The sequence below is a fragment of the Xenopus tropicalis genome, chromosome 1, assembly GCF_000004195.4.
Source record: "Xenopus tropicalis strain Nigerian chromosome 1, UCB_Xtro_10.0, whole genome shotgun sequence".
NCBI lineage: Eukaryota > Metazoa > Chordata > Amphibia > Anura > Pipidae > Xenopus > Xenopus tropicalis.
In genome coordinates, this window is record NC_030677.2 from 15612009 (window position 1) to 15675024 (window position 63016).

Sequence of the window (63016 nt, forward strand, 5' to 3'; positions counted from 1 at the left end):
CTTTCCATGTCCCTCCAGGACTTTTAGGGGTATCATTGCCTTAGTGGCTTTGGAATAAGGACCATTGCCTTTTAGATGGAAGAACATTTTGGGAAATGTTGCACCTTAACCCTTTCATGTACATAAATGCCTTTGGCAGGGGCCTGTCTACAGCATAAATATCACACAGTATATGAATCCCACTATTAAATTAGCAGTGTAGGATGTACAGTAGTGATGGGCAAAATGTTTCGGCAGGCATGGATTCACATCGAATTTCCGCGTTCGCCATTGGCGGATAGTTTCGGGAAACGGATGAAAAAATGTGCTGCGGAAAAATTCGATATACGTCCAAAAATTGTCGCCGGCGTCAAAAAAGAATAGTCGTGGGTGTCAAAACAATAGCCGTGCAACAAAATAATAGCCGCGGGCGACAAAGAATAGCCGTGCTACAAAATAATAGCCGCGGGCGACAAAATAATAGCCGCGCGCCAAAATAATAGCCGCGGGCGACAAAAGAATAGCTGTGCGACGAAATAATAGCCGCAGCCGACAAAAGAATAGCTGTGCGACGAAATAATAGCCCCGGGCGACTAAGAATAGCCGTGCTACAAAATAATAGCCGCAGGCGACAAAAGAATAGCCATGCGACAAAATAATAGCCACAGGCGTCAAAATAATAGCGGGCGACAATTTTTTTTGCTGCATAACATTTTCGCCGTTTTGCCAATTTTTCGGCGTTTCGCAGATCTTTTGAAAAGATTCGCCAATTTTACGGCGAAGCAAAACAGATTTGCTCAATACTAATGTACAGAGCTGCCCCTAAAGCCTCCTATTCCTGTGACCTATACTCCCCTGCTATACTCCCTAGGGCTCATTTACTAACATAGGTGCTAAATTGCCCCAGTGCAGCTGAGCATAGCAACAAAGTTCTGCTATGGGCAAGTGTTTCAGTGCAGTTTAGTGCCCACCATAGTCAATTGGCCCTACTCTGGTTTATAGCTGGAGGTAATGACGTCTTTTATGTAAGAGCGATGAAGGTCAGAGCAGTATACTGAGATTCATCCAGAAATGGACTCTGCCTCTAGTGCACTTACTGGACTTTTATCAGGAATGAGCAGAAATATTTGCCCTTTGCCCAAACACAACCTTGATAAATACCTGTGGCGCTGGCATCCAGTCATATAGACACAGCAGGATAACAGGGAATTCTATGGGCTTAGTCAGCTGCCAATCACAGCCAGGTTGTGGCACAGCGGCGCCACGCTCAGCAACAAACAAGCACTATTATCTATATATGTAAATTTAAGTGTATAGCAGGCGTTTAAAACAAAAAAGGCGTTTGGGGTTTACTGTGCATGCTGGGAGTGCTGGTTGAAAGGAGAAAGTAAGTGCAATTAACTAACTGCTGTGTGACTTGTAAGTGCTACCTGGCTGATTGAGCATACTAATTAAGGGGGTGGAGTAAATCTGGTAAATTCTCAACAGACATTTGGCTGTTTGGTTTGAACCTCAATAAGTTTCTGACTGCACAGCGAGTTTGGGAGCTGCTAGCGAGTTTGCATGTAATCTAAAGTGTTGCATGTAAATTTAAGTGTATAGCAGGCGTTTAAAACAAAAAAGGCGTTTGGGGTTTACTGTGCATGCTGGGAGTGCTGGTTGAAAGGAGAAAGTAAGTGCAATTAACTAACTGCTGTGTGACTTGTAAGTGCTACCTGGCTGATTGAGCATACTAATTAAGGGGGTGGAGTAAATCTGGTAAATTCTCAACAGACATTTGGCTGTTTGGTTTGAACCTCAATAAGTTTCTGACTGCACAGCGAGTTTGGGAGCTGCTAGCGAGTTTTGCATGTAATCTAAAGTGTTGCATGTAAATTTAAGTGTATAGCAGGCGTTTAAAACAAAAAAGGCGTTTGGGGTTTACTGTGCATGCTGGGAGTGCTGGTTGAAAGGAGAAAGTAAGTGCAATTAACTAACTGCTGTGTGACTTGTAAGTGCTACCTGGCTGATTGAGCATACTAATTAAGGGGGTGGAGTAAATCTGGTAAATTCTCAACAGACATTTGGCTGTTTGGTTGAACCTCAATAAGTTTCTGACTGCACAGCGAGTTTGGGAGCTGCTAGCGAGTTTTGCATGTAATCTAAAGTGTTGCATGTAAATTTAAGTGTATAGCAGGCGTTTAAAACAAAAAAGGCGTTTGGGGTTTACTGTGCATGCTGGGAGTGCTGGTTGAAAGGAGAAAGTAAGTGCAATTAACTAACTGCTGTGTGACTTGTAAGTGCTACCTGGCTGATTGAGCATACTAATTAAGGGGGTGGAGTAAATCTGGTAAATTCTCAACAAGACATTGGCTGTTTGGTTTGAACCTCAATAAGTTTCTGACTGCACAGCGAGTTTGGGAGCTGCTAGCGAGTTTGCATGTAATCTAAAGTGTTGCATGTAAATTTAAGTGTATAGCAGGCGTTTTAAAACAAAAAAGGCGTTTGGGGTTTACTGTGCATGCTGGGAGTGCTGCGTTGAAAGGAGAAAGTAAGTGCAATTAACTAACTGCTGTGTGACTTGTAAGTGCTACCTGGCTGATTGAGCATACTAATTAAGGGGTGGAGTTAAATCTGGTAATTCTCAACAGACATTTGGCTGTTTGGTTTGAACCTCAATAAGTTTCTGCACTGCACAGCGAGTTTGGGAGCTGCTAGCGAGTTTTGCATGTAATCTAAAGTGTTGCATGTAAATTTAAGTGTATAGCAGGCGTTTAAAACAAAAAAGGCGTTTGAAACTTTAAAAGGCACTATACAAGGGATTGCACTCGGGAGACTGTAAGTACCCAGTTGCAATATGAGTTGCAGTATGATTGCTGGTGTACTCAGTGTGCATCTTGTCGCATGTATGTGGTCCTGGAGCAGCAGTTCCACTGCAGCATTTACTTGTGAGAGATGCAGGTGGGTTTTCCTCTTGGAATCTGAGGTGCAGAATCTAAGGGGGGAACTGGCAGCACTGAGGGCAGCTGCAAACATGGGGGAGAACAGGAGGCTCACTGAGCAACCACTGGCAGGGGCCGGTGTAGTGGGGGGGGAGAAGGGACAGTGGAGGTTAATGAGGGAGACAAATTTGTAACAGTTAAGAGGGGCAGTAGGGGACACAAGGGTAGGGGGGCTGGTTCAAAGCTTGTACAAACCAACAGATTTGCCGCTTTAGGTGAAGATGCTGGGGAAGGCAGCTCTGAGCTGGCGTGTATGGAGCAGGCTGACTCTCAGAGCACCCTGGGAGCCGGCACCTCTAATACAGGTGGGGGAGTAGTGCTAGGAAGGGAAGGCAGGTTATAGTTGTAGGGGATTCAATTATTAGAAAGGTGGATAGGGTAATTTGTCGCAAAGACCCTACATGCCGAACTGTGTGTTGCTTGCCTGGTGCTAGGGTTCGGCATGTGGTGGAACGAGTGGACAGATTGTTGGGAGGGGCTGGGGAAGACCCGGCGGTCTTGGTACACATAGGTACCAATGACAAAGTTAGAGGAGGGGGGGAAGTCCTCAAGAACGATTTTAAAAAGCTAGGTGCGAAGTTGAGGGCGAGGACTTCCAAGGTAATTTTCTCAGAGATATTACCTGTGCCACGAGCAACATTAAGAAGGCAGCGGGAGCTCAGGGAGATTAATGCGTGGCTGAGAGATTGGTGCAGGGAGGAGGGCTTTGGGTTTCTCCAGAACTGGGCTGATTTCTCAATCGGCTACAGGCTCTTTGCCAGGGATGGGCTGCACCTCAATGATGATGGGGCAGCTGCTTTGGGGGAAAAGATGGCTAGAGGGTTGGAGGAGATTTTAAACTAGGAGTGGGGGGGAGGGTGCAGCGGGAAATTCTGTGGTAGACAGGATAGATGAGGTAGTGGGCATAGTAAGGAAAATTGGGGGAGGAGACTTGCTTCGGGATACTGATAATGGCAGGGAGGCCCATAAGTTGTTTACACGTCATTCTCACGCCGGAACCAGTATTAAATGTATGTTTACCAATGCAAGGAGTCTGACTGGTAAAATGGGAGAGCTGGAGGTACTGGTGTTGGAGCGGAAATATGATGTGATTGGTGTTGCTGAAACTTGGTTGAATGAGTCTCATGACTGGGCTGTTAATATTGGGGGTATACATTGTTTCGGAGGGACAGGGGCAATAGAAAAGGAGGAGGAGTGTGTCTGTTCATTAAGCACGACTTAAAAGCAAATATTAAGGAGGAAGTGATGGGGGTAACAGAGGGAGCTGAATCCTTATGGGTTGAGCTTCTCACAGATAGTAAAGAATCTACCAAGCTAATGTAGGGGTATGCTATAGACCCCCTAATGTAAGCGAAGAGGAGGAGGCCCAGCTCCTGTTGCAAATAGAAAAGGCTGCTAGTTTGGGGCAAGTGATAATAATGGGGGATTTTAATTACCCTGATATTGACTGGGGCAATAGTACTGCCAGGACAGTAAATGGGAACAAGTTTATAAACTTGCTGCATGACAACTTTATGTCACAGGTTGTGAGGAGCCAACCAGGAACCATGCTATACTAGATCTAGTGATCTCTAATGACCCAGAACGTATAGCAAATGTGCAAGTGGTTGAACCCCTGGGTAATAGTGACCATAATGTTATTTCATTTGATGTTTGGTGCAGGAAACAAATTTACACGGGGGCAACAAAGACAATGAATTTTAGGAAGGCAAATTTTAGCTCCTTAAGGGCAGCGCTTCAGGGCATAGATTGGGGCATTATGTTTTCTGATAAAATACAGAGCAGAAATGGTTGTCATTTAAAATGATATTAAATCATTACTGTTCTCAATTCATTCCATTAATAAGAAAAAGTAGAAGTGTTAAGAATCACCCCATGTGGCTTAACTCTGAGGTAAAGAAGTTAATAGGGAAAAAAGGAAAGCTTTTAAGAAATATAAGTCAGAGGGGACAGTAGCTGCGTTTAATGAATATAAACACTATAACAAGTGTTGTAAAACAGCAATCCGGAAGGCAAAGATAGAAAATGAGGAGCGCATCGCGGCCGAGGCCAAGACTAACCCCAAAAAGTTTTTTAAGTATATTAATAGTAAAAAGATGCAGGTTGAGGGTGTGGCCCCATTGAGTTATAATAACAATATGGTTACAGCGGATACAGAAAAGGCAGATGTGGCTTAACCAGTTCTTTTCTTCTGTGTATACAGTAGAGGAGCCAGTGGGCCAAGTCTCACCCAATAGCTTCACTGTTGCCTCAGCTCCAACTACACAGTGGTTGGCACAGGATATGGTGCTTAAAGGGTTACACACGATAAATGTAAACAAGGCACCTGTGCCAGATGGAATACACCCTCGGGTACTGAGAGAGCTAGGGGCAGAATTGCAGTGGCCCTTGTTTCTGATATCTCAGACTCTCTTTCATCAGGTATGGTACCTAGTGATTGGAAGAAGGCGAATGTCACTCCCATATTTAAAAAGGGAATAAGATCTCAGCCTGGCAATTATAGGCCTGTAAGTTTGACATCCGTGGTGGGCAAGTTATTTGAAGGCTTGTTAAGGGATCACATTCAAAATTATGTAGTGGAGAATGGCATTATGAGCAGTAATCAGCATGGCTTTATGAAGGACAGGTCATGTCAGACCAATTTAATTGCTTTTTATGATGAGGTAAGTAAGAAGCTGGACAGTGGGGATGCAGTAGATATAATCTATTTGGATTTTGCCAAAGCATTTGATACCGTTCCCCACAAACGACTGCTTTCTAAGCTAAGGTCTATTGGTCTTAGTGAAGTCGTTTGCACATGGATAGAAAACTGGCTACAGGATCGGGTACAGAGGGTGGTTGTTAATGGCACATTCTCTACTTGGAGTAAGGTTCTCAGTGGGGTCCCTCAGGGTTCTGTACTGGGTCCACTTTTGTTTAATTTGTTCATAAATGACTTAGGGGAGGGTATTATGAGTAATGTATCAGTGTTTGCAGATGACACAAAACTCTGCAGACCAGTCAATTCTATCCAGGATGTGACATCCCTGCAGCAGGATCTTGACCAACTGGCAATCTGGGCAGCTAAGTGGCAGATGAGATTTAATGTGGATAAATGTAAGGTCATGCACCTGGGATGTAAAAATATGCAAGCCCCGTATACCCTTAATGGGACTGCACCAGGCAAATCCATAATGGAGAAGGATCTTGGAGTCCTTGTAGATAATAAACTTGGCTGTAGCAAGCAATGCCAGGCAGCAGCTGCAAGGGCAAACAAGGTTCTGAGCTGTATTAAAAGGGGTATAGATTCACGGGAGGAGGGGGTTATTCTTCCCTTTACAGAGCACTGGTAAGGCCCCATCTAGAATATGCTGTTCAGTTTTGGTCTCCAGTGCTCAAACGGGACATTATTGAGCTAGAGAGGGTCCAGAGAAGGGCAACTAAGCTGGTAAAGGGTATGGAAAGTCTCGGTTATGAAGAAAGACTGGCCAAGTTGGGTCTGTTTACACTGGAGAAGAGGCGCTTAAGAGGTGACATGATAACTATGTATAAATATATAAGGGGATCATATAATAACCTCTCTAATGTTTTATTTACCAGTAGGTCCTTCCAACGGACACGAGGGCACCCACTCCGTTTAGAAGAAGGGAGGTTCCATTTAAATATTCGGAAAGGATTTTTTACAGTGAGAGCTGTGAAGTTGTGGAATTCCCTCCCCGAATCAGTCGTACTGGCTGATACATTATATAGCTTTAAGAAGGGGCTGGATGGATTCTTAGCAAGTGAGGGAATACACGGTTATGGGAGATAGCTCTTAGTACAAGTTGATACAGGGACTGGTCCGATTGCCATCTTGGAGTCAGGAAGGAATTTTTTCCCCTCTGAGGCAAATTAGAGAGGCTTCAGATGGGGTTTTTTGCCTTCCTCTGGATCAACTTGTAGTTAGGCAGGTTAGGTATAGGCATTATGGTTGAACTTGATGGACGTATGTCTTTTTTCAACCCAACTTACTATGTTACTATGTTACTATATATATCCCATGCACAAATCTGCACCTTTAAAGGTGACTGGCGGTACTGCAGGTAGCAAAGCTATCAGTACAAATGTCTAATTCTTACATATAGCTAAATATTTGCCTTAAAGCGACACTGACCCATTTACACTAAATAGGGAATGCTCTGGGCTTGCTGGGCGATTCCATTACAGCCGAAGGGCTACCGGTTCAGTTGCCACCGCCCTGGCCCTAATGAACTGATACTGTTGCCATAATGATCCCATTCATGAATTATGTGCTTGAAGGGTCTAATATATTCAGGGGCAGTTTTGCACTAAATGATGCACTCCTATTGGGGGCTGGGGGGGGATTCCCTGCAATCAGACAGTTGCAACAGGCGAGTGCAGGGGGTTGGGGCCCATTGCTATTCCGCGCCACGGTGGGACTTTATAGAGGCGAGTGAATGGGGTCGCAGAGCTATTGAGAGACAAGCCCAGCCAGACAGATGCCTAATTATGCAGGCCGGCTAATGCTATTGTGCCGGCCCGGCCTGTATCCTGTGGGATGCCAGCTGTCCCCAGACACTCCAGGGCCCCATCTATTTCTATTGTTCCCCTAAATTAGAGCAAGCTTGCTGTTTAAAGCACTCGCTCGGCACAGCTCTTAACCCCGTCCTTGTCAGAGGGGCCTGCACTGTTTGTAGTGCCGGAATAATGGTACCAGTGTTCATAGGGAGGGTCTCCTATAGGAAAAGTATCTTCCAATTACACATATGGGGGAGGGAGCTGCCATACAGACAATGTAGCAGTGCGCCAAAATCAATGCCTCTCTGTATTGCACTATAATAACCAGTAGAATAGAATCCCACCTTAAGGTCCCCATACACGGGCCGATAGTAGCTGCCAATATGGGTCCCTTAGACCAATTCGGCAGCTAATCGGCCCGTGTATGGGCACTTCCAACGAGCCTGTCCGACCGGTATCTGGCCTGAAATCGGCCAGATCTCGATTGGGCAGGTTAGAAAATCTAGTCGGATCGGGGACCGCATCGGCTCGTTGATGCGGCCCCCGGACCGACTTTACCTATACCCGTCATTACAATTCAATCGTTTGGCCCCAGGGCCAAACGATTGAATTACCCTGTATTCTCCCGATATTGCCCACGTGTAGGTGGGGGATATTGGGAGAAGATCCGCTCGCTTGGTGACGTTGCCAAGCGAGCGGATCTTATGGTGTATGGGGACCTTTACACATAGGGTACAGCTCTCTCTATATATGTATATATATTTATTGTGAGCTGTGCTCTGTTTTTCAGCCAAACGTTGCTTCCCAGGCAGATAAGGCAAGAAGCAGAGGAATGTGTAAAACGAGTGTTTATCTCCAATTTCACTTCTCTACCAGGGTAACTGCTGACTGAGATAAAGCAGATAGCCCTTCCCTTCCCTAGCTCAGGGATGTAAATACAACACATGGGAGAATTATAGCTACAGTACAGAAAGCCCAAGGTATCAGTTGGTGGCACTGCCCGGGCACACCCTAGCCTGATATTTATACAATGGTGCCCTGATTTGCCTGATGTGGCACAAACATCATGGGTGAGGACTATGTGCTTTTCCATGCAGTTGCCCTTTGTATTTTCGCAGTTACTAAAACCAATTCTTGAAAGAGTCTAAAGGTGGCCATATACGTTGCAATCCGCTTGTTTTAAAATGTAAATTTTCTCCCAATATTGATACCTAAGGTGGGCATTATCGGGCTAATTTAATCGTCTGGCCCTAGGGCTCCAGTCAGTGTCATTATGGGCACCCACCAGGGTGGGACTGGGCTAGCGGGTCACCGAGAAAAATCCTGGTGGGCCACACAGACTCAGACCCCTCTCCCGATCATGCCTAAGATACAGTAAGTATGTAATATACTTTCTCAGAGGGGAGGGGGCTGTGCAGGCCAGTGGGGGTAAGTACGAGTCTATTGCAGGTCTGGACTGGGATTTAAACTAGGCCCTGCTATTTAAAGTACACAGAGGCCCAAACAGCCCCCATCAGTCTGTGATATCTTACAGCAGCCCCTCTGGCATTTGCCAGAACCAACAGATTGCCAGTCCGGGTCTCAGGGCCAGAACTAGGGGTAGGTACAACCTAGGGTACAACGATGAGAGGGCGCCAGGCTGGTACCTCTCCTGCCTACCCCTAGCCTGTGCTCCCTTGACATTGCCCCCGGCGCTTGTCATTGTGCGGGGCAGGAGAGATTGCAGGGGCGAGGTGGCCGACCGCGTTGCCTAGGGTGCCTGGCCAGCTTGGCCCTCCCCTGTCGGGCCTGGTCCATTGCCACTTTCCCATGACATGCCAATATGGGTGCAGAGCAGGGCACTGTTTCTGTGAGTGGCACACAAGTTGCAGCGCACATTTTCATGGAGGGGTCACCACTACGCACAGCGTCGCTAATAGCATTATTATCCCATTCACTTGGTTCAAGTCAGTTACATCCATGGACACCGCCAGCTAGGGGATCCCTGGACTTACCATGGTGGTTTGTGTGCGATTAATCGGAGCTGGCTGGGTGCATCTGTGCCCCCAACAAGTTGCTAGGAGCTTGTGCTGTTGTGAATAGCATCAATAACTGTTTTGTATCTATTCTATTGCTTTGTAGGGGGGTAGCTAGGGGGGGCCGTGACCAAATGCTGGACCTCCAAAGGGATTTAATCTAACAGTTCCCTCTCCTCCTTTGAATGTTTACCCCTTTTATTACAGGACATAACCTTGGTGGCCTTTGGCATTGCTTGTACCAACAAAGCTTACCATCCACGAGCACTAACAGGCAGCACAGATATACTATAGGGTGACATATGATGGTGGGTATTGCAGTTTAACAAGAGCAAAAAGAAGACCTTTTATATCTTTGATACATGTATCAGTATATTCCTCTGGGCTTTTATCAACCTTTTTGTCTCCAAAAGGGCCCTGGGATGTTGGGGCTCATAGCAAATGTCCCTTCTTTCCTACTTCCAAAGCAGCCCTGCCTAATGGTGCATATATCTGGGCTACCAGCTGGGCAACTCTTGAGGCCCACTGAGCTCATTGGCTAAAGTAGAGGTGATGCAGACTATTTCCAGCATTAGTGCTATGGTTCCATCTGTGCTTCCCACATGTACAAATTCCTCCTTCTTTCCTGCCCCAATGCCCCCACCATACTTTCCAAGGAAACCTTTGTGCCACAATGAAGCCCTTTCTGTTAGCCCCGTGCCTTACATTGCTCAGTGCAGGAAGAACATTTGGCTGCACAGAGGAGAGAAACAATATGCTATCTTCAGGCCCACGGTGCCGCTATACACATCCTCATAATATGGCCAATGTTCCCCAGCCCGCCCCCCCCCCGGGACCCTGATTGATAGGGAAAATAAACAGCGATTTTCAATTTGATTAAAGAGGACAACAGGGGACAACAGTCATTCCTTCTGTTGCACCAGAGTGCAGACCATTGGAGCATAAGGAGGCCCTGCCCTGTGGAGCTTGCAATCTAAGTGTTAGACCTGAGGCACAGGGAGGGTTTTGTCCCAGTCAAAAGGCATTGCACTAAATATTAAACCTTGGACCCCTTTTGGGCCTTATTTAGAATTTTTGGGCACAGGACAAAAATGAGATCCAATCCACTCCCTCCTGTCCTGTTGTCAGTGCATAATGACTGGGAGTCACTGAGCACAAGGTGCATTTTAGGCCAAATCTGCCCCACGTGGGCACTTTCCATGACTTTCCATGGGGTAGGTAGTAGTGTTGGCACATATATTTTTTTGCCAGTGGAGAGAACATCTGGGACATTAGTTTTAAAGAAACACAGAGGATCAGAGACCTACCACCATGAAGCTTGGGGGTGTAGTTAAGCGCCCATATTGGCACCCCATGCCCTGTGCTTGGGGCGGCAGCTTTTCTTAGTGTATCTGAGTCCTTCCCACCATTGTGAAAGAACGAATGTGGTCCCCGTGCTCGTTAGACCCCAGTTTATGATGGATCAGCCCTATCTGGCCCTACACATGGGTGGACAAATTGGGCCTCATCCACTTGTATGGCCACCTTAAGCTCTTCCAATGAAACCTCCTGTATGAATCCATGTTATGTTGCACGGTACCATGTCCCTAATCTGAAGGCTGCACGTGCCCTGTGGGCTACTTGGTTAATGTTTGTGCAGAAACGACTCTTGCCAGGAAGCAGCCGGCAAACAATGACTAGAAATGAAAGTAAAAACAGATTCTCTGCTCAGAAATAGCTGATAAGGGGCAGATAAGGGCCCTGGCCCCACATTCCTTGGCCAAAAGTCATGCACCTTATAATATTTCCGACTTTCCTCAGAATAAGCACTTCATTCATTGCTTATTGAAGCTGTAATATCTACTGGGAGATTTCCAGCAGCTCCACTTGTACAAGTCATTAGGATGGGCATGATTTCTTCTTTAAATGCAATATAATCAACCCTCCATATGGGAAAGTTTGACTTTTGCGTTTGGAAGGTTGGTATAATATAGGCAACAGCTTTGGCCAGGGCCACCATTAGGAATCATTGCCCCCATACTACTAAGGTAGCAGGGCCCTCCCCTGGGGCCCTCAGCAATTGACCCATTATGGGCCTCTGGGTAGAATGGGGCTCCAATGAAAAAAACAAAGGACAGCACACATATAACACCCCAGATCCACCCCAGCCACACTCCATAATGCTTAAGCCCCACCCATAATCCAGAACACGGTTCACTCACTTATAAACCCCGCCTCCTTGTGATCTGTGAATTGCACTTTTACGTTTTTTAAGCTGCCCATACATGTTAAGATTTTTTTGTTATCATAGGACCAAGCTTATCCTGAAGCGATCATTTAAAAATGAAAAACTGTGGGTAGCTGACTGCTTGGTCTTGCAACAGTTGGAGAATGAATACATTTTTTTGTTAACGGTGAAAATATTCAAACCTGCCCAATCGATTTTCTGACCTATTTCAGATGACAAATCGCTAGATGTACGATCGTTCGCCGCCCACTAACCTTGTGATAATTTTATTTCTCAGATCACACTGAAATTGGTTGTTAGGAAGTAAAAATCTTAACTTGTATGGGCACCTTTATAGGCCTACTTGCATGGGGCCCCTGACTGCCATATTCCCTGCACAGTCAGTCTTAACTTTTTCAGTGTCTGAAGTCTCTTGTAAGGTGATGATGCCTTTAACAGTGGCATAATAACAGGTATAGTAGGGAGAGATGGTGCCTATAGTAGCAGTGGGGGGGTAATAGCCTCTGGGAAGGGACTGGGGCTGTGGGATAGCAGGTATAGTAGGGAGAGATGGTGCCTATAGTAGCAGTGGGGGGATAATAGCCTCTGGGAAGGGACTGGGGCTGTGGGATAGCAGGTATAGTAGGGAGAGATGGTGCCTATAGTAGCAGTGGGGGGATAATAGCCTCTGGGAAGGGACTGGGGCTGTGGGATAGCAGGTATAGTAGGGAGAGATGGTGCCTATAGTAGCAGTGGGATAATAGCCTCTGGGAAGGGACTGGGGCTGTGGGATAGCAGGTATAGTAGGGAGAGATGGTGCCTATAGTAGCAGTGGGATAATAGCCTCTGGGAAGGGACTGGGGCTGTGGGATAGCAGGTATAGTAGGGAGAGATGGTGCCTATAGTAGCAGTGGGGGGATAATAGCCTCTGGGAAGGGACTGGGGCTGTGGGATAGTAGGTATAGTAGGGAGAGATGGTGCCTATAGTAGCAGTGGGGGGATAATAGCCTCTGGGAAGGGACTGGGGCTGTGGGATAGCAGGTATAGTAGGGAGAGATGGTGCCTGTAGTAGCAGTGGGATAATAGCCTCTGGGAAGGGACTGGGGCTGTGGGATAGCAGGTATAGTAGGGAGAGATGGTGCCTGTAGTAGCAGTGGGGGGATAATAGCCTCTGGGAAGGGACTGGGGCTGTGGGATAGCAGGTATAGTAGGGAGAGATAGTGCCTATAGTAGCAGTGGGGGGATAATAGCCTATGGGAAGGGACTGGGGCTGTGGGATAGCAGGTATAGTAGGGAGAGATGGTGCCTATAGTAGCAGTGGGGAGATAATAGCCTCTGGGAAGGGACTGGGGCTGTGGGATAGCAGGTATAGTAGGGAGAGATGGTGCCTATAGTAGCAGTGGGGGGATAATAGCCTCTGGGAAGGGACTGGGGCTGTGGGATAGCAGGTATAGTAGGGAGAGATGGTGCCTATAGTAGCAGTGGGGGGATAATAGCCTCTGGGAAGGGACTGGGGCTGTGGGATAGCAGGTATAGTAGGGAGAGATGGTGCCTATAGTAGCAGTGGGGGGATAATAGCCTCTGGGAAGGGACTGGGGCTGTGGGATAGTAGGTATAGTAGGGAGAGATGGTGCCTATAGTAGCAGTGGGGGGATAATAGCCTCTGGGAAGGGACTGGGGCTGTGGGATAGCAGGTATAGTAGGGAGAGATGGTGCCTATAGTAGCAGTGGGGGGATAATAGCCTCTGGGAAGGGACTGGGGCTGTGGGATAGTAGGTATAGTAGGGAGAGATGGTGCCTATAGTAGCAGTGGGGGATAATAGCCTCTGGGAAGGGACTGGGGCTGTGGGATAGCAGGTATAGTAGGGAGAGATGGTGCCTATAGTAGCAGTGGGGGGATAATAGCCTCTGGGAAGGGATTGGGGCTGTGGGATAGCAGGTATAGTAGGGAGAGATGGTGCCTATAGTAGCAGTGGGGGGATAATAGCCTCTGGGAAGGGACTGTGGTTGTGGGATAGTAGGTATAGTAGGGAGAGATGGTGCCTATAGTAGCAGTGGGGGGATAATAGCCATTCTTCTCTACTCAGTAATATATTATCTATTATAGGACAGGCAGGTGAAAGGCTTAAAGGGAAAGTCTGCCCCTTCCATTGACTCCGGCACACAAAGCCCCAGATAACAGATGTGCCTCTGATCTCTCACTTGCTCAGTCAGTTTGCTTGGGCACAATTAGAGGACACACTTTTATTACTACCATTTCGTAATGGAACATTCAGAGGGAGGGGATTTAAATAAATATAGAGTTACCCCAGCGTCTTTGGACTCTCTAAAACACCCAGAAAGCTCTTTTGTAATGTTAATGGACAAACAAGGGCAAGGAAACCATCATTGCTGTGGGATGAAATGGAATTCCGGGAACATTTATTGCAATAAAACATTCTACTTTCTTATTGATCTGTTGTGACTAATGCACAAAGTGAGACTGCAGTGTTGCGAAAACGTAGCGACTGCCAACGGAATTAATATTGCTCTTTTTGTCACTGAAGCTGCGTACGTAATCAAACTTCTCACTGAAAGAGCAGGTAGTTGGCACCATCCAAGGGCGCCCAGAAATGCACCAGAAGGGCAGCTATGAGTAACCTACCTGCTGCAGGATAGTACCACAACCAAAGGATCAATTATTTGTAGCCACCAGGGGGGTAGAGGGGGTACAGATAGTTGTGCCAGCCTCGTGAAATCTTTTTTTTTCTTAAGGTGCCCATACATGGGCCGATTCTTGCTGCAGATATGGGTCCCTTAGACAGACTCGGCAGCTAATCGGCCTGTGTATGGGCACTACTGACGGCCTGCCCGACCGATATCCGGCCTGAAATCGTCCAGATATCAATCGGGCAGGTTAAAAAATCTAGTCAGATTGGGGACCGCATCGGCTCGTTAATTAGGCCCCCAAACTGACTTTGCCTATAGCCGTCGTTATAATTAGGTGGGGGATATCGGGAGAAGATCGGGAGAAGATCCGCTCGCTTGGCGACATGCCCCACACCTTGTGTCTCAACCCTTTCTCCTTGTAGATTGTAAGCTCTTTTGGGCAGGGCTCTCTTCACCTCTTGTATCGGATATTGGTTACTTTATATGTTACTCTGTATGCCCAATGTATGAAACCCACATATTGTACAGCGCTGCGGGATATGTTGGCGCTTTATAAATAAATGTTAATAATAATAATAATAATTGCGTAACTTCCGCAAATACTGCTTAAAAAACTGCGTAACTTGCCTAGAACGTAAGTAACTTGCGTATCAAGCAAAAGACAACGCAGAGAAGCTTCTCAGGGACGAACCCACTGACCAACAATGAGTTAAACAACTTAAGGTAAATCCCACTGTGTCCCAATAACTTTACTGACTTATTAGCTCACTAATTATTAATTTTAACTATTTATATGAGCTGCTTATTACAGAGTAACGACAGCTGTTTGTATTGGGATCCATTTACTGAATTATATCATGAACTTTCCAGCAGGGGAATAGCTGGTTATTGGGCCCCACAGCAACATCATTGGGCCCCGATGCTTACACGTTTATGTAACTTATGCAAAAACGTACCTAACTTCCATATCAAGCAATGACAGCGCAGGGGCAGTTAGGTGGGAAGGGGTTAAACTCAGGACAAACTCTACTGACCCCCAATGAACTGAATTTTTAGCACATTATCCAATGGAACTCTTTGTATGAACGGCTTATTATAGAGTAACATCAGCTGTTTATATTGCACACACAAGGGGCGTGGCCAAATGTTGGTACTGCTTGTGTTCATGGGGGGGCCGTATAAATAACTTGTGTGGGGCCTCAAAGTTCTGATGTCGGCCCTGTAGCTATGGGCACACCATTGGTTAATTGACTGCTAGACAAATTGCCCATTAGATGCCCAGGTCTTCTCAATTGAGACAAACTTATCAGTAGCAAATTCATCATTTTTCTGGCCAATGATCGTATAATGATATATCAGTAGTTAGGGAGCAAAATCTGCAAATCAGGGAATGAGGTTGGGGGTCCTGTATGGCAAATCTCACCTTGCTTTCATCCTAGGGCCATAAAGCAAGGCTGGGCTGCTGTTGTCCCAACAGAAAGGAAGTAGAGGCAGTCACATGACTCTCCCTCCATGCTACCACTTCATTACTTCTTCATTTGGGCTGGATTTGCAGCATGATCTCTGAGCGGTGTGGGTTACAGTTGTGCAGGGAATCTCAGAGAGGAGGAACCTTTGGCCGAGGGTCTCTATGGCCCATTATTGCTGCTTGCCGGCCATCTGTCCCTCGGATGCCTACAGGTTAGACTCCATGGAATGTGCAGGCTGAATAGAGAACCTTATCTCTCATTATTGTCCTCCCCGCGCTCTACAGCTGTCACTGTTTGAAGGGCCAGATAAAGCTGCTGGGTGCGGCCCTCTCAGGGGGCAAATCTGTGGCTTTTCTACATCAAAGAGGCTGATAGTTGAAAACAATTAGGGGCTTTCTGCACTGACTCCATCTGCTGCGGTTACTGGCTCAGACCCAACAGCGTCCCAGTATGGCACCCACCTACCCGCCCCTGAGCCCTCGGTCTGACGAGAAGCAAAGAGCAGGGCTAGTAGCCATAAGCTACTCTTACTAGCCCCTGCACCCCTACACCTGTGCTAGGAACGTTTTGCTATTAAAATTCAATTAGTCAGACCCCCATGCATATACACCTGTCACTATCACTCGTGTATTATAAGGGATAATGTACCCCCTACTGTAAATGATAAGGATATTAGCAGTCACTGAGGGGTTCTGTGCCCATATAAAGGCACAAGGCTGCAGGCTGAGTTATACAGGGAACTCTGAGTATCACTCATGTATTATAAGGGATAATGTACCCCCTACTGTAAATGATAAGGATATTAGCAGTCACTGAGGGGTTCTGTGCCCCCCATATAAAGGCACAAGGCTGCAGGCTGAGTTATACAGGGAACTCTGAGTATCACTCATGTATTATAAGGAATAATGTACCCCCTACTGTAAATGATAAGGATATTAGCAGTCACTGAGGGGTTCTGTGCCCATATAAAGGCACAAGGCTGCAGGCTGAGTTATACAGGGAACTCTGAGTATCACTCATGTATTATAAGGAATAATGTACCCCCTACTGTAAATGATAAGGATATTAGCAGTCACTGAGGGGTTCTGTGCCCATATAAAGGCACAAGGCTGCAGGCTGAGTTATACAGGGATAATTTAACCATTAAATAAACCCAATAGGGCTGTTTTGCCCCCAATAAGGGGTAATTATATCTTAGTTGGGATCAAGTACAGGTACTGTTTTATTATTACAGAGAAAAGGGAATCATTTAACCATTAAATAAACCCAATAGGGCTGTTCTGCCCCCAATAAGGGGTAATTATATCTTAGTTGGGATCAAGTACAGGTACTGTTTTATTATTACAGAGAAAAGGGAATCATTTAACCATGAAATAAACCCAATAGGGCTGTTCTGCCCCCAATAAGGGGTAATTATATCTTAGTTGGGATCAAGTACAGGTACTGTTTTATTATTACATAGAAATAGGAAATCATTTTTAAAAATCGGAATTATTTTATTAAAATGGAGTCTATGGGAGACAGACTTTCCGTAATTCGGAGCTTTCTGGATAATGGGTTTCCGGATAACAGATCCTATACCAGTACCTAAACCGACGATACTACCTTAAATCACTTATCGTGCCGAATTGCTATGAGACCCTTTATCGAGCGATTTTACAGAGAAAGCATTGCCATTCAAAACTATTGGAATCACTGAAAGTAAAACCCACTGTCGCTGCGATTTCCCCATTGCGCTGAATGTCATTTCTAATTGTGGCCGGGGAAAATGGCACCTGGATTTGTGGGAAATAGAGTCGCTCCGTTGCGGAAATCTCTAGTAACCGATGGTTAGGGAAAGACGAGCGACTTTTCGATGGAATTCACTTTTTAAAAATGGCAGCGACTCAATCTCCCCGTAGGACATTAGCCTTAAGGAGGCCTGGGCCTCTGGGCAGCAGGTACAGAGGGGCCCATTCTTATTACTGAGCCCTGAGGCCATCTGAAACCCCAGGCAGCATCCTTTATCCAACAAACAAGTGCCTCTCTGGCCACTGCCTGCAGGGGGGCCCCGGCCCATGCTGGGGATTGTGTTTCAGAAACAGCTGGAGGGCCACAAGCTGGACACTCATCCCTCAGCAGGATATCAATAAGGGGGAAAATAGCAATTCATTGCATGTATATGCCTTAATGTATCACTGGGGTCCGGAGAAAATACCCATCTGCATGGGAAGCGCGATAAAGAAATGATAATACCTGCTGGGGGGGCGGAGTTTACAGCTATGGGGGCGGGGTTCACAGTTACACTAAAGGCCCCCATACACGGCCCATTCTAGCTGCCGATATGGGTCCCTTAGACTGATTCGGCAGCTAATCAGCCAGTGTATGGGCACTACCAACGGGCCTGCCCGACCGATATCTGGCCTGAAATCGGGCAGATATCAATCGGGCAGGTTAAAAAAATCTAGTTGGACCGACTTTTCCTATACCCGTCGTTATAATTCAATTGTTTGGCCCCGGGGCGACATTACCAAGCGAGTGGATTGGCCCGTGTATGGGGACCTTAAGAAGTGTGCTCAATTAAAGGGGTGGGGGTAATATGTATACTTAGAAATATCTTCTCACCTCTCTCTAATTTCCATCAGTTTTTCCAGTTTTAATGATTTATTTTTCCCAGAGAAGACCCAAATTGCCCAGCTGCAGGGCGGTAGTGCAACTTCTGCTCTCACTTTGTTAGACAGACGTCTTGGATAGGGGCTCATTAGAAGAGCAATGGGATTGTAGTTATGATGGCTGTGGCGCAATGTGACCCTGGCCATGTGACCCTGAGAATTACATGCAGATGCGGACAGTACGCAGGACCCAATGGGTTAATCTCTGCACCACGGAACACAAAGGGGAAGTTGACCTTCACTTTCAGTATGACACAGGCACCAATCCCACAGTGAGCTCCCATATTTTAGGTTTAATGACTGTTTTTTCCCATAGATGTGTTCTTTTAGATATAGATATAGACTGGAAGCTTTTTGTTGGAAGCGTTGGTTTTTTTGGTCCCTCTTTTTGACTATGTGAGTTGCAATTCAGTGCCGGTGATTCTCACAGAAAAAGCATTGTGATGTGACAGCTACTCCCTCTCATGGCCAGGGAATGAACTGCAGCCATGATGGCCCAAACAACATGGCAGCTTCATGCTTCTGTACAATCAGGACAAAGAAAGTACCAGGGAGATCTCATTGGCTGGCTTTCTACTATGAATTATGCTCATTACTCTGATTGGCTTCTTGCTCTAATTCTGTGGATACTGAAATACTGATTGGCTACAGGTTGGTTCTAGCCCATAGCAGTATTCCCTATGCAAACACATTTTGCTGTGTTTGTTTCCCAATCCCCAGTTTTCCCCTAGAAAAAAACTGAAGGAAGAAAGGGGGCAGCTTAGTGTTAGAGCCCCCCCCCAATGACTCAATTCATCGCCGGTTAATGTTCTATGCACAGAGAGAGGCCTTTTCATTTTCTATTTACATTCACAGGTACATTTTGCCTTTATTCAGCAATTTGTTAAAAAAAGTAATGCTTTTTAGGACAATAGGATCAGACAAATATGTGAACATGGAATGGCGCCGCCTAGTGGCAGTTAGAGGTAGACGTTAGTGGCAGGTAGTATTAATGGGCTGGGGCACATTTATATTTGGGAGAACAATTCTCTTCTTAGAACAAACAAGCCTCTCTGGCCTGAAGTGGATTAACCTTGATATTAATCGTTCGTATGAGGCCAACTATAGTATTTTTTAAAACTGGTCATTATATTTTTTGTGCTTTTTAACAGTGGTGTGGTGCTCATGCCTGTGATGGGCCCTATGGCACCCCAGCCTTACTTCTGTATCAGTAGGGGATTTAGAGTGTCAGCTCATTGGGTTACGGGTGACTGTAGAACGGAGAAGCCAAGGTTAGCTAAGGCTAGGGAGCGTGACTGGGAAGTCTGTAGGCCCACTGCATGACAATCACATTACATGGAACCAGTGAAGGGACCTCTATGAGTTGTCACAGACTTATTATGGGATGCCAGGAGTAGCCATATGTGACCCCAGGAGAGGGGTGGCACCTGTGCAAGTGGCACTGAGATTTCTAGACAGGGCAATGTACAGTGGGGGTATCAGAACTGATCCCTGGGCATTGGGCAGCCCCTGGGTTCTACCATTATATTTCTTTTACAAATCATATTTCTTATGCCTAGCAACCAGTTATCATCTTATGTATGCCACTTATGTCAGAAAGGCCCGTGTTTGAACCCAACCAATAAATCACTCTTCATACCTCTCATTAAACTATACATATTATAAACCCAAAACTCTTCCTATGCTGATAGTGAAATCTCCTATCCTCTAGGCTCAGAAGATGTGCTTTTGTCATTAAATATTTCCATATATTCCAATATGTTCCTTAGTAGCCTCATTGGCCTGCTTTGGGCACGCTCAGCTCCACCAGATCAGCTTCACTCACCAAATAGGACTGTACCATTGATAACGTCTGGGTGGGTACAAGCTAAAAGTCTCATGGATGATCGGTGAGGTGGAATAGTCTATCACATTCACATCTTAGTAAACTGCGTCCCTCTGGGATATATGCCAAAGCCTAGGAGCAGCCATTGGCTTCCATCATTAAAGTGCAAAATTCTTTATTAATTTATGTTGCACGTCCAGTCCACTGTTCTGCCTGGCGTATTGGCTCATTAGGCCACTGGTGACACCACCTCACATTGTTCCTTAGTTCACTTGGCCTTAGGGTGCAGCACATTTCTCTCATTCTCTCTTTAAGAGGCTTCCGCGGTGAGTCCTTCTAGGACAGGAAGGTCCTTCGACGCAACCAGTATTGGGCTCACCAACAAAAGGAAAGGGCAGCCATTCACTGCCAGTGCTGTGACCCAACCCACCCATAGAAAGAGGCACCTACAATGTTCTGGATCAGCGCCAGTGGGGGGCATGGCACCCAGTTATCCATCCCGCGAGAAACTCTTCCTGCAGTTTTCCTATCGCCCCCCCACTTACACGGCCTGGGGGGGTTTGCCTGACGCCCTTCTCCAGATGATTAGGAAGATCGGCAGGATGATCAGAGAACACAGGAAAATGGAGACTTTTCCAACTGAGACACAAAGAGAAATGAAGCAAAGCTACAGATATCAGTAATACTGGGAAATATACAGCTGCCCCCAACCCCAAAAGCAAGATCTTACCAGTTTCAAGAACCTCGTGCTGATCAACGCCCGGGGGAGATTCTTCCTGGCAACACAAGGTGATAAAATCACATGTAATAAACACATACATGTACTGGCACAACTGGCACAAATGCATGGTTTTTGCCCATGGTGCACCTTTCCTTCTCCATAGCTCCTAGTACTCTGAATGCCCTGCCGCTACTGGGGCCCACCATGTTGGTTGGGACTTTGGCGTTGCCTTGTGTTCAGGATGGGCGAGTAAGGACACAAGCCTTTCCTTAGCCCCATATTGACTGCTGGTAAGGACAAATTAATGGGCTGATTTACTAAAATGTATTTGTTCCTGGCCTTGACAGTCGTATAAACTCGACATGGTATAAAATAAAAACTCGAATTGAAAACTCGAATTTGTGAAGTCAGGAAATTCAAATGGACATTCGTTTCCATGAATCCTCTTTATTTTTCCCAAGCAGAAATGGCTCCAGCAGCCATTTTAGGAGCATTGGAGCTCATTCTTGGAAAACAAAAATGTGTTTAAGTTTCACTTGAAAATGTGTGAAATAGAAAACAAGCATGGGCTTAACTTCCCCTTGAAAATGTGTGAAATAGAAAACAAGCATGGGCTTAACTTCCCCTTGAAAGTGTGTAGTAAAATGACAGGCTGATAATATCCACATTTTTAACCAGGCACCCGCCCCAGGGGCCCTGCAGGTGCCCGCGCCCGTTACCCCCCTCGCAGGACCCCCCACCCGACGTCCTCCCACCGTGCGCGTAAAGTTAACGCGCCAGGGCAGGAGCGGTCGGGCAGGTGGAGCGCCGCAAGGGTCGGGTCTGGCCCACCCGGTGTCCCGGCGGCCCAGTCCGAACCTGTATGGAGCTAACACTCTGACCTGGGTCAAACTGTGCCCATGTGTAGTGACCCATAACAAAAATTGGCTGCAATTGCATCAGGCGCATCTCCCCATCACAAACACCACATGGCAATTGTATCTGAATTGCACATATGGTAAGTAAATATGTAAAATGTAGCCCTTAGTACCCCCCCCTCAGTGGTACTTACGATATATGTGTGGGGTGGGTTCATTAAGCAGGTGATGTTCTTCTCCTCGAGGAACCTGGTGAGGGAGTGGCGGCTGCACTCGCTAAACACTGGGTGGATGTCGTACCTAGGGGCGGGGCAGCTCATTAGCATGGAGGCAGAACTAGCCAATCAAATAGGAGAAAAGCCACACAAACACCATGGTTGGTCAGAATGATGCGCCTATGGCTTACCAATTCCGCTTTGAAAGAAGGCACCTCCCTGGCCCCACTGGGCAATAGCAATTTTCCGTATCGTGCTTCATGCCCAGGTTGTGCCCAATCTCGTGGGCAATGTACTTGGCCAACTCTTTGGGGCTGATCCCTGTGTCCTGCAGAGAAACATCAATGATCTGTATCAGCCAAACAGGTGTAAGCAATACGCAAGTATAAATGCATATATACAGAACCTTACCCTGATAACCCCACCGCTATGGGACTCTGAGCACATTTGGGCCAGAAAGGCTTCCCCGAGGATGTGGTTCTTGAAGCGCACCCCGCTGTGAGATACAGACAAAGAATAAGAACAACCACGTAAGGTTCCTGCCTGACCAGGGGAAAGAGAGCAGCCCAGGTGCAGGAGGCGCAGAGGATCATGCAAGTGAACTTGCCCTTTAATAAGCAACGAGAGCACAGCAAAGAGCGCTACCTAATAAGCTGAACGTTGTCGTGGTGCATCCTGGGAAGCAGAACCTGCTCCCGCCACTCCAGGAACCGCAGGAGCGATGAATCTGCCGCGTCAGAAATATTCACTTTATTCTCCTCACTCCAAATCTCAATCCCCACCAGAAAGATCTGGAAGTCTATATCCAAAAAGATCTGCAAAGAAAACACGAAATAGATGTTTTATTGTCCAGTAACGGTGCCGCCTATTGGGAAATGTAAAGATCTCTAATAAAATTATTCTTATTACCGGACAACGTTGGGTATAACTGGGAGGGGCCACTGGATGCAGAAGAGTTGGGACTCCTACCTGATTGAGGTGATAGGCTACAGCCATGAGGTGGTGCCTGGTTCTCTCCACGCTCTCTCCGTGCCGCTGGAACTGAGGGGAAAAGGGAGTGGTGAAACCTCTCAACCAATCAGCTTTATTGCTGGGGGATCAGGAAGTTCTTATTGATCTAGAAGCCCACCTATCTCAGAGTTCCTAATGGAACCCAATGGGGCAGGGTAGATGTTATAAAGAACTTTATCCCATTACAGGAATCTTGGGTGCCCTTATTCTGGTTGGTACGGTGCTAAGTACAAACATATGGGGAATGTGGGAGTCATGGTGATGGCGGGATTGGGGGTGTCAGTATATTAAAAAAAGTGATATGGCGGATTTCCAGAGGTGAATGCCCCATGGCATAAGGAGATGAATACATCAATTCTTTTCAAAGGCCAAAACAAAGAATAATCACTATTAAAAAGTACCAAACAAAACTAAGCAAGGTGTGAACTGAACCCTCTAGTGGCCAAAGAGGGAAATAATTACAAGAAATATATAAATCTGCACCAATAACATAATTAAAAAATAGTATCTTTGTTACAATACATTAAAATAGACCTCATGTACCAAAGGCTGTGTACATGGGGTCTATTTTAATGTATTGTAATAAAGATACTATTTTTTAATTATGGTATTGGTGCAGATTTATATATTTTATTTATATAAGGAGATGAATACCCAAGAGTAGCAAGTCTCAACCTAACCCAAATAATGTCAGGCTCTAATACAGAAGGCGTCACTGCTGATAAATGGGGGGAATAGGGGGATTACACCCATTATACTCACTGCAAACCACTTACCTCTTCTTTATCTGCCACCAAAAACAGCTCAATCTTGTACGGCTCTCTAGCGCCCTTATAGGAAAGGAATAGGTCAGTCCATTGTACTGCGAGATACAACTGGGCTAATAGTCATACAGATTCGGGGTCAATACAGCTTAATTGGGCAACCTCGGCAGCAGATTGTTCCTTCTAAACCCTATCACTGAGCATTGAGACTGGGGAGGCTCAGCTAGAGAGGAATGGAGAGGGTCCAGCTGGAGAAGGACAGATAGGGGTTCAGCTGGAATCAGATAGTGGGGGGCTTAGACAGAGATAATAGAATGAGCTTGGAAAGGGATATAAGGGCTCAGTAGGGTGCAAGGGGATACTGGTAAGGACTCAACTAGAACAGGATAGAGGGAGCGGAGCTGGAGAGGCGTAGATGGGGCTCATCTGGATAAGGGATTGAAAGGGGTTCAGCTGAAGTTGTGTGAAAGGGCTCAAAAGAGAAATATGGAAATAGAGAAAGCGTTAAGGGGAACAGTATGGAGAATGGGGTGCAGCTGGAGGGAGAGAGATGGTGGGCAATAGTATGTGGGGGTTAAGCAAGCAAAAGCAAAGTATTTTTACTGTTTCTACTGGGGTCATGGTGCATCAAAATGAGCTCTTTGTGCTTTTGTATTATATGCGCCCTGCACCAATCAGCCCTTCCTGCCTTCCTTCAGAACTGAGCGCTGCTGCTCCTATTGGCACAGGGAGCCCTGGCGCTACCCCTGACCAGGGTAATAACTGGTGCTCACAGTCACAAGGGGGAGGTGTATGTAACAGTAAGTGCGATCAACAAGGATTCACCTTACCTCCGCTAAATGGGAATACTGGGGGGAGCGGCGGGAGCGCCTGGGTGCTGCACCCATAGCTGGATGTATAGGGTGATAGTGCAGCTTTATGGTTGTGTTCTCCTCAGGCTCGGCTGGTCTCAGGGCATCAAAGCTGTAAATTTCCTCTCTCAGAGTGATGTACCCACTGCAAAAACAAAGGAATATGAAGCTGGGGTGGGGCTGTTCATTTGCCTCTCACTATACAAGGCGGCTGCCTGCAGTACAGAGATAGGAATAAAACTGTGTGCAAGCGGATTCCTCAACTGACCTTTCTGCTCATTATCTTTATGGCTGGTTGTATCCTTGGTTGATTTATTTTTTAATAATGCAAAATACTCACTAGATGGCGCTATTCTCTATATTATCTTACAGCTCTTGCCCTCCCTGGCTCTACATATGGGCATTGGAAAACCCTGCATTGCACTGACGAGCCCCAATAAGGACGATACCAGTCAGAATGTGGGGGGGGGTTCAGCCTCTAGGGAAAGGAAATGGAAATTTTAGGAGCGATCCTGGATAATTTTAGACCCGTGCCCCAGAGACAATAACTTATGGGAGATTGCTGATCTTTAGTGGGTCAGTCAGAATGTACCCCCCACACACCCAATAAGACCTTGTTTGTCAGGGAATAAATAACATATTGCATAGCCCATTGGGCCGCTGATCCCAACCCCTTTGTGCATGGGAGTTTATTCAGGAACAATGACCGTTACAATTAATATGTACATCACCCAAAACTCCCAAAGGCTTCTGTTACTGCCCACATGGGGTCGGCTTACTTTTAGCTTTGTTCTGTACTTAAAGGGGAAATAAACCCATTTCTAGGTATTTGTTATCTCTTGGGCACAGTCTTCCATGCCCCCTCTCCAACCTTATCACCCCCACTGCAGCCAGGTGAGGAGTTACTGGTTCCCAAGGCAAGTACCCCCTTACCTCCTGCCCGCTCATGATCGCCACCCCCTTACTCACCCACTGACCCCCCTTCTGCTCCCTCACTTGCCCCCACTCACTGCAGTAGCAGGGCAGATCATGACGGGGCAGAACACACAAGACCAATGGAATAGTGGCAGTAACCAGCACGATTACAGCTATTATTGGGACAAATAAAAATGGGGTACTTGTGAGATAACTTTATCGCTTTGTTGAGCTTTCAGTTACACTGCATTTCCAGCACCTGCTTTCAGGGCCCCGGGGCCCCGTGGAACATATAGACACAGATGCTGCTAGAATATCATTCTTTGGAAAACTGTTTAGAAATTGGAGGCTGAAATGAGAGCTGCTATCCCAGACCAGACAAAGGGGGTGACCTAGTTACGGTTACCCAATCCCCCTGCCTTGCGTTGGTGGCAGGGGCACAAAAAGGAAATGTAACGCTTTATTTTCACAATAAATGAATTAAATTCATTGACAAAAGCCACCGATCTGGTCCCCATGTAGAATCTACCCCACATTAATACCTCTGAGTATGATGAGCTGTAGCACATATGGATCAACCTGGTACCAAAGTGCCCGAATAACCAGACTGCCCCAGAAGATGCCAAGGAAGTTATTGGGCACTTTAAAGTATTTTCTTTATATCATTGGAATTGTGGCTGAAAATGTAGAGTAGGGTACAATAAACTTGGTATCCCTGCCATAAGCGGGAGGTTTGGCTAGATCCAAAGCCGAGTTGCTAACAGTACATGGACCCAAGGTATATTTGGGCAACCAATCAGCACTTAGGTTTGAATGGTTAGCAAACATCTGAAGGATCACCGGTGATCTTTGTCTCCAATGTTATTAACGTTACTGTCAATGGCAGTGATTCCGGAGAGACTAAAGGCCCTGCCCGTGGTACATGGGCACGTTTATATATAGAGTAAGGGAGGTATGGGTGCACTGCTTTTAGGGAGAATGATAGATAGAGATTGAGGTATCCTTGTGTGCACTAAGTATGCAGAAACACCAGGAGGGCCCCTTCCTATAGGTAGAAGGAAGAAGCCCCAGGGGGCATAGGGTTGCCCATATTTATCCCCTGCTTAGGGCACATCCAGGCCTCCTTCCTCCTGGAAGCCATGAAGCCTACGTGTTCTTATGGGAACAGCACAAGCGCTTAATGTATCTGCCCCTTAATGCTTCATCCCTTGTGCCCCGAGCCCTGCAGCCCCCCCATCCAAAGTGAAGCTCACCTGAGGCTGGGGCAGGTACACAGCGAGACCAGGGACTCCACCAGTCCATCCACTGAGCCCGTATAGCAGCAGTGCTCCTGGGAACAGAGGCACAGGGGGGTCAAGGAACGCAGGAGGGGTAGAATTCTGTGGAACAGGGCTCCCCCCAAAGCTAGCCCAAAGCTGCCTTTATATTTAGCCTGCCTGCCCCGGCTTGCCTGGAATGCCCCTGTAGGATCCCGGGCCCCCCTCACAGCTGCTGGCAAGTGATATCCCCCTCTGGGAAGCCCCGTGGCCAATAAATCGATACACGTTTGTATATAAGAATCTCAAGGAACAGTTCAGTGAAACTGGATATAATAGACAGCCTACGCAAAATAAAAAATGTTTTCAATATAGTTAGTTAGGCAAAAATGTAATCTATAAAGGCTGGAGTGGGCAGATGTCTAACATAATAGCCAGGACACTACTCACTCCTTTACAGCTCTCTAAGCTGTTAGCAGTCAGTAATCAATCAGTGACTTGAGGGGGGGGCCCCATGGGACATAACTGCTCAGTTCATTTGCATTTGAATCTGACCTGCGGGCTCACAAACTAACTGAGCAGTTATGTCCCATGGGGCCCCCCTCAAGTCACAGACTAACTAAGAGGTTAGAGAGCTGAAAGTAGGAAGTAGAGTTCTGGCTATTATGTTAGACATCCACTCACTCCAGCCTTTATAGATTACATTTTTGCCCAACTAATATATTACAGGTATAGGACCCGTTATCCAGAATGCTCGGGACCAAGGGTATTCCGGATAAGGGGTATTTCCGTAACTTGGATCTCCATACCTTAAGTCTACTAAAAAATCAATAAAACAGTAATTAAACCCAATAGGATTGTTCTGCCCCCAATAAGGGGTAATTATATCTTAGTTGGGATCAAGTACAGGTACTGTTTTATTATTACAGAGAAAAGGGAATCATTTAACCATTAAATAAACCCAATAGGGCTGTTCTGCCCCAATAAGGGGTAATTATATCTTAGTTGGGATCAAGTACAGGTACTGTTTTATTATTACAGAGAAAAGGGAATCATTTAACCATTAAATAAACCCAATAGGGCTGTTCTGCCCCCAATAAGGGGTAATTATATCTTAGTTGGGATCAAGTACAGGTACTGTTTTATTATTACAGAGAAAAGGGAATCATTTAACCATTAAATAAACCCAATAGGGCTGTTCTGCCCCCAATAAGGGGTAATTATATCTTAGTTGGGATCAAGTACAGGTACTGTTTTATTATTACAGAGAAAAGGGAATCATTTAACCATTAAATAAACCCAATAGGGCTGTTCTGCCCCAATAAGGGGTAATTATATCTTAGTTGGGATCAAGTACAGGTACTGTTTTATTATTACAGGGAAAAGGGAATCATTTAACCATGAAATAAACCCAATAGGGCTGTTCTGCCCCCAATAAGGGGTAATTATATCTTAGTTGGGATCAAGTACAGGTACTGTTTTATTATTACAGAGAAAAGGGAATCATTTAACCATTAAATAAACCCAATAGGGCTGTTCTGCCCCCAATAAGGGGTAATTATATCTTAGTTGGGATCAAGTACAGGTACTGTTTTATTATTACAGAGAAAAGGGAATCATTTAACCATGAAATAAACCCAATAGGGCTGTTCTGCCCCAATAAGGGGTAATTATATCTTAGTTGGGATCAAGTACAGCTACTGTTTTATTATTACAGAGAAAAAGGAAATCAGTTTTAAAATTCTGAATTATTTGATTAAAATGGGGTCTATGGGAGATGGGTCTTCAGTATTTCAGAGGTTTCTGGATAATATTTTTTATTTTGCACAGTCTGTCTATTTTACCCAGTTTCATTTTTACACTGAACTGTTCCTTTACTTGTCCTTGAGACTCTTATATACCAACGTGTATCTAAAGTCTTCTGTGACATTTCCTTTTGTATGAGGTGCTGTATGCGCTCCTAGGTACAGCAGCTCTGTAATAGACTCTGGGCCACTAACATCTGTGACCTGTGTATATAGTGGCCAGTAGGCTGGCACTGAGCTTGGCAGCAGTTTATATAAAGGGAGTATAACACACTAGGAGGGCTATGGGAGCAAAAAAAGAAAAAGTTGGGTGTGTAAGGCTGGTATTGCAGGGAAAGTACCTACCTGATGTCCCAGTGATTCTGTCACCAGTCGTCCATCTGCTTCATAATGGGACGCCGAAAAATTCCCTGCCAGTAGATCACTGAAACAGAAGCAGCATTAATTTGTCACAAATGGCAAAATGATGGATTTATAAAGAATTCTAAAGAATTCTCACATCCCCTCGGGTAAAGTTACAAAACCGCCATATGCAATTCTGGCTTCCTAGGAATAATCCACAGCCAACGTGCGCCCGGGGGGCAATTCAGGTTATTTAAAGGGGATGCTAAACGTAATACTATCAGACAGCCCCACTAAGTATTCTGGATCCTAGGACAAAATGGTACTAATGTTCTAGGTTCACTGTCTATATGCAATCTGGTTTTGTGATTGACTAAAGCAACCGGACTGTGAGTTTTTCAAACTGGAGGGAGATGAAAGAAAGGCAAACACATATCTACAAATATATTCTTTTTAGTCCTCTTCTTAAATCCTTATCATTTACAGTAGGGGGTACATTATCCCTTATAATACATGAGTGATACTCAGAGTTCCCTGTATAACTCAGCCTGCAGCCTTGTGCCTTTATATGGGCACAGAACCCCTCAGTGACTGCTAATATCCTTATCATTTACAGTAGGGGGTACATTATCCCTTATAATACATGAGTGATACTCAGAGTTCCCTGTATAACTCAGCCTGCAGCCTTGTGCCTTTATATGGGGGGCACAGAACCCCTCAGTGACTGCTAATATCCTTATCATTTACAGTAGGGGGTACATTATCCCTTATAATACATGAGTGATACTCAGAGTTCCCTGTATAACTCAGCCTGCAGCCTTGTGCCTTTATATGGGGGGCACAGAACCCCTCAGTGACTGCTAATATCCTTATCATTTACAGTAGGGGGTACATTATCCCTTATAATACATGAGTGATACTCAGAGTTCCCTGTATAACTCAGCCTGCAGCCTTGTGCCTTTATATGGGCACAGAACCCCTCAGTGACTGCTAATATCCTTATCATTTACAGTAGGGGGTACATTATCCCTTATAATACATGAGTGATACTCAGAGTTCCCTGTATAACTCAGCCTGCAGCCTTGTGCCTTTATATGGGGGGCACAGAACCCCTCAGTGACTGCTAATATCCTTATCATTTACAGTAGGGGGTACATTATCCCTTATAATACATGAGTGATACTCAGAGTTCCCTGTATAACTCAGCCTGCAGCCTTGTGCCTTTATATGGGGGGCACAGAACCCCTCAGTGACTGCTAATATCCTTATCATTTACAGTAGGGGGTACATTATCCCTTATGTATAGAAGCAAATAAAATCATCCGTATGTAGGCGAGACCCTCGGGCTGGTATATAATGTCTATAATGTATATAATGTAATGTATAATGGGGATTTCCTCTTACAAAATCCGCATCATTTTCCGCTCACATCTGCTTTTCTTAATCACCCAGGTGACCCATATTTTCAGTGTTTTCTTATGCAGTTAAAGAATTCTACACATTCTCTCGAGCCCTCAGGTAAAACAACTCATCATGGGCCTTTGTGGAATGACTTGCAGCTAACCAGGTGGGCTTGCAGGGATATTACATAACTTGTCTATCTCCTTTATCATTTCTAAACCGCAGAGATTGATATGTATTGTAGCAGTTAGTGGTTTTGTTTGTTCTGCCCTGGCTTAATATACCCACCTGTTGTCTCTCTGTATATCTCCCTGTCGGCTATAGGAGGGCCCGGGCCTTTTATTTGTGAATCCCTTGTGGGTGATAATGCCCCTAGCAATGCCATCAGACCGCTCTCTCTGGGTTGCTACCCCCTGCCCCTTAGCAGCTGCTTGTAATGGGATAGTAACATAACAGGAGGGCTGTGCAGCTTAGGCACATATAAAAAGGCAGGCTCAGTAGAATAAAAGAGACCATTATAGTTGCCCTTTAATCCTACCAGAGAATAATGAAATAACAGAAATTAGGAAAATAAGATACATGTGTGGGTACTCACTGCGCCTTGTGGAGTGTGAGAACGTGATCCTTCCCTTTCATTCTGATCGAGAACTGAAGCTTGTTTTCAAACTTGGCCTGGGAAAAGGCAAGTTTCCATTAATACTCAAATTTAGCATTGTTAGTAAGTTAGCATTGTTATTGCAGTGGGGGTCTCACTGAACTGTAACTCCCAGCGTGCTTCAGCTGATGGGGGGAGTTGTGATTTGGAAGTATCAGGAGTGTGCAGAGTATATATATTTATATAGAGTTTTATTCTCTATTGAACAGCTGCCAACACTCACAGCACTTAGGGTGAAGTATAGAAGTGATAGAGTGTGTGGCACAGTAGGTATAGATAGTCACCTGTGTGTCCTGTGCCCCTTATGCCTCACTGAGATGCCCCTATTAACCCACCTGTGTGTCCTATGCTCTTTCTGCCTCACTGAGACCCCCCTCTTAACCCACCCCTGTGTCCTGTGCCCCCTCTGCCTCACTGAGACCCCCCTCTTAACCCACCCCTGTGTCCTGTGCCCCCTCTGCCTCACTGAGACACCCCCTTAACCCACCCCTGTGTCCTGTGCCCCTTCTGCCTCACTGAGACACCCCCTTAACCCACCCCTGTGTCCTTTGCCCCCTTCTGCCTCACTGAGACACCCCCTTAACCCACCCCTGTGTCCTGTGCCCCCTCTTCCTCACTGAGACACCCCCTTAACCCACCCCTGTGTCCTGTCCCCCTCTGCCTCACTGAGACACCCCCCTTAACCCACCCCTGTGTCCTGTGCCCCATCTGCCTCACTGAGACACCCCCTTAACCCACCCCTGTGTCCTGTGCCTCTTCTGCCTCACTGAGACACCCCCCTTAACCCACCCCTGTGTCCTGTGCCCCCTCTGCCTCACTGGGACACCCCCTTAACCCACCCCTGTGTCCTGTGCCCCTTCTGCCTCACTGAGACACCCCCCTTAACCCACCCCTGTGTCCTGTGCCCCTCTGCCTCACTGAGACACCCCCTTAACCCACCCCTGTGTCCTGTCCCCCTCTGCCTCACTGAGACACCCCCTTAACCCACCCCTGTGTCCTGTGCCCCATCTGCCTCACTGAGACACCCCCTTAACCCACCCCTGTGTCCTGTGCCTCTTCTGCCTCACTGAGACACCCCCTTAACCCACCCCTGTGTCCTGTCCCCCTCTGCCTCACTGAGACACCCCCCTTAACCCACCCCTGTGTCCTGTGCCCCATCTGCCTCACTGAGACACCCCCTTAACCCACCCCTGTGTCCTGTGCCTCTTCTGCCTCACTGAGACACCCCCCTTAACCCACCCCTGTGTCCTGTGCCCCATCTGCCTCACTGAGACACCCCTTAACCCACCCCTGTGTCCTGTGCCCCTCTGCCTCACTGAGACACCCCTTAACCCACCCCTGTGTCCTGTGCCCCTCTGCCTCACTGAGACACCCCCTTAACCCACCCCTGTGTCCTGTGCCCCATCTGCCTCACTGAGACACCCCCTTAACCCACCCCTGTGTCCTGTGCCTCTTCTGCCTCACTGAGACACCCCCCTTAACCCACCCCGTGTCTGTGCCTCTTCTGCCTCACTGAGACACCCCCTAACCCACCCTGTGTCCTGTGCCCCCTCTCCTCACTGGGACACCCCCTTAACCCACCCCTGTTCCTGTGCCCCCTCTGCCTCACTGAGACACCCCCTTAACCCACCCCGTGTCCTGTGCCCCTTCTGCCTCACTGAGAACACCCCCCTTAACCCACCCCTGTGTCCTGTGCCCCTTCTGCCTCACTGAGACACCCCTTAACCCACCCCTGTGTCCTGTGCCCCTTCTGCCTCACTGAGACAACCCCCCTTAACCCACCCCTGTGTCCTGTGCCTCTTCTGCCTCACTGAGACACCCCCTTAACCCACCCCTGTGTCCTGTGCCCCCTTCTGCCTCACTGAGACACCCCCTTTAACCCACCCCTGTGTCCTGTTGCCCCTTCTGCCCTCACTGAGACACCCCCTTTAACCCACCCCTGTGTCCTGTGCCTCTTCTGCCTCACTGAGACACCCCTTAACCCACCCCTGTTGTCCTGTGCCCCTTCTGCCTCACTGCAGACACCCCTTAAAACCCCACCCCTGGTCCTGCCTGCCCCTTCTGCCCTCACTGAGCACACCCTAACCCACCCCTAGTGTCCTGTGCCCCTTCTGCCTTCACTGGGACACCCCCTTAAAACCCACCCTGCTTGTCCTGTGCCCCTCTGCCTCACTGAGACACCCCCCTTAACCCACCCCGTGTGTCCTGTGCCCCTTCTGCCTCACTGAGACACCCCCTTAACCCATCCCTGTGTCCTGTGCCCCTCTGCCTCACTGAGACACCCCCTTAACCCACCCCTGTGTCCTGTGCCCCTTCTGCCTCACTGAGACACCCCCCTTAACCCACCCCTGTGTCCTGTGCCCCCTCTGCCTCACTGAGACACCCCCTTAACCCACCCCTGTGTCCTGTGCCCCTTCTGCCTCACTGAGACACCCCCTTAACCCACCCCTGTGTCCTGTGCCCCCTCTGCCTCACTGAGACACCCCCTTAACCCACCCCTGTGTCCTGTGCCTCTTCTGCCTCACTGAGACACCCCCTTAACCCACCCCTGTGTCCTGTGCCCCCTCTGCCTCACTGGGACACCCCCTTAACCCACCCCTGTGTCCTGTGCCCCTTCTGCCTCACTGAGACACCCCCTTAACCCACCCCTGTGTCCTGTGCCCCTTCTGCCTCACTGAGACACCCCCTTAACCCACCCCTGTGTCCTGTGCCCCTCTGCCTCACTGAGACACCCCCTTAACCCATCCCTGTGTCCTGTGCCCCTTCTGCCTCACTGAGACACCCCCTTAACCCACCCCTGTGTCCTGTGCCCCCTCTGCCTCACTGGGACACCCCCTTAACCCACCCCTGTGTCCTGTGCCCCTTCTGCCTCACTGAGACACCCCCTTAACCCACCCCTGTGTCCTGTGCCCCTTCTGCCTCACTGAGACACCCCCTTTCCCACCCCTGTGTCCTGTGCCCCTTCTGCCTCACTGAGACACCCCTTAACCCCACCCCTGTGTCCTGTGCCCCTTCTGCCTCACTGAGACACCCCCTTAACCCACCCTGTGTCCTGTGCCCTTCTGCCTCACTGAGACACCCCCTTAACCCCCCTGTGTCTGTGCCCCTTCTGCCTCACTGAGACACCCCCTTAACCCACCCCTGTGTCCTGTGCCCCTCTGCCTCACTGAGACACCCCCTTAACCCACCCCTGTGTCCTGTGCCCTCTGCCTCACTGATGTCCTGTGCCCCTTCTGCCTCACTGAGACACCCCCTTAACCCACCCCTGTGTCCTGTGCCCCTTCTGCCTCACTGAGACACCCCCTTAACCCACCCCTGTGTCCTGTGCCCCTTCTGCCTCACTGAGACACCCCCTTAACCCACCCCTGTGTCCTGTGCCTCTTCTGCCTCACTGAGACACCCCCTTAACCCACCCCTGTGTCCTGTGCCCCCTCTGCCTCACTGGGACACCCCCTTAACCCACCCCTGTGTCCTGTGCCCCTTCTGCCTCACTGAGACACCCCCCTTAACCCACCCCTGTGTCCTGTGCCCCTCTGCCTCACTGAGACACCCCCTTAACCCACCCCTGTGTCCTGTGCCTCTTCTGCCTCACTGAGACACCCCGCTAAGTTGACCCCCAGCAAACATTATCGCACAGTATCGCTGCTATAGGGCAGGTCTATGCTGTAGGTTGGCACAGTAAGGCTGCTATGTTCCATCTAATGGGAAATGTATTGTACATTCTATGTACCTGGTGAGCACTTCCATGTAGTAGTTCAGGCCCCCCCCTGATCCTGTGCAGGGTGGAGATGGTATAGGGTGCTGGGGACTGTCTCCGTGACATACGGCAGGGAACAGCTGGGAGAAGCAGAAGAAGAAATTAGTTTGGGACTTTAGGATGAACAATTAAGGCGCTCGCTCTCCCCTCTCCAGTAAATGGGGGCTCAGTATGAATAATGCACCGTGTGTCATAAGCTTCCTTATTGCTTTTCTTTTCATTCAAGCCCCTCCAATTAAGCATTTCATTCCATTATTATAACACTGAATAATAAAGACTACATGCACAGTGAACTTCCCCTTTAAAGAAGAAGGAAATTCATTTTGGCATTTTACTGGCAATAGATTCCCACTTTAGTGCCAACTAGAACACTGTATTAATTCTGCAGAAAGCATTACCATACCCGAGTAAACAGCCCTGGAAGCTTTCTCTGTTTGCTTAAGATAGCAGCTGCCATTGTAGCTTCCTGCTTGCAGCCATTATAGCTGAGATCACACATTCATAAGGGGGGAGTCTTTAGCATTTGTGAGGGTGGGGGGAGCTGCAGAGGGGAGAGCTGCGCAGACTCTGGCCCCTGGAATGAAGGGTATTTCTAAGAGAGGACGTCAGATACCCTAAGAATCCTGTGTTTCTTTTGATAGAGGACTCAGTTCTGCGTTTCTGTGAGTGCTTATGGCTGTACTTAGTTTTTACCTTCCCCTTTAACACAACCCTATTCATAGGAAGAAAACACAGACACTCACTTAAGTGCCAAAATATGTAAACACCCCATTAAACTGACAAATCCAAACTTCAAACATGAGAGGGATTGGGAGAGTTGTGAGAGTGGAAATCTATTAGTTTAAAGCTTTTTTTATTTAAGTTTTAGCCCCAGCGCTACAAATCTGGGGCAGGAATGCCTGGGCGGGGTAATGGGGACTACAGAAATGAGCCCCTAGCACGCAATGTTTGGGGCGTCGCTACTAAACCAGGGTTGGGAATTGAGCTTTTGCCCAGCAATGGCTGGGTTAATCTTTTTGGAAAGCTCCAGCTCTAGACATTGATATTCTGAAACAATTTACAATAAAATGTCATATTTTATTTTATGGTTTTTCAGTTATTTAGCCTTTTGTTCCTCAGCTCCCCAGTTTGGTATTTCAGCAGCTACCTGGTTGTTTGGGTCATGCTTACCTTAGCAACCAGGCAGTGGTTTGAATGAGAGAAGGGAATATGAATAGGAGAGGGCCTGAATGGAAAGATAAGGAATTGAAAGTAACAATAATAACAAAATTGTAACAATTGGCAGTGACCCCCATTTGAAAGCTGAAAAGATGTATCTTGCCCTACTGTCTCTATCTTGCCCTACTGTCTCTATCTTGCCCTACTGTCTCTATCTTACCCTACTGTCTCTATCTTACCCTACTGTCTCTATCTTGCCCTACTGTCTCTATCTTGCCCTACTGTCTCTATCTTGCCCTACTGTCTCCATCTTGCCCTACTGTCTCTATCTTGCCCTACTGTCTCTATCTTACCCTACTGTCTCTATCTTGCCCTACTGTCTCTATCTTGCCCTACTGTCTCTATCTTGCCCTACTGTCTCTATCTTACCCTACTGTCTCTATCTTACCCTACTGTCTTTATCTTGCCCTGCTGTCTCTATCTTGCCCTACTGTCTCTATCTTACCCTACTGTCTCTATCTTACCCTACTGTCTTTATCTTACCCTACTGTCTCTAGCTTGCCCTACTGTCTCCATCTTGCCCTACTGTCTCTATCTTGCCCTACTGTCTCTATCTTGCCCTATTGTCTCCATCTTGCCCTACTGTCTCCATCTTGTCCTACTGTCTCCATCTTGCCCTACTGTCTCTATCTTGCCCTACTGTCTCTATCTTGCCCTACTGTCTCTATCTTGCCCTACTGTCTCCATCTTGTCCTACTGTCTCTATCTTGCCCTACTGTCTCTATCTTGCCCTACTGTCTCTATCTTGCCCTACTGTCTCCATCTTGTCCTACTGTCTCTATCTTGCCCTACTGTCTCTATCTTGCCCTACTGTCTCTATCTTGTCATAATGTCAAGGGAATACATTTATGGTTAATGAGCAGATAGACATGGAGGGAACTTGGGTACTGTTTGTGTAATCGCAGAGGATCTGAAAAAAAAAAGCTTTCCGTGCTCTCTCCTATGCCTACGGCTTACAGGTGTTTGTGTCACGGGGGGCCAGTCCCTGTTCTCTGGGAAGCCCACGTGCCGCTGGCATCAGTCATGGCAATTGTGACCGTGACTAGCAAATACATTGCCAATCTCCTGGTCACTGGTTTACAGTGTTATCACAGAGTTACAACAATACCCATAATAGTGCCCGCCCCAGATCTGTTAGGGGAGTGTACTAGTGTTACAGGGACATCTAAATATAAAAAAAAACATCACACTTTCGTGTCTATTAAACGTGATGTACTTGGCAAGCATATTGGCTTCCTAAGAAGTCTATTAACATTTCTATTCAGTTGCTCATAAATTAAAATCTGCCCCTACTGAGTTTTATTGCCTTCTGCAGAATAAAAATTCCGCATCCCTGTTATAAAGGGTTCTAAGGAACAATTTAGCTGGAAGTGGGCAAAGCAATAAAATTATATCTGGTCTGACTGAGGTCAGAACATAAGCACTACAGCCTGAGGATTCTCATGTCACATACGATGGGCCAGAACAATAAGGTCAGACTGCCAGTAAAAGTGTTAAGGATCACACAAATATATATATATATATAGAAACATTGGGGTAACAATCACCCTGCTATAGTTCCAGGGGTACCCAGGGCACAAATAAGCACTCACCCCAAATCCCCCCCTAACTGGCCTTCAGGCTGGGCCCCCTTAGCCCATAACAAGGTTACAGATATATAGAAACATTGGGGTAACAGTCACCCCGCTATAGTTCCAGGGGTACCCAGGGCACAAATAAGCACTTACCCCAAATCCCCCCCTAACTGGCCTTCAGGCTGGGCCCCCTTAGCCCATAACAAGGTTACAAATATATAGAAACATTGGGGTAACAGTCCCCCTGCTATAGTTCCAGGGGTACCCAGGGCACAAATAAGCACTCACCCCAAATCCCCCCCTAACTGGCCTTCAGGCTGGGCCCCCTTAGCCCATAACAAGGTTACAGATATATAGAAACATTGGGGTAACAGTCACCCTGCTATAGTTCCAGGGGTACCCAAGGCACAAATAAGCACTCACCCCAAATCCCCCCCCTAACTGGCCTTCAGGCTGGGCCCCCTTAGCCCATAACAAGGTTACAGATATATAGAAACATTGGGTTAACAGTCACCCTGCTATAGTTCCAGGGGTACCCAAGGCACAAATAAGCACTCACCCCAAATCCCCCCCTAACTGGCCTTCAGGCTGGGCCCCCTTAGCCCATAACAAGGTTACAGATATATAGAAACATTGGGGTAACAGTCACCCTGCTATAGTTCCAGGGGTACCCAGGGCACAAATAAGCACTCACCCCAAATCCCCCCCTAACTGGCCTTCAGGCTGGGCCCCCTTAGCCCATAACAAGGTTACAGATATATAGAAACATTGGGGTAACAGTCACCCTGCTATAGTTCCAGGGGTACCCAGGGGTATCAGCCATTTAGCTTTAGACCCCATTCCAGGGACCACATACTGAGCATTACGTAGTGCTGGGCACACAGGAATGTACAATAATATTATTATTACTCAGAACTTGGCTGTAGAACTGCTATTTATTGATCTACTGACTCACCTACTCCATAATGCTATCTAAGAAGTAAATACAGTAAAGTTTCAATGGAAACGTGCAAGTTGCATGTTTTACTTAGAGGAAGACGCTTGGGGCAGGGGGGCAGAATATTTAGCATTGTTTAGATGACGGCACATTATCATTTCTCACAGTGCTGCTGCTGCTAATATCCTCCCCTGAGCTGCTATAAATGAAGAGAAAACATCTGTACTCTGCTCACAATGATTCCTATCCCAAAGCTGCAGTTGGGGGGCAGGATTTGTCCTGGGCTAGAGGCCAAGGAGCAGAAGAAGCCATTTATAAATGTGCTGGGGGTGGGTGTTCCTTACTAATGGGCCCCCCACTTACAGAAGACAAGTTTGTAATTTATTGGCAAGATTAATTAAAAGCAGAAACATCTAAATCTATAAATAATGCAGATTTCAGGGCAAGAGGGTTACAGACAAAACAAATACCCGCGCTCATATGTGTATTGTGTGGCCCAACGTTAGGGCAATCATTGCCAACAGCGCTGTTGTGTCATTAATAATATAAAAAAAATGGCAAAGAAAAAAATTAACAGAAAGTGAAAACAGAATGAACCGAAAAATAAAGTTTGGAATTTGAAATGTCCCTTTAAAGCATGGGTACCACTCACACACTGTACCATATAGGTACCCCCCGGCACCCGTACCCCCTCAGAATGAATGGCTCTGTGTGCATTTATATATATATAATTCACAGCTACACTGTAACGGCACAAAATGAAGCCCAGGGGTAGTTATGATAAATAAGCCGCTGTAGCCATAGGGGGTAGAATATCATTTTCCTATAAAATATGCAAGTTGCTGCCAAGAATTCATTTATATTCAGGTGCTGGATAAATGGATATAACGAATGGATAGAACAGTTAAAGGGGAACTAGAGCTCAGCAAATAATCCCTATAGGTGTAAGGTGTCTGCAAACTGAGACCCTTGGGTGCAATATATAAGTACAGGTACGGGATCCCTTATCCAGAAACCCGTTATCCAGAAAGTTCCGAATTACAGAAAGGCCATCTCCCATAGACTCCATTATAAGCAAGTAATTCTAAGTTTTAAAAATAATTTCCTTTTTCTCTGTAATAATAAAACAGTACCTGTACTTGATCCCAACTAAGATATAATTACCCCTTATTGGGGGCAGAACAGCCCTATTGGGTTTATTTAATGGTTAAATGATTCCCTTTTCTCTGTAATAATAAAACAGTACCTGTACTTGATCCCAACTAAGATATAATTACCCCTTATTGGGGCAGAACAGCCCTATTGGGTTTATTTAATGGTTAAATGATTCCCTTTTCTCTGTAATAATAAAACAGTACCTGTACTTGATCCCAACTAAGATATAATTACCCCTTATTGGGGGCAGAACAGCCCTATTGGGTTTATTTAATGGTTAAATGATTCCCTTTTCTCTGTAATAATAAAACAGTACCTGTACTTGATCCCAACTAAGATATAATTACCCCTTATTGGGGCAGAACAGCCCTATTGGGTTTATTTAATGGTTAAATGATTCCCTTTTCTCTGTAATAATAAAACAGTACCTGTACTTGATCCCAACTAAGATATAATTACCCCTTATTGGGGCAGAACAGCCCTATTGGGTTTATTTAATGGTTAAATGATTCCCTTTTCTCTGTAATAATAAAACAGTACCTGTACTTGATCCCAACTAAGATATAATTACCCCTTATTGGGGGCAGAACAGTCCTATTGGGTTTATTTCATGGTTAAATGATTCCCTTTTCTCTGTAATAATAAAACAGTACCTGTACTAGATCCCAACTAAGATATAATTACCCCTTATTGGGGCAGAACAGCCCTATTGGGTTTATTTAATGGTTAAATGATTCCCTTTTCTCTGTAATAATAAAACAGTACCTGTACTTGATCCCAACTAAGATATAATTACCCCTTATTGGGGGCAGAACAGCCCTATTGGGTTTATTTCATGGTTAAATGATTCCCTTTTCTCTGTAATAATAAAACAGTACCTGTACTTGATCCCAACTAAGATATAATCAGGGCTGTGGATTCGGTAGATAAATTCTCCGACTCCTCAGTTTCTGATACTTCCGACTCCGACTCCTCTGTTTTTAATAAGCTAATGTATTTTATACACCCAGGAAGGGGAAGGGGCACTTAAAACACGACTGAACTGATAATAAACTGATAGACAATTTTATCTATACTCCTACTCCTAATGATTTCCCTAGAATCCCATAGTCATGTTTAAAGTTTAAGCTAACATTACAGCTGAATTACAGCAGTTTTTCAAAAGTTTTAAAGCTTCAGTCTTAAACTATTGACTATCCATTCCCTTCACGTATACAAGTATTTCTAGTCCTGCAAATTTTTTTTACTTAATTAGTTATCAGTGAGAGTTAGTCTGGGTTCCCAGTGGGCACTGGGTTCCCTGTAACAGAGGAACACAACGCAGTGGAGCTGCCGCACCGTAACTGTGCGTTACGTCCCATTTTGTGAAGCATACAGTCAATGAAAAGCTTCATGGTCACTCAATGTGTTCGTTTATGCACTGTGTGCATTGGGCTTTATTCTTATAGCAGAGAAGTAATTAATTATGACTGTTTGTGAATTGGGACATTTAAACTTGCTTTATTTTTTTTTTTTATTCCCATTTAAATTTAGTAGGAGTCGGAGTCGGTTCATTTTTTGCTGACTCCGACTCCAGGTACCCAAAATTGCCTCCGACTCCTCGACTCCGACTCCACAGCCCTGGATATAATTACCCCTTATTGGGGGCAGAACAGTCCTATTGGGTTTATTTAATTGTTAAATGATTCCCTTTTCTCTGTAATAATAAAACAGTACCTGTACTTGATCCCAACTAAGATATAATTACCCCTTATTGGGGGCAGAACAGCCCTATTGGGTTTATTTAATGGTTAAATGATTCCCTTTTCTCTGTAATAATAAAACAGTACCTGTACTTGATCCCAACTAAGATATAATTACCCCTTATTGGGGCAGAACAGCCCTATTGGGTTTATTTCATGGTTAAATGATTCCCTTTTCTCTGTAATAATAAAACAGTACCTGTACTTGATCCCAACTAAGGAATAATTACCCCTTATTGGGGCAGAACAGCCCTATTGGGTTTATTTAATGGTTAAATGATTCCCTTTTCTCTGTAATAATAAAACAGTACCTGTACTTGATCCCAACTAAGATATAATTACCCCTTATTGGGGCAGAACAGCCCTATTGGGTTTATTTAATGGTTAAATGATTCCCTTTTCTCTGTAATAATAAAACAGTACCTGTACTTGATCCCAATTTAAGGTCCCCATACACGGGCCGATTATAGCTGCTGATATGGGTCCCTTGGACCGATTCGGCAGCTAATCGGCCCGTGTAGGGGCAGAACAGAGCGGACTGGCCGACCGATATCTGGCCTGAAATTGGCCAGATCTCGATCGGCCAGGTTAGAGAATCCGGTCGGATCGGGGCCCGCATCAGCTCGTTGATGTGGTCCCCGAACCGACTGCCCCATAACCACAAATGTAATCCGATCGTTTGGCCCCAGGGCCAAATGATCGGATTATTTTTTTTTCAAGTTACTTGCTACCTGATATCGCCCACCCGTAGGTGGGGATATCGGGTTAAGATCCGCTCACTTGGCGACATCGCCAAGCGAGCGGATCTTATAGTGTATGGGCACCTTAAGATATAATTACCCCTTACTGGGGGCAGAACAGCCCTATTGAGTTTATTTCATGGTTAAATGATTCCCTTTTCTCTGTAATAATAAAACAGTACCTGTACTTGATCCCAACTAAGATATAATTACCCCTTATTGGGGGCAGAACAGCCCTATTGGGTTTATTTAATGGTTAAATGATTCCCTTTTCTCTGTAATAATAAAACAGTACCTGTACTTGATCCCAACTAAGATATAATTACCCCTTATTGGGGGCAGAACAGCCCTATTGGGTTTATTTCATGGTTAAATGATTCCCTTTTCTCTGTAATAATAAAACAGTACCTGTACTTGATCCCAACTAAGATATAATTACCCCTTATTGGGGCAGAACAGCCCTATTGGGTTTATTTCATGGTTAAATGATTCCCTTTTCTCTGTAATAATAAAACAGTACCTGTACTTGATCCCAACTAAGATATAATTACCCCTTATTGGGGGCAGAACAGCCCTATTGGGTTTATTTCATGGTTAAATGATTCCCTTTTCTCTGTAATAATAAAACAGTACCTGTACTTGATCCCAACTAAGATATAATTACCCCTTATTGGGGGCAGAACAGCCCTATTGGGTTTATTTAATGGTTAAATGATTCCCTTTTCTCTGTAATAATAAAACAGTACCTGTACTTGATCCCAACTAAGATATAATTACCCCTTATTGGGGGCAGAACAGCCCTATTGGGTTTATTTCATGGTTAAATGATTCCCTTTTCTCTGTAATAATAAAACAGTACCTGTACTTGATCCCAACTAAGATATAATTACCCCTTATTGGGGCAGAACAGCCCTATTGGGTTTATTAAATGGTTAAATGATTCCCTTTTCTCTGTAATAATAAAACAGTACCTGTACTTGATCCCAACTAAGATATAATTACCCCTTATTGGGGGCAGAACAGCCCTATTGGGTTTATTTAATGGTTAAATGATTCCCTTTTCTCTGTAATAATAAAACAGTACCTGTACTTGATCCCACCTACAATATAATTAAATCCTTATTGGAGGCAAAACAATCCTATTGGGTTTATTCAATATTTGAATGATTTTTAGCAGACAAGTTATGGAGATCCAAATTATGGAAAGATCCCTTATCTGGAAAACCCCAGGTCCCTAGCATTCTAGATAACAGGTCCCATACCTGTACCCTGAAGAATCAGTGTTCTGTTGGTTACAGTTACTTCTGCTGGCTAATATACAGAGGGGCCCCACTGGTGTAACTAGGGAGGAAGCAGACCCTTCTGTAGTTGTAAAGAAATCTCCCCTTCTCAGCTGCTCTCCTGTTTGTGAGTGGGGAGCTGGGGACATGGGTGGGCAGGCAGATGGGGATGTGGATGGGTGGGGTGCCAGGTAAGGGGGTTCCTATATCACCAGCTTTCGTTAAAAATGTACCCTAACTTTCTGCTAATGTTTTGCTGATTTCTGATGACTCCTAAGCTCAGCTTCTCAACAGCAGCCCGGAGGCCACTGAGCATGTGCAGTGCCCCTGACTCTGAGTGGTGTCGCCTGTGGTGGAGCATTTTGGGCAAATAAACTCACACTTTCTTTTAAAGCAGTATCTTTTCAGCACATGCAAAGATGCTGAAATCCTGGGCAAAATAAATGCATTTTGGGTAAAAAAAAGAAACCGCACAATACATTGTGCCAATTTGTATACTTCCTTTTTTAAACATAATGTGTTTATGTCCCTGACAGCTGAAAGGGTGGCTAAAATGGGGCAAAGTAATTGGCCATGGGAAGCAACATAGCATCCCTAATCCGTCAGATTAATAGAAATAAAAATTACATTAATTACAGCCTTTGGTTGCCCTTGAAACTGCAGAACAGCTGCTGTATATTGCCACTCATACAGCAGCTCCATACAAGGGTTACATATAGAAAAAGCAATGTCCTTACCTTGGTCACTGGGGTACATCTGTAGCAGGATGCCAATGAGGCACACACCAGGGTAGATACCCATCATGTTACAGGGAAGCTCAGAGAGGGAAAGAGACTGGTGCTCAGCTCTGCGCTTAACTTTTTCTGACACTGGGGAGAGGAGGGGACAGGTAATGACAGGTAATAAAGAGCAGTGCACAGTCCCTGGGCAGTTACTAGGCTGAATGATCGTAGCTGCAGGGCCTGCGGCAACTTCAGGGAGCCAAAGCCTTAACCCTTTGCTGCTCACAGAACACTGAAGCCATTCTTTATACATATGCAGGTATTACAATAAGGGGGTGGAGGGAAAGGCATATGTATAGGGGCACGCCGGCGGCTGTTTGAGTAAGATAGCATGTGATTGGGGCCTTTACAATTCTTACCTGTGTAAATATTGGGTTATCTGGAAATCTCTAGTGTATCACTCATATTTAGGAGAATGTGATATAATGGAATAAAAAGCTTATTCTAAGGAAATGCGGCACCTGTGGCTGTTCCGAAGAAGCGTCGGCTGCAGGCAATGAGCCTCCCCCAATCCTGATATTTTAGATATTAACATTATATTTATTAAATACAGTATATATTGCCAGTCTCTGGCCGTTTATAAAACAGGTTAATCCAGAATAAAATGGCCCTTAATTCCTTGCCCAGGCCATGCACAGCCACACCCCAATCCCCACTCATTTGGGTAAATTCTGGGCCGCTTGCTTTGAAATCTTGGCACTTGGAAGGCAAAACAAAAGCTACGGAGACTGTAGGGTGGAATTGAACCCAATACCCCATATATCTGTGATCCCCAACCGGTGGCTGGGGGCAATATGTTGCTCATCAACCCCTTGGATGTTGCACCCAGTGGCATTAATGGAGGTGCTTCTTTTTGAATTTCTGGCTTTTTTTGGTTGCATAAAAACCAGATGTGCTATCAAACAGAGCCTCCTGTATGTTGCCAGTCTACATTGAGCTTCCCAATAGCCAATCACAGCCCTTATTTGGCACCCCAGAACTTTTTCCTGCTTGTGTAGCTCCTCAGCTCTTTTTACATTTGAATGTGGCTCACATGTCAAAAAGGATGGGGATCCCCCCCCCCCATATATAGTCCATGGTCCATTCCTCCCACGTAGAACCTTATCCAGCCCTGCAGCCCCACTCTTCTCTGTCATATCTGTTTTCCTAAGAAATGTTTTGCTGAACTCTTTGAAACCTGAAACTTGCTATTAAGTGAATTCAAGAACCCGTACTAATGGGAGCCCCGTTCCCTGTTGTTTCTCTCTATATGCTTGTGAGATGCCCTAACCACAACGTGGTGCCCAAGGCTATGAGTTCATGTTTATTGGAGGCTCATCAGGGGAGTATTTTACAGGAAACCAAAATTGAAATAATAGAACATGAGGCTTAAGGATGGGAGAGGTTTCTTTTAGTTTATATATTCACTCCCCCCCCCCTACATATTACAGCAATTATGTTATTACCAAGACCCATAGATGGAATTGGACCATTGCGGGGTCTGCTCTCTGGTTCGCCTTCCCCAGCCCCTTCCACTCCCAATTTCCCAGCCAGCTGTAAAAAAATCCAGTGAGCAGGCACAGGGCAGAGTGGTTGGCAAGGACCCGCAAAGATTTTCTTGTGACTTTTTATTGCCCCTGGTAAGCTGTGGGTCACTGCTTTCTGAGGCAAGTTTTTCAGCTGGAGCGCCCCCTGTATGTATGTATGTATAACTTTATTTATAAAGCGCCACAAGGGTGATATAATAAATAAATACAATAAATATATATATGTATATATATAAGTGCCATGTGGTATGAGACACAGTAGGACGGAGGTCCCTGCCCCGTAGAGCTTACAATCTAAGTGGTTGGGTAACATACAGGCACAAAGCGGAAGGTAAGAGGCACCAGGTCTGGGCATTTGCCCTTAAGCGCAGGACTGGGCAAAATAATGTTTTAGTGCTCCAGAAGGTACAGTCTGAGCTTTTTCTTAAAGAGAGTGGGTGAGTTTTCCCTACGGAGGGATTCAGGGATGGAGTTCCAGAGGTAAGGAGCAGCGAGATAGAAAGGTTTAAGACGAGAGAGCGCAGTGGGTGTGGATGGTGTAAAAAGATAGGGGCTCTGAGAGGAGGGGAGGAGACGACCAGGAACATGTAGGGAGACCAGTGAGGGAATGTAGTGAGGAGCAGGGAGACCAGTGAGGGAATGTAGTGAGGAGCAGGGAGACCAGTGAGGGAATGTAGTGAGGAGCAGGGAGACCAGTGAAGAAATGTAGTGAGGAGCAGAGGAGTGAAGGGCTTTGAATGTCAGCAGAAGGATTTTGTAAGCTGTTCATTATTATTATTATTATTATTTATATAGCGCCATCAATTTGTGCAGCGCTTTACAGAATAGAGGGGTACAAAAGACATAACAGTTAACATGTACATATAAACAATTCACAAAAATGGTTTGCAGTTACATTTGGATGAGGATCGGAGACACTAGGGGGAGGGCCCTGCTCGCAAGAGCTTACATTCTAAAAGGGAGGGCTGAGACATAAGGTCAGGGTAACTAACCTGGCATGTTCATGTAGGTGTGTAAAGTGAACATACTCCATTATTCCCAAACCCTACCTGTGACCTGCTTAACCACAAGCCCCACTATTTGCATCCCCCCTCTACCATGGGACCCCTGATGGCAGCCCTGTTAGTATGATCCAAGAAGGAGATAATTATACAGTTCTTTTTTTTTAGGCCTAAATTCCGCTTTACACTAGTGGCAGTGGCACATCCAGGCTTCTGTAGGCAACTAATCTCCCAAAAATGCCTTTTCACTGGCAATAAAGTGGGTGAAATATGTGTCGCTTTGTTTCCTGACAGGAATGTGTGTTCTTTCCCACTTTATTATTGGTGGAAAAACACTTCGGGGGGATTTGTCACCTGCGGTGGCCAAGATTTTACCACAGGCAACAAGTCCCTGTGTGCCACTGCCCTAATTGATAACATGAAATAAGGTCTCAAAAACGCCCGGAGTGGATCATTATCCCCCTCAGGATATGGGGCTGGATGACAGCTCTGCAGCTCCTACACATTTCTACATACAAACAGGCGGATAACTAACACTCTTTATTTACAGTAAAAGCAGGAACATTACTGGGCCCCGAGCACGTAGCTAACTATGGGCCCCCCCAAGGCTTCCTGAGAGGGGCTAATAGCTGACTTCTCTGCAGCAGCAGAAGGAGTTGGGGAGGATAATTCAGGATCACTTCAGAGTACGACACAATAGGCTGAAACTACACCTCCCACAATTCCAAGCCACTTCCTGGATTCCTGGCCCAGCTGTTGCTATGGCTACTCCAAACAACATGGATGCTGGCAGGGGATGTGAATGAAGGAGCTGGCTGGAGATGTAACGTGATAGGATTAAGGGAATTTCCCTAGAAACTACACTCACTCCTGTGTTTATTCACATTCATAGCAGACAAGCTGTATATCGGGGAGGCACAAATGGCTGTGGAGTTTGATGAGGAGACACTGCAAGAGCTGTACTCCTGGGTGGACAGAATCCCCTTATCCAGACCCAAAAGGAACATTGCCAGGGATTTCAGCGATGGCGGTGAGTACGGTTCTTGGATACATTTTATACACATCATGTTAATCCATCAAGTGCCTTGTATAGGTACAAGGATTGTGGGTAATGTGCCAGGGGGTATGTAGCGCCCAATCAGCAATTCATTTTGATCAGTCTACTGCAAGACAGAAAATAAAAGCACAGATCTGATTGGTCGCTGTGGAGTACAGCTCGCTGTGTTATTCAATCTAACTACAGATCCCAGCATCCCCTACTGCTGCTTTCTTGGGTTCATAGTTCTGGGTGCCTAGGGCAGCACAAATTAAGGGGCGGCATGCCACCCAGCCATTTTGTTACACCCGGAGCACTGGGGTCTAGGTGCGCGTCCCCTGTGCTCTGGGTGTAAGATAAAAGGGTGCCTTGCTTGAACCCCAGAAGGTAAAAGGGATGGAGGTGGGGGCAGACATCGGGAGGAGGGCTCTGAGGTCCCAGCCCCAGCGTGCCCCTGCGCTCCAGTCCGACCTGCATTTTACTGTCACTGTGTGACATTATTCTGGTTGTTGTGGTACATAAAATATCCATAGAATAATAACACATATAATATACATTTATAATATAGATGATAATATACATACCTACCAGCTAGCTAATGATATGCCATGTTGTTACCAACACAAGGGCACAAACACTGTCACACCTTGATTTGCTCTATGTTCTTGCAGTCCTGTATTGGGGTGGGGGTCCCCCAGTCTGTCCTAGGAGTCCATAATGTGCCCTTTAATCTACAGTAAAACAACCAAAGGCTGGGGAGCTGGGCTCCATATTCAGTGCTAATGAAGAGCTTGGCAAGGTCTGACTGCTGCGGAAATATTCTGGCCCTACTCTCACTACAACTTAATCTGATAATTATATCAGAGGTTGGACCTGGGAATTGAACCCATGGCAGCAGTGTTTGCTATGAATAGGAAGTGGGCCTCCTGTGCTAAAAACTGCCACTTTCATGTTTCATTTATATACACTGTATCCCCAGTCTGTTCCACTCACTGCCCTAAACCAGTGTTAGCATGGGGAAAAATCCTGTGTATTGGGGCCCCCAAATATCTGGGCGAAAATTGGCTCAAGTCGACACACAAATATGCAGGTCACAGGAGGGTGCAGGTCAAGCTCTTTCTACCTCCCTCCCCGCCTGTGGCCTAACTGCCCCCCTTCTGCCTCCGGCAGCATCTATTTATCAGGTGACCCCCCCAGGAGCTTATATTAAGCAGGGGAGGGATCTCAATTCTTACCTTGGATTGCCCAAGGAGAAGGGATCAATGTGTGTTCCGAAATTGGGAACTTGGTCTTCATATTTTTTAAGTTTTTGTATTAACTCATTTCTTTTCAGGCCTTCTCCTTTTTATCATCCAGTGCCTTATTTTAACCCCTGCCTGGTTGCTATGGTAAATTGGCCCCTAGCAACCAGATAACTGCTGAAATTCCAAACTGGAGAGATGCTGAACAAAAAGCTAAATGATTGTAAAAACGAAAAACTGATCAGTTGCAGTTTGTTGCAGAATATCATACTATAAAGTTAATTGTGCAATACCCCCTTTCTGTCAGTAATGAAAGGCCAAGTGGCAGGGCTGGAACATTCCATTGTGCCCCTTACAGCAAGAAATCTCTGGCTCCTCCCATTTATTTGAGTAGTAGATGCCGGACTGTGCGACTGCATTCTTAGTGTGTTTAAAGGGAAAGAAATCATGTTATGTGCGTGTGTCTGGGTGCTGCTAATCACCCGGCCTGGCATTTTTCTGCACTCTACACAAAGGAAAAGGTATATGTTTTTTGTGGAGGAGGGGCTAAAACCAAAAGGCTCTTTCTTATAATTATGTGGTGCTGGCAAGGGGTTTGCTAACACCACATATTTATAGTAAAGAGTCTGTTGATCAGGAGGATTGATCAGTTTTGTGTTGGGGTCTGTGTTCCCTCAGTATAGAATGTAGGGGAGTATTTCTCTGCTGCACTCTATAGGCCACAAGCGAATCACTGCACGCAAGGCTGCCTGTCAGGCAAGGAGACAGGGCCGATCACTGATTTATGGGAGACATCACTGAGGGCTCATTATTGTTTGCCCACTGATTTATGTCCCTGTTTTGTGAAGCCCCCAGACACAGGGGAGGCACGCAGGGTAAGCAGCCATTATTGCAGGTTTGTCAGGTTTATATGTTAAAGCAGATGGTAAAGTAAAGAGACCGTTCCCCCCGCACAGCATGGCTGGGGGGCTTATTCATACATACCCAATAACTGTTATATACTTTATATTTAGGCTGAACAGTCTGAGAATTTAACCCCCTATGTTATATACACACCCCAAGTTATATACACACCCCACGTTATATATACACCCCACGTTATATATATTTATCTACACCCCTATGTTATATACACACCCCAAGTTATATACACACCCCACGTTATATATACACCCCATGTTATATATATTTATCTACACCCCTATGTTATATACACCCCCCAAGTTATATACACCCCCTATGTTATATGCACACCCCAAGTTATATACACACCTCATGTTATATACACACCCCAAGTTATATACACACCCCACGTTATATATACACCCCACGTTATATATATTTATCTACACCCCTATGTTATATACACACCCCAAGTTATATACACACCCCACGTTATATATACACCCCACGTTATATATATTTATCTACACCCCTATGTTATATACACACCCCAAGTTATATACACCCCCTATGTTATATGCACACCCCAAGTTATATACACACCTCATGTTATATACACACCCCAAGGTGTATATATATATATATATATATATATATAAGCTCTTTTGGGCAGGGCCCTCTTCACCTCTTGTGTCGGTTACTGATTGCTTTATATGTTACTCTGTATGCCCAATGTATGTAACCCACTTATTGTACAGCGCTGCGGGATATGTTGGCTCTTTATAAATAAATGTTAATAATAATAATAATCTATACCCCATCTTATATACACACCCCAAGTTATACGTATATCTACACCCCATGTTATATACACACCCCAAGTTATATATATATATATATATATATATATATATATAATCTACACCCCATGTTATAAACCCCCAGATACAGATAATCACATGACCTGGGCCTGTGTTTCCCTGCAGTGCTGACGGCTGAGCTGGTGAAGTTTTATTTCCCTAAGATTGTGGAAATGCACAACTACGTGCCGGCCAATTCCACCACGCAGAAATTCAGCAACTGGAACATACTGAACAGGTAAGTGTCTCTTCCTGAGTCCTGAACTGCACCTGTAGTGCCCCCTTGTGGGTAACTCAGGGAATGACATCTCTGTCCTCAAAGGAATACTGTCATGGGAAAACATGTTTTTTTCAAAACCAATCAGTTAAAAGAGCTTCTCCAGCAGAATCCTGCATTGTAATCTGTTTTTCCCATGGGGCTAGCCATATTCTTCATTTCCCAGGGTGCCACAGCCATGTGATCTGTGCTCTGATAAACTTCAGTCACACTTTACTGCTGCGCTGCAAGTTGGAGTGATTTCCCCCCCTCCCCCGCAGCAGCCGATCAGCAGAACAATGGGAAGGGAGCAAGATAGCAGCTCCCAGTAGGTATCAGAATAGCACCCAATAGTAAGAAATCCAAGTCCGGCTTGGGACTCCTCCAGTTACATGGGAGTAGGAGAAACAATAGGTTAGCTGAAAGCAGTTCTAATGTGTAGCGCTGGCTCCTTCTGAAAGCTCAGACTCAGGCACACTTTACTGCTGCGCTGCAAGTTGCAGTAATATCCACCCCCCTCACCCCCAGCAGCCGATCAGCAGAACAATGGGAACACTAGCCACTACAGCAAACTCCAATAGGAACAGCAGCAATCTGTGCCAGGCCCGGACAGGCAATCTGTGGGTCAGGCAAATTCCAGGGGGGCTGTAAGATGCCATAGACAGTCACTATTTATTGGGCTGGTGGGGGGCTGTTTGCGCCTCTGGGTACTGGGAATACCAGGGGAGCTGTAAGATGCCATAGACAGTCACTATTTATTGGGCTGGGGGGGCTGTTTGTGCCTCTGGGTACTGGGAATGCCAGGGGGGCTATAAGGTGCCACAGACAGTCACTATTTATTGGGCTGGGGGGCTGTTTGTGCCTCTGGGTACTGGGAATGCCAGGGGGGCTGTAAGGTGCCACAGACAGTCACTATTTATTGGGCTGGGGGGGGCTGTTTGTGCCTCTGGGTACTGGGAATGCCAGGGGGGCTGTAAGGTGCCACAGACACTGACTATTTATTGGGCTGGGGGGGGCTGTTTGTGCCTCTGGGTACTGGGAATGCCAGGGGGGCTGTAAGGTGCCACAGACAGTCACTATTTATTGGGCTGGGGGGGCTGTTTGTGCCTCTGGGTACTGGGAATGCCAGGGGGGCTGTAAGTTGCCATAGACAGTCACTATTTATTGGGCTGCTGGGGGGGCTGTTTGTGCCTCTGGGTACTGGGAATGCCAGGGGGGGCTGTAAGGTGCCACAGACAGTCACTATTTATTGGGCTGGGGGGGGCTGTTTGTGCCTCTGGGTACTGGGAATGCCAGGGGGGCTATAAGGTGCCACAGACACTCACTATTTATTGGGCTGGGGGGGCTGTTTGTGCCTCTGGGTACTGGGAATGCCAGGGGGGCTGTAAGGTGCCACAGACAGTCACTATTTATTGGGCTGGGGGGCTGTTTGTGCCTCTGGGTACTGGGAATGCCAGGGGGGCTGTAAGATGCCACAGACAGTCACTATTTATTGGGCTGGGGGGGGCTGTTTGTGCCTCTGGGTACTGGGAATGCCAGGGGGGCTGTAAGGTGCCACAGACAGTCACTATTTATTGGGCTGGGGGGCTGTTTGTGCCTCTGGGTACTGGGAATGCCAGGGGGCTGTAAGGTGCCACAGACAGTCACTATTTATTGGGCTGGGGGGCTGTTTGTGCCTCTGGGTACTGGGAATGCCAGGGGGGCTGTAAGGTGCCACAGACAGTCACTATTTATTGGGCTGGGGGGGCTGTTTGTGCCTCTGGGTACTGGGAATGCCAGGGGGCTGTAAGGTGCCACAGACACTCACTATTTATTGGGCTTGGGGGGGCTGTTTGTGCCTCTGGGTACTGGGAATGCCAGGGCCTATTTTGAATCCCAGTCCGTGCCTAGTGAGTGCTCCTCAGTATGAAACATCTGGCCAATCAGCCTTGAGAATTTACTGGTTACCGCAAAGAAAACATCTTGTTAGTTGCTCTTGGTTACTAGACCTGATTTACAGCAATTTTTTTTTATGCAAATGGGGGATCAGGGATCTCCGAGCTCTTACCATAAGGCAGAGTGGCTAAAACCCCCAAATATTTCCCAGGATAACTTTAATGTTTGTTAAACTCCCGCTTCAGTGTTGGGGTTCCCTACAGCTAAGAGTTGTATCCCTTTTTGCTGATTGTCCTGTAGTTCTCACGAGGCAGAAGAGATGCTAGAGAAATGGGATTGGGTCGAGCTTTGCCTTTAGACGTGAGCGTGCATGTTGGAATAGAAATTAATATTATCCACCCCCCCCCTCCCCAACAGGAAAGTTCTCAGCAAGCTCAGCTTCTCTGTTCCCGACGATGTGATCCGAAAGATTGTCCAGTGCTCCCCGGGGGTGGTGGAGCTGGTGCTGAATACTTTGCGGCAGAAGATAGAGGAGAAGCAGCGAGTAAATCAGATATCTGCCGAATTCTCCCAGGTAACGCACAGCGGGGCCCCCGTCTGTCTGAATTGGGAGCTGCAATTTATCAGGACTCTGTCTGCTGTCAACTCTGCTCTGCCAGAGCCATGCTGAGCCTACATAGGCCTTTATTATTATTATTATTATCCTTTATTTATACATTAAGCAATTATACCCCATTCCGTGCCATAGTGGAGCTTACAATCTAAGGTCCCTGTCACTTTCATGCAACACCCTAGGGTCAGTTAACCTGCCTGTATGTGTTTGTAGTGTGGGAAGCAGCCCAGATGGACATGGGAAGCAAATACTTATCTCTCACAGATATTGCCCCAGCTGGAATTGAACCCCAGCACTGTAAGGCATCAATGCTAACCATTGCACCACTATACTGCCCTATTATATCAATCAGAGATGGTTTACTGCATTCTGGACCAGAGCCTGTACAGAGAGATACCATAAAACTAAAGCAGCATAGGGATTCCCCTGTACTAAGCACAATTCAGGAGGAACAGCCCCCTAAGTTTGCTCATAGCCTGTACAGAGAGATACCATAAAACTATGGCACATAGGGATACCCCTGTACTAAGCACAATTCAGCAGGATCAGCCCCCTAAGTTTGTTCATAGCCTGTACAGAGAGATACCATAAAACTATGGCAGCATAGGGATTCCCCTGTACTAAGCACAATTCAGCAGGAACAGCCTCCTAAGTTTGCTCATATCCTGTACAGAGAGATACCATAAAACTATGGCAGCATAGGGATTCCCCTGTACTAAGCACAATTCAGCAGGAACAGCCCCCTAAGTTTGCTCATAGCCTGTACAGAGAGATACCATAAAACTATGGCAGCATAGGGATTCCCCTGTACTAAGCACAATTCAGCAGGAACAGCCCCCTAAGTTTGCCCATAGCCTATACAGAGAGATACCATAAAACTATGACAGCATAGGGATTCCCCTGTACTAAGCACAATTCAGCAGGAACAGCCCCCTAAGTTTGTTCATAGCCTGTACAGAGAGATACCATAAAACTATGGCAGCATAGGGATTCCCCTGTACTAAGCACAATTCAGCAGGAACAGCCTCCTAAGTTTGCTCATATCCTGTACAGAGAGATACCATAAAACTATGGCAGCATAGGGATTCCCCTGTACTAAGCACAATTCAGCAGGAACAGCCCCCTAAGTTTGCTCATAGCCTGTACAGAGAGATACCATAAAACTATGGCACATAGGGACTCCCCTGTACTAAGCACAATTCAGCAGGAACAGCCCCCTAAGTTTGCTCATAGCCTGTACAGAGAGATACCATAAAACTATGGCAGCATAGGGATTCCCCTGTACTAAGCACAATTCAGCAGGAACAGCCCCCTACGTTTGCTCATAGCCTGTACAGAGAGATACCATAAAACTATGGCACATAGGGATTCCCCTGTACTAAGCACAATTCAGCAGGAACAGCCCCCTAAGTTTGCTCATAGCCTGTACAGAGAGATACCATAAAATTATGGCAGCATAGGGATTCCCCTGTACTAAGCACAATTCAGCAGGAACACTCTTAGTTCAGGGCTAAGTAAATCCCCATAGAGTTTGGATGTGTCAGACAGAATTTCCAGAGAAATGTGAATGCTTATGATAATTCTCTCCTTCTATAACCTTTCTGTTCTTATCTTGTACCCAGGAGCAGGCACCACAGAACACTACAAACATTCACTCCGATAAAGGTAAATTCACTAAATGAACACAAATGTATATATAACTATGAAATCCTGTGCTTTTAGCAGAATGGGGGAAGCTGATCCCATGGACACGGAGTACAATAGATGCACATAGTCTCTCTGCGCTATAATATTCTGCTTTCTTATCCCACAGCGTATAAAAGCAACGGCACAGAACTCAGCCCAAGACCAGGTGCCAAGGCCGATCCAGCAAGGTGAGTGGGTTGGTTCCGTGAGTTGTGGAGATGCCAGAGCTTCAGCTGATAGAACTACAACTCCCAGTAATGCTATGTTTGACCTTATCTAACACTAACCAATTGCTGAGCATTCTCATAGCCAGGGTGTAAGTTACCACAAAGCCAGCGTGTCCTCTGATAGACAAATGTAACACAGGCCACAACACAACTCCTGGTATGTGGGCATTGCAGGGCAACAGGGAATCAGGATGCGCCCAGGGTGGCATGTAAATATAGTGACATTTGAACAAAGGTTGGAAACTTGGCACCGGCAGGAATATGCGGTGAATGGAATGCAGGACACGTCTCTTGCAGCACATCAGTGGGGATCGGCAGGACTTGTATCACATAGCAACCAATCAGAAAGCTGCTTCCTTTATTGCAACTGCTTTAGACCAGTAAAAGCTGGCCACTGGTTGGTTGATATAGGTTATATACAGTAGTTAAACACAATATTACACTTTGTTTCTTTTAGAGAATTGCTACACACAGAGGCCAGGAATCAGAGGCAATGGGTCCTTACACCTAACACCCCAACAGGCTTCAACTGGAAATGGCAGTGCTTTGGGGTCCCACCTCCCCCTCCAATCACCTTTGCACAAATGCTCTCCAATTGGACAGAAGGTTCAACATTGCTACTTCTGCATCCTGACCAATTGAAAAGACATTTTTTGTGCATTGTCCAGCGACTGTGTGAGAAGCCAATGGGGGCCCCAAATCGCTGCCATGCCTAGGGCCCCATTTACTGTTCTCTGTTTTCATGTTGCTATTGGAACAGTGTTGCTCTGCCGAGCAGAAAGCTATAAATTCTACACTTTTATCCCCAGTAAAACCCACCAAGGATACGCCCAGGCAGCCAATGCAGACACTGCCCTGCGCTTCCAACTGGCAGAGAAAGAGCAGGCCTTGATCCTATCACAGGAGACGATTCAGGTGAGGTTCCTGTAGTGAGACCGGGGAATAGATTGCAACCCCTATGGCAGCATCACCAAACAGCTATCCCATTCCTTAGCCATACTGAGCCATTCATGGTACTCACACTGAGAGGGTTGAACTGCCCCTTTAACAAATCATAATTGTGCATACAGGTATGGGACCCATTATCCAGAATACTCGGAAACTGGGGTTTAAGGATTAAGGATCTTAATGTAATCTGGATCTTCATACCTTAAGTCTACTGAAAAAATATTTAAACATTAAATAAACCCAATGTTCTGCCCCAATAAGGGGTAATTATATCTTAGTTGGGATCAAGTACAGGTACTGTTTTATTATTACAGAGAAAAGGGAATCATTTTACCATTAAATAAACCCAATAGGGCTGTTCTGCCCCAATAAGGGGTAATTATATCTTAGTTGGGATCAAGTACAGGTACTGTTTTATTATTACAGAGAAAAGGGAATCATTTAACCATTAAATAAACCCAATAGGGCTGTTCTGCCCCAATAAGGGGTAATTATATCTTAGTTGGGATCAAGTACAGGTACTGTTTTATTATTACAGAGAAAAGGGAATCATTTTACCATTAAATAAACCCAATAGGGCTGTTCTGCCCCAATAAGGGGTAATTATATCTTAGTTGGGATCAAGTACAGGTACTGTTTTATTATTACAGAGAAAAGGGAATCATTTAACCATTAAATAAACCCAATAGGGCTGTTCTGCCCCCCAATAAGGGGTAATTATATCTTAGTTGGGATCAAGTACAGGTACTGTTTTATTATTACAGAGAAAAGGGAATCATTTAACCATTAAATAAACCCAATAGGGCTGTTCTGCCCCAATAAGGGGTAATTATATCTTAGTTGGGATCAAGTACAGGTACTGTTTTATTATTACAGAGAAAAGGGAATCATTTAACCATTAAATCAGGGATCCCCAACCTTTTTTACCCGCGAGCCACATTCAAATGTAAAAAGAGTTGGGGAGCAACACAAGCATGAAAAATGTTCACAAGGGTACCAAATAAGGCCTGTGATTGGATATTTAGTAGCTCCTATGTGGACTGACATCCTAAATAAGCCTCTTTTTGGAAGTACAACTGGGTTTTATGCAACCAAAACTTGCCTCCAATCCAGGAATTCAAAAATAAGCACCTGCTTTGAGGCCACAGGGAGCAACATCCAAGGGGTTGGGGAGCAACATGTTGCTCACGAACCACTGGTTGGGGATCACTGCATTAAATAAACCCAATAGGGCTGTTCTGCCCCAATAAGGGGTAATTATATCTTAGTTGGGATCAAGTACAGGTACTGTTTTATTATTACAGAGAAAAGGGAATCATTTAACCATTAAATAAACCCAATAGGGCTGTTCTGCCCCAATAAGGGGTAATTATATCTTAGTTGGGATCAAGTACAAGGTACTGTTTTATTATTACAGAGAAAAAGGAAATCATTTTTACAAATTAGAATTATTTGCTTATAATGGAGTCTATGGGAGACGGCCTTCTCGTAATTCGGAGTTTTCTGAATAACGGGTTTCCGAATATACCTGTAGTAGTTTTGCAGTAAAGGCATTCAGCATATTTGGGCACAGTGAATGAATCAGTCACAGTCACTATTTTAATTACATAGTTTTACAGGCAAGGAACCCTTCCTGTGGTGATAGCAAAATCCTATTTCCTCCAGATTCCCTCTTTCCCCCTGCCCTGCAAATATATTGCTTATTGTTCATTATATCCCCAGTACCGTGCAGGAAAATAACACCAGTATCTCTGATAGATTATCAGTTCACATTATTAATTTAATTTCCATTCTCTGTACTTTTGCTGCTATATACGCTGCTGAATTGGTCTGAAGGGCCGATATCGGTAGCTACATTCGAACCCTGTATGGCCACTTTTACTAAATGTTGTTCCTTCCCAGCAGATCCTGCAGGCCAAGTTGCGGAGAATGGAGCAGCTCCTTCAGCTGAAGAACGTGCGGATTGATGATCTGACCCGGCGACTCCAAGAACTGGAGAAGAAATGACGGAACCTACTGGCCGCTCCCGGTCACATTTATATAAGATTATGTTCTTGAGTTTTAATATTGTTATATATGGGGATATGATTGCTGTGTTGGGTATTTAAGCTTGTATATACCGGCCTGCAAGGGCTTTTTACACTGGGAAAGATTTCTTGTGCACTTCAATGAGACCCCCAGTCACTCATTCCTATATGTTCTATATAGTGAGCTCACTGAGGACAGATATACTTAGTACAAATCACTAAGACACCCGAGTAGTCGGTCACTTGTATAACCATATCTTAAAGCTAACTATTAACATATCAGTGCTGTAAAGTCTATCTAACAAGTTATGCAGGCTCCCTTTATCTCAGTGTTTATCTCAGTGTTTGCCATTACCAGGGAAGGCAGCTAGGGGGAGTGTTTTGAAATGACTTCTTTTGCACAGAAAGCATAAGAGAAAGAATTTTCCCCAACTGCCCACTCCTCTGAGACCCCAGCAAAGAATGCAGCCAGTTATTACAGTAGGACTGGCATTGCAGGAAGGCTGCAGCCCCCATCTAGTGTGACTGCCCTACTATGGCTCGTGTAGGACTCGGACGTCCCAGAGAAGTGGCTACCGGTCACCACCAGTGGGCGCTATATGCAAAGCATATCCTGTTCCTCTGGATGGGAAGCACTACAATGCAGGGTCACCATCAGAGATCCTGGGGCTATTAGACAACTGCCTGAGATTCTTAATGGGTGGGCCTAGCCAACTGTAGATGGGTGCTACCATGGCAGACAGATGTCAGGAATATTCTACGCACATCCTAGTGACCTTCACATTCCCTATAAGCTTAATCAGCGTTATGCTCAGAGGTGTCAGGCAGCAGTGCAACAGCAGAGAGCACACTATACATCTGTATTACCTGCTTTGTGATAATGAGTTCGGCTGGAGATCTCTTATTTAATTATATTCATGTTTTTTAGCATTTTATAATGAATCCTCTTTTGTATTTTTTTTACACTTCAGCTTTCAAAGGTCAAATCAAAGCTGTCCATCCTACCCACCAAGCTATGCAGGTTCCGTTTTATCTCTCTTGTTGCTTCAGTTCCTACACTCATGGCAATCTATTGACTTATAATACATCCCACCCCATTACAGGATGGTACGAGCCAGTGCAAGGCAAATAGGATCTCTTTAATGTTCCCTTTAAATACAGCAAGGTTAAAAGGCATGGCTTATTGTCTGCAGAAAACATTTCCACTTTCTGTGGCATAGGTATGGGTGGGATGGGCTACCAACCGTACAGGGGGTCGGGGGTGTCTGACCAAGTGTAATAAAGTAATTATTATATAATGTACTGTTGCCCTGCACCGGTACAGCTGGGGTGTTTGCTACAGAAACCCTACTATAGTTTATATAAATACCCCGCTGTGTAGCCCCGGGGGCAGCCATTCCTGCACTGGTACAGCTGGGGTGTTTGCTACAGAAACCCTACTATAGTTTATATAAATACCCCGCTGTGTAGCCCCGGGGGCAGCCATTCCTGCACCGGTACAGCTGGGGTGTTTGCTACAGAAACCCTACTATAGTTTATATAAATACCCCGCTGTGTAGCCCCGGGGGCAGCCATTCCTGCACTGGTACAGCTGGGGTGTTTGCTACAGAAACCCTACTATAGTTTATATAAATACCCCGCTGTGTAGCCCCGGGGGCAGCCATTCCTGCACTGGTACAGCTGGGGTGTTTGCTACAGAAACCCTACTATAGTTTATATAAATACCCCGCTGTGTAGCCCGGGGGCAGCCATTCCTGCACTGGTACAGCTGGGGTGTTTGCTACAGAAACCCTACTATAGTTTATATAAATACCCCGCTGTGTAGCCCCGGGGGCAGCCGTTCCTGCGCCGGTACAGCTGGGGTGTTTGCTACAGAAACCCTACTATAGTTTATATAAATACCCCGCTGTGTAGCCCCGGGGGCAGCCATTCCTGCACTGGTACAGCTGGGGTGTTTGCTACAGAAACCCTACTATAGTTTATATAAATACCCCGCTGTGTAGCCCCGGGGGCAGCCATTCCTGCACTGGTACAGCTGGGGTGTTTGCTACAGAAACCCTACTATAGTTTATATAAATACCCACTGTGTAGCCCCGGGGGCAGCCATTCCTGCACCGGTACAGCTGGGGTGTTTGCTACAGAAACCCTACTATAGTTTATATAAATACCCCGCTGTGTAGCCCCGGGGGCAGCCGTTCCTGCACCGGTACAGCTGGGGTTTTTGCTACAGAAACCCTACTATAGTTTATATAAATACCCCGCTGTGTAGCCCCGGGGGCAGCCATTCCTGCACCGGTACAGCTGGGGTGTTTGCTACAGAAACCCTACTATAGTTTATATAAATACCCCGCTGTGTAGCCCCGGGGGCAGCCATTCTTGCACTGGTACAGCTGGGGTGTTTGCTACAGAAACCCTACTATAGTTTATATAAATACCCCGCTGTGTAGCCCCGGGGGCAGCCATTCCTGCACTGGTACAGCTGGGGTGTTTGCTACAGAAACCCTACTATAGTTTATATAAATACCCCGCTGTGTAGCCCCGGGGGCAGCCATTCCTGCACTGGTACAGCTGGGGTGTTTGCTACAGAAACCCTACTATAGTTTATATAAATACCCCGCTGTGTAGCCCCGGGGGCAGCCATTCCTGCACTGGTACAGCTGGGGTGTTTGCTACAGAAACCCTACTATAGTTTATATAAATACCACGCTGTGTAGCCCCGGGGGCAGCCATTCCTGCACTGGTACAGCTGGGGTGTTTGCTACAGAAACCCTACTATAGTTTATATAAATACCCTGCTGTGTAGTCATATGGGCAGCCATTCAAGCTGGAAAAAAGGTACAGGTTACATAGCAGATACCAGATAAACTCAGTAGAATACAATGGTGTTTTATCTATTATCTGCTATGTAACCTGTGCCTTTTCTCTTTTAAATGCTGCCCCTGGAACTACACAGCAGCTTTGTTTATATAAACTATAGTAGTGTTACTGAGGCAAACACACCAGTTGTACCAGTGCAGGGCAACAGTACATTATAATGTAATTACTTTTATACACTTTCATTTTTTGGTGGTACTGTTCCTTTAAAATATATTTCTTCTTCCCAGTAAATGCACAGGCAGCCAAACATGCCAAGTGGGTTACATGCGTGTAAAACATCGTCCGGGGGGAAAACATGCGCTCTGCTCCCGGGGTAGGAGGGTAGGACACTTCGGGAAAGGGACGTGCGCTGGCCAAGGCCTTGCAGGCCAAATATAGCCCTCGCAATGCAACTTGGGAGCTATTTCTGTACAAATGATAAAATGGAAATTGCTATGAAAATGCTGCGCTGTGTCCAACGCCATCGCTACAGTCACGAGTCCCAGCTACACGGTATAATGGAATGAGCACTGTCACGAATATGCACAGCAGCCCATCTGGGGGGATTGGTAACAGGAGGGGAGCCACTAATGGGCTGCAAGTAGGAATAGTAACCCTATGGCTACTGAATCACTATGAGTTTTGATAACTGTGCTCCACTCTGGGACAAATGTAGTGCCCCCCCCGTCTGCAGCTTCCTATTTATATTAAATGAGAAATAAAAAGGCCTCTCTCTCTCTGCTTACAGCAACTTTGCTGCAACTTGTGTTGCAACTAACTCCCCCATTCCCAGAGTTAGAATATGATCACTCATGTATTATAAGGGATAATGTGCCCCCTACTGTAAATTATAAGGATATTAGCAGTCACTGAGGGGTTCTGTGCCCATATAAAGGCACAAGGCTGCAGGCTGAGTTATACAGGGAACTCTGAGTATCACTCATGTATTATAAGGGATAATGTACCCCCTACTGTAAATGATAAGGATATTAGCAGTCACTGAGGGGTTCTGTGCCCATATAAAGGCACAAGGCTGCAGGCTGAGTTATACAGGGAACTCTGAGTATCACTCATGTATTATAAGGGATAATGTACCCCATACTGTATGATATAAGGATACTAAGGATAAAGTCACTAAGGGGTTCTGTGGCCATATGAAGGCACAAGGTCTTAATCCTTTTAATATCACATTCATGGCCTAATATTTGACAATAAGGGATACATTATTTTTGATAATACAATCATTTTAATAAGAAATGTGACATGTGCTATTGCTAAGCACTGATTATAATTAATGACATCACTAAGAGCCATATATTTATTTATATATATATATATATATATATATATATATTTACCAGCAGATATGCTGACAGTAAGAGTTATAATGTGTAAATCACAGAGCACATTCAGGGACACATAAGAATGATTTATTTTGGTGGCAGTGTCTGTCTAAGAATGGCAAATATAAATCCTGCTTGTTATTGAGCTGGGGGCTAATATACAGCTGTTTATAGCCCAGTGCATGTCATGTTGTTATCGCAGGGGTGACTTTCCCCGGTGCCTATTCACATGCAGCCCACGTACAGGTCACTTCTAAGGAGCTGAAGGGCCCTTTCCTTCCTGTAAATACCCCCGCAGGTAGTGGTACGGCCCGTGTAGCACAGGTATGTGTACCTATTGCAACAGGTTGGCCTGGGGATTGTGCCAC

At 46.0% G+C, this 63016-nt stretch overlaps 2 protein-coding genes across 2 annotated transcripts; one reads left to right on the forward strand and one right to left on the reverse strand.

Annotated features, from left to right (window-relative positions):
* Positions 1–19268: 19268 nt before the first annotated feature.
* On the reverse strand, positions 19269–44321 carry LOC101732075 (disintegrin and metalloproteinase domain-containing protein 12). The gene is made up of 14 exons (XM_031895273.1): positions 44206–44321; positions 34796–34902; positions 31006–31082; positions 29013–29091; positions 26860–26936; positions 24671–24836; positions 23853–23906; positions 23035–23106; positions 22711–22880; positions 22477–22561; positions 22257–22393; positions 22045–22150; positions 21003–21048; positions 19269–20911 (listed from the first exon to the last, which is right to left on the reverse strand). The coding sequence occupies exons 1-14, from the start codon at positions 44270–44272 to the stop codon at positions 20814–20816; spliced, it is 1341 nt and encodes a 446-aa protein (XP_031751133.1). The 5' UTR covers positions 44273–44321; the 3' UTR covers positions 19269–20813.
* A 3216-nt stretch (positions 44322–47537) lies between these two features.
* Positions 47538–59391, forward strand: spef1 (sperm flagellar 1). The gene is made up of 7 exons (XM_002936294.5): positions 47538–47807; positions 50944–51055; positions 53366–53522; positions 55184–55226; positions 55375–55435; positions 56284–56389; positions 58328–59391. Exons 1-7 carry the CDS (start codon positions 47699–47701, stop codon positions 58427–58429), a joined length of 690 nt encoding a protein of 229 aa, XP_002936340.1. The 5' UTR covers positions 47538–47698; the 3' UTR covers positions 58430–59391.
* Positions 59392–63016: the final 3625 nt, after the last annotated feature.

Excerpts from the sequence above, each read along its gene's own strand:
- LOC101732075 (XM_031895273.1), bottom strand. The coding sequence starts at position 44,272 with ATGATGGGTATCTACCCTGGTGTGTGCCTCATTGGCATCCTGCTACAG. Across the intron at positions 24,837-26,859 it reads TGTACCTGCCCCAGCCTCAG|TGGGTACATCACTCTGAGAG; the intron begins GTGAGCTTCACT and ends TTGTTTTTGCAG. Across the intron at positions 22,562-22,710 it reads GACAACGTTCAGCTTATTAG|CGGGGTGCGCTTCAAGAACC; the intron begins GTAGCGCTCTTT and ends TGTATCTCACAG.
- spef1 (XM_002936294.5), top strand. The coding sequence starts at position 47,699 with ATGGCTGTGGAGTTTGATGAGGAGACACTGCAAGAGCTGTACTCCTGG. Across the intron at positions 51,056-53,365 it reads AACTGGAACATACTGAACAG|GAAAGTTCTCAGCAAGCTCA; the intron begins GTAAGTGTCTCT and ends CCTCCCCAACAG. Across the intron at positions 55,227-55,374 it reads AAACATTCACTCCGATAAAG|CGTATAAAAGCAACGGCACA; the intron begins GTAAATTCACTA and ends CTTATCCCACAG.